The 72,089-nt window shown below is 42.2% G+C and overlaps 1 protein-coding gene across 2 annotated transcripts; it reads right to left on the reverse strand.

The window, feature by feature from the left end:
- Positions 1–8,001: 8,001 nt before the first annotated feature.
- Positions 8,002–58,488, reverse strand: nlgn4xa (neuroligin 4 X-linked a). 2 transcript variants are annotated; one of them, XM_080519530.1, is made up of 4 exons: positions 58,353–58,488; positions 20,749–20,934; positions 16,488–17,277; positions 8,002–9,011 (listed from the first exon to the last, which is right to left on the reverse strand). In XM_080519530.1, exons 1-4 carry the CDS (start codon positions 58,471–58,473, stop codon positions 8,117–8,119), a joined length of 1,992 nt encoding a protein of 663 aa, XP_080375656.1. In that variant the 5' UTR covers positions 58,474–58,488; the 3' UTR covers positions 8,002–8,116. The 2 variants fall into 2 exon arrangements, with proteins under 2 accessions (XP_080375656.1, XP_080375657.1); XM_080519531.1 differs by having other exon boundaries at positions 16,488–17,292.
- Positions 58,489–72,089: the final 13,601 nt, after the last annotated feature.

Consider the following 72,089-nt stretch of genomic DNA (forward strand, 5'->3'; position numbering starts at 1 on the left):
TGCAATATATTAATGTATGGTCTGAATGTTTTCATGGTTGATTGTTGCTCGCTCGTTCTCTCTCTCTCTCTCTCTCTCTCTCTCTCTCTCTCTCTCTCTCTCTCTCTCTCTCTCTCTCTCTCTCTCTCTATATATATATATATATATATATATATATATATCTTCTTTTTCTCCTTTAGGTTTTTCCTTGACTGCTCTGAAGAAATCTGGACTCAGAACTGCAGGAGTTTAGTGGAGAGACTTCTCTTTTCCCTCCATTTAATTCTCACTTTGTGCTGTTCCACTTGTGATTTATGTCCGTGGCTGAACAGAAAAACAATCCGGTGCTCCTCGGAGACGACGACGACAGCGGGTTGGTGTATTGACAGGACGACATCTGAGTGTGGCGTAAAGAGACAGGGAGAGATGAGAGATCTCTGTAATGCAGCAGTATTAAAACAACCTGCAGGGGAGGAAGGCCATGATTACATTTGTTAGTTTCAGACAGGCCCTTTGCATTTTGCTCGTAACCCAATTTTGGCTGTGTCTGCCGGGGCCGGTGGAAACACGGCTCCCTGCTCTGCTGCCATCCAGCCGGCTGCCATAAATCATCTGTGCTGTTTCATCTGGCGACCGAGCAGCGGGGCAAAATATCATCCGCCACTGACCTCCACGTCCTCCATCACAGACACACACTCACTCCCTTCTACACACACGAACACCATAGGCTATATATACAGTATGTATAGTGCCAGAGCTGGGAACAGTACGTGTGATAGGAACTCCTGACTGTTCCTGCATCACTTGATAGACAATAAAACATATAGTGATTATGAGCATAACAATGTTGTAGCGTGTGTGTTTTCCAGTCACAGCAGAGAAAAACACGTCTGCACCGTGGCTCCATTCACCACCAATATGATTTCCACCGACTTCTTGGTTTTCAAAGCTCTGAATTGATCACGATTTACAACAGAAACCACAAAAACACTTCAATCAATTTCAATATATTAGCTCACATGTTGCATGCTGAGTGTTTTACTTGAATGAGCGGCAGTCATGTTTTATTTTCCCCACATATTGCTTTTGAATTACACAACATATCCCAGTACTGAAACACAAGCGGGGTTTTTTCGCTGCCAGCTCCATCTGTTTACACCCGGTTCGCCTTTGGAAAACACGTGAAAAATTAACTTAAATACAAGATGAGCCCAGACTAACAGTGCATGCTTCTCATACGGGCGCCAATCTGTTCAATGCAGGGATGGAAATACAATTCAAATAAACAGAAAAACTTTTGAAAGGCAATGATTACATTGTTTTTAAAACGAGGAAGGTCCAGACCCACCTGTGCAGAAATTTGAGAAATACATCATATGGGTATGGGGCAGCAGAGTGAGTCCACCCTGACATACTGTAATTGTGTATGTTGACAATAATCCCAACTAAAACATAGAAAAAAATCTTTGATCCAATATGGATTGATCCTGCTCAGACATGGTGCAATGAAGACACTGTGCAGAAATAGCTATCTGCGCATATAAAACCCTGTGAGCACCATCTGTCACAAGTAGCTTTATTATAATATCCCTGTTGCAAATATATACTTTGAATAAATATCGTCAAAAATGACTCGTCTAGATGGAGTCACAGTAGATTCTGCTTTGATCCTGAGCTGCGACCAGACCAAACCGGAGTCCTGCTGGACCTCTGATGGAGACCACCAGAGAGCGTCCTGATCACACCAAGCTCCTCAGCTGCTCCTCTCAGTGTGGAGGGTGGAGGTTTGGGGGAGGTGATCCACATCCGAACAGCGTTGGATTCAATATTGAACTGTTCCACTTCTTCATGTGATGGTGCAAAAAAAGCAGAGCTGAATGAAGACAGTGAATCTACTCTGATACTGTGCAGTGTTTTGCCTGATTTGTGGTCCTGATATGTATTTTTTGATGAATTTGTGCCAGTGACACAATGATAATATAGCTTCTCCTGGGACTCTATAATCCTCCAGTATCAGATGTAACCTCACACATTCGTTCCATCATTCATCGCTCTGGCAACAGTTTCTTTGTTAATACAGAAAAATGTTTCAGCAAAAGTAACCAATTCTGATCTAACTCCCACGTCTGCCATCAGAAAATGGGTTTTGAAGTTGGACGTGATCCACTGGAGAACAGCTTAGCGGGCAAGATGGCGGTACATCTGTTCAGCAGTTGGAGCCAGTGTGTTTCCGCTGCGTCGCTCCTCAAACTCAACCCGGGCGTCCTCATTCATCCCGGCCTCCTTTTCAGTCCCGGCCCTCATTGTTGATCGTCAACATGTTTAATTGAATGGCATCAGGAGACAATGAGAGTGAAGAGACACAAGGGAATTAGAGTGGGCCAGCTGCCTCCCCCAGATGCCCTCGCCTTCGAGCATCAGTCCACCAGGATCACTGGGGTCCTTCTGGCCACTCCATTACACACAAATCAAAGACATTTAATGGAACACAAGTCCAATTTTAGCGCAGCAAATTGAAAACAACATATTTTTCCAGCTGAAGTCAATTAAATGGATGGAACAGACTGAGCCAAATCGTCCAATGAATCATTCTCTTACATTTGTCTCCAAAAAGGGAAACTCTCTCATCACAAATCTCCTTCCATCTATGACATTGTAGTGAATCGAAGTTTTGTCTCTCAGAGTAACAGTAATGCATGCTAATAGTTCACTCATGCTGATCAGTCTTGAAATGACTGGCAATGAAACGTCCTTCAGAAAAAAATGACTTTAATTGTGAATCCTGTGGATCAACAGGTGAAACAATGAAACTTCCGTCATCGATGAAGCACACTGCAAAACCTGCTCAGGTTTAATTGTATATTTAAATACTAGAAAGCAGATTCCGCCTCAGTGCTTCTTTATTTATAGAGTCTAGTGGCAAGTTAAAGACATTTATGACCAATTGATGCCAAAAATCTCTTAAGTGTTTGGCATGAATTAGCCTAAAATTTTGATCTGATCCAAGTCAATGCGCCCGATGTCTTTCTAGAAACAAACGGGAAAATATAAATCTTTGAGTATCGCAGCCAGTAACATTCATTTTAAAAAACTGCCAGAGCCTCCAAATGTCCTAAAATGTCTGGAGTCTCAGAATCACATCTTTTCTTCAGGCTAAAAAGGACAGCTCATCAGGTTGTACACATTATTTTGCTATAAATATTTTAATTTGCATTTACGGTTTAATACTTACAGTTTAGAATTTTATTCCTGTAGCTGCCTTTCTTTTTAGGAGGTTTTCTATGTCCTTTTTAAAGCTTTTCAAGCCATTTTAAAATGTCTTAATGAGATAAAATTGTTACTTTAAGAACCACAAAGCAGTTGAACTGTATTTCAAGTTTGAAAGCTACAATTTAGATCAGTAGATATTTGAATTAAAACAGTTTCATTACTTTCAGTCAGTTTTAATGAATTCAGCTATTGGTTGATTAGCGTCGTCATTATTTTATAGCTAGTTTACCTCTTTTTTGAAGATGTATATTCATAAAGCGTGAGGGAACCTACAGAGGGGATGAAGAGCCACATGTGGCTCCACAGCCACAGGCTGCAGATTCTTGAGCCAAAAATAAATCTAAATCAACCTTTTTCTACCGCAAAACAAATCCTTAAGCTTACAAATAAACTGATTAACACCGATTATTACCAAATGTGTGCTTCTCCACAGGCTGTACTGTACATGTATGCACAATGCTTTGAGTGTGGGAGGAACAGGATTTTATTTTTAGCCTTGGCTCCCCCATGATGTTAATCCAGCGCCGGGTTAATGGTAAAATATTTACAAATCTCTGTTTGTGACAAGCAAGCCGCTCTCTTTTGAAGCTCCATGACAGTAGAAACCGCAATCGCTTGATTCGTTAATACCAGCCGGCCATTTTTGTTTTTTTTACATTTCCTGGCGAAGAGGATTTAAAAATCCCATGATCCTTCGCTGCCATCACCTCTGAGTCACACATTGATATGGACAACAAGTGATGAAGGAAATTCCAGCGGTCAGGTTCCCGCCCGCTGCAACTGATGAGAAAAACTATTGAGACGGCTGAAAGTGAGTCGAGGACAATATTTCCCAAAGTAAAAAGATGTTGAGGGGATTTCTGCAAGCCATTACTGCTGCCTCAGTTCCTTACCACTTAACTGCATATATATTGACTCTGAAGATTTCATATTCATCTATTAAGGCTCCATCTACCCAGGGAAGGAAATGCAATCAACTGGCGTTGCTGCTGAGGTGTTTACCTGCATCCTAATTCATGTTTGAGGAGCACAGCCCAGCTTCTCGCTGCAGCTGCTCACAGCAGGGTTTTATGTGGCATTCAGAAACAGCCCAAAGACCCCCCACCCCCCTCCCCACACACACACACACACACACACAAAACCTTCATCTCTGCCCACTCCCATTTGGTGCACTACCTTGTCACCGTGGCGATCGATATGCCGGGGTAATGGCTGCCTGGAGTGCGGCGTGCTTGAATGACAGTTCTGGGACTGCGGTTGAGTGATGGAGCGCTGTTGCCAGCTTAATTAACTTCCAGTCGAGTCTCCAGTATTCACATTCAGAGCCCCGCCACACACACCCACCCGCTGCCTCTCCTCCCTGCATCACTCCACCTCCACCCCATTACCCTAAGCATAAACAACACGCCAATTAAAAGGCTGCCTGCACATTCACGCTGCTTTGTTTGCACACAAGTCCCAGAATAAATATTCATCTTGGTATCTATACTGACTTGTTTGCTGGATCATATATTATGGATCAAACATTTTCGAGAATGAAAGAAACTTGCTTGAGCTGCCAACTTTTTCTCAGGAAGGCACTTTTACACATCAGCCCTGACATTATTGATGGTGTTGCGTGGGGAGGTGGGGGGTGTGGGTGTGCAAATGTCACAGGAGATTGTATGGAGACGTCCATTGCGCCTCAGTAACTGCAGATTACTATTAAAGATTTCAATTTTCCCCCTGTCACTTCAGTTTTAAGTCAAAAGCTAATTTGCTTTCCTTGTTGCAAAGGGGATCAATAGATTGAACGGTGAAGATGAAGGTAAAGTGGTGGTATGGGTGCTGGGTGTGTTTTCAAAATGCCGCCATTACATACAGTGGGGGGGTGGGGGGGGTCAAATATACAACCTGTAGGTCAAAATCCATCAACCTTTTTTTTTTTTCACAAAAAATTTACTTCTGAGAATCCAGATGAATTTCATTTGGTGGAAAAAGGCCAGAAACCACTGCCGCCTACAGACCTCATGACAATTTGGGGTGTTTATTTCTAGGTTCGAATAATTTTCCCGGTCCAGCCACATCGAGACGAAACCAGCCTGGAATAAAATAAGATGGACTTCACTGGATGCATGTGTCAGGGGAGGCCTTGTAACCTGAGCTCTGTTTGCTATTCAGCTCAGAAGTGCATCTTGTTTTCCCTTACGGAGCACAACAGCTACCCGCAAAGGCCAAAACAGTCACACAACGCAGCTTTGCTGGCAGAGCCAAAGTGTTTGCACATGCAATTCAATGTTTCAAACTTTCAAGAGCTAGATTGCCAGTATTGATTGAGCCTAACTCGATAAGCACCGTGCAGCTGCAGCGCCGCACGCAGGAGTCAATCTACGCTCTTTAGAAGTGGGAATCTCCTCGTGTCATTGTAATTTAAGAAAGCTATAATGCAAACACTCAGTCTGCCTCATTGCAGCTCTTTTTGTGTTGAATTACATAACACTGCAGCAGTACGGTGGTGAAGTGGTGAGCAAGAAGAGCTTTGGTCCAAGCCTCAGACTCACCATCCTCCATTAACGTCCTTCAAACAAACCTTCAGTAAGTGAAGTGGAATCAAATCATGTCAAATTATTGTGGCGATGAGCTGCATTAGCTTTTCAAACCACCGACGAGTGACAGGGTTGAAGTTTATTCATCGTGTTGGAAGATCGAAACAAAAGTGGAGCTAGTTGGACATCATTTACCCAGAGACAATGTGATACCTGATTGAAGGGTTAAAGGCTTCAGGAAGACATTGGGAAGCTTTAAACTGCATCAGTGTTTAAAATCTGATATAGTTGTTGAAGATTGAGATTCAATTCTCCAAGTGGCTCTTAATGCTATAAGTTTTGCACACGTTTCAGAGCCATTTTCCTTCAGAACAGTGGACTGAGATCCAGTTTTTGAGACATTCCTGAATCATTTATGTTGACAAAACAATATTAATTAAGAATAAATTGTTTCAATGCTCTAATTCTTCATCGTGGTGCTTTGTACATGGAATGTTGTGGCGTTTCCTGTCAAATTGGGAAAAAGAGTAAAGGTTTATTTGCATCAATCCCTTTGAGCTCATACTCCCTTGCTTTGCCAGGACACACTTTGTGCTCACTCCATGTGGTTCTCCTGACTAAATAAAGACTAATTAATGAAAAAAAAAGTTCTATTCTTTTCCTCAGCCTCAGATGAATAGCCACCACTGCCTCAAACACCAAAACAGTAGTACCGTAGTTTTTATATGTGTGTAGATATTGCCCAGTCCTCTTTGTCCTGTGAGAAATTAGATCTGTCAGATTTGATCTGATTTGAACATATTCTGGACTTGGCATCTGGTTTTCACCCAATAATTCTTCATTTCCCCGCTTCTTTGTTTTGTAATATCATCCGGAAATGCTCTGTCATCAGATCTCACACACACACACACACACACCAGTAGAAATAAACCTCATTTTGCTTTTTTTCTCTTGTTTTTTTTTTTTTTTTTTTTTTTTTTTTTAGAAAATACTGTAATGTTTTATTAAAAATGTTGCAGAAAAAGTTTATACAGGTGTCCAGCCAGAAATATGTCTATATCACTTAAGGCAAAACTGCAAACAAATAGAAGATAAACTGAGGATTTTAAAACTCTACATTAAAACCCTTTTGTCATCTCGACTGGTTTCAGGACCAAATGGCAAGAATATATTTTTTTCATATAATTTACAAATGTTGCTTAAAATCGTCTGGATGTACGTCCATATTTTCTTGGGTTTTTTTGTTTGTTTTTTGTTTTTTCATAGGATGCAAAACAGAAAGAGAGTTAATGATTACTGTGTTGCAATTTTATAATAATTAATATTAATATTTACACTCATTCACTTGCTTGAGTAACCCAAAATATCACAAGCCTGGCACAATACTTTACATATTGCTAGCATATGACAATTTGAAATATCTAACATATATTTCTTTACAAACATATCCAACTAAGATTAATACAAAAAAAAAAAGGAAAAGAAATTCACTGCCTTCTTCAGTTCTAAATAATACATTGCTGGTCACATTGTAAGCTCAGGCAGTGCTGAGACTGAGAAGACAGAAAACAGTGAGAGTGGTTGATGTGATCCAGCCGGTCCTCCTTCTCGGGCTCGCCTGAAAATAAGCCGAGTAAAGCTCTTCCCGGACATGCAATGTCTAAAGAGCGGACACAAAGCAATGCACGAGACGGCACTTGTATGTGATGGACGGGGTGGGATTGTGTTCGCAATTTGGTCGTTTCAGTGAAAACTAATGGGTGGGAAAAAGGAGGATGTTCAGATATATTTACACACATCTCAACGGAAAGCACAAGCCGAACAGAAAAAGATCTCAGCCAGAATGAAAAAGAAGAATTAGAAGGAGCAACTTTTCTCTTTTTTTTTTTTTTTTTTTTTAACTTTTTCCACACACAACTATACAACTTGTTAAATTTTCTTTTTTTTTTTTTCCTTTTTTTTTTTGCAAAGTTTTCATAAATACATTTTAGGCTGGGTGTAAATTTCTGTGCCCAAGAAGTCAAACTCATGAAGACTCATGATGCTCCATTGATGCTTTTCAACAACTCTTCTTCCTGCTGTGTGTTTATGGCACAAAATGCCCCGAAAAGGCTTCTTTAGTCAGTATTGTAAGAATATTAGCAGTCATCCTCTGGTTGCCTTTCCTTTTGGTAAAACTCCTCCCATGAAGCTCTTCTCCGCCAAGTTATTACTAGAGAACATTCACTTTTAATATTTTTCATGAGTTTATGATCACTATATACTTTTCAAGAAGGCATGGTAGCAAAATAAGATCTGCTGGGACTTTGGGAGTCTGTGCTTCACACAGTTAGCGGGCGGAGCTATACCCGCGTGGTGGAGTGGCCGTGGGGCAGGTTGGTACTGTTCTGGCTGCCACCGAAGGTGTTGAAGTTGTGCAGCGGCTGCATGCCAGCCAGGGAGTTGGGGATCATGGTGATGGTGCTGGGCGTCATTAGGGGAATGTCGTCGGGCGACCGGCGCAGAGTCAGCGTGTAGTCGGGCGGGCAGGTGAGCCGCAGCGTGTCGTGGGTCTGCATCGACTCGCACTCGTGGTGGTGCTCGTGCTCCAGCTGCTGCTGCTTCATCTGCAGGGACATCAGCTCCTCGCTCTGCAGGTGCGCCACGTCATTGGCGGCGGCCGGCGCGTTGGGCGCGGCCGAGTTGCGCTGCGGCGTGGGGACGCGCCGGTTGGTCTCGTGCCTCCGCTTGTCCTTCTTGTAGTAGAGCGCGGCGAAGGCCAGGATGTTGAGGAAGAGGAGCGACGCCCCCACGGCGATGGTGACGCTCAGCTCGGTGGAGTAGTCCCTCTTGGTCTCGATCACCACGGTGGACTCCTCCGTCAGGTCGCCGCCCTTGCGCTGGTCGGTGGTCTGCTTGGTGTTGGCGGGCGGGACTCCCGGGTGGCGCGTGGTGGACGGCCAGTTGTTCTTGCCCGGGAAGCGTTTGGTGTAAGGGTAGGGCGTGGTGTCCTGCGGCGGGATCTTGGTGGTGGTGGAGACATATTGAAAGAATTCATTGATATTATGAAGATGCGGGACCAGTTCCAGCCAGAAGGCCACTTTGGTAGCACGGTAATGATCTCGCACTCGCGGTTTGAGGCCAATGTGAAGGTAGAGCTGATCCTTGGGGTTGTACTTGGTCCAGGCCACCTCCTCGAACCGGTTTGGTTTGGTGTGGATGAACTTTGTGTCCTGTGGAACGGGTTGGTTTGGATCCCTGCAACATACAACAGAAGACATCAGGATGCTTTGACAAATAATAAATCCACAGAGCTTTTATGTGGGCCGTCGCACTGAAACTGCACAATGTGACCACAGGAGATTATGAAACACCACCATGACCTTTGTGGAGGGAACAGTGATAGTTATCTGATTGCTGAAGCTCAATGAAGCTTAAAGCTTCAAGCCTTCTTCTTTTGGTTTGTAATGAAGGGAGATTAAGTTCCAATATTTCACTAAAATCAATGCCGTGCAACACACCCCACTCTCTTCACTTGCACAGTCATTTTCTAACATTACAAAGAAATGTTGTAATTTGCTAGAAACAGACTGCAGGTCCTTATATTGATCTGATTCAGTGTCTGAAGTGAGGTTCACCTGGATGGGTGAGCAGCCCATCACAGGACACACACAAATCCATGTGGAAAAGCATGTGTCTATTTTGCAGCACTGTGCAGTCATATTTCACCAACATGGTCAGTTTAGAATGTCCAACAGATCAGGCGAGTTATATTATAGCAGAGATTCGGACAACAGGAGCAAAACTCTGACATGCTGTTCCAGGGTTTCTGATGAGGACACGCAGGACCGAGGCTCTCCAGGGTCTGGAACCTGTGATATGAGTTCACGCCTCGCTGTGGCTGCATCCACACTATAACCTGACATTTTAAGTTTATTTTTATTACCTGCTCCAACGGGCCCGAATTCAATAAATGGATCATGCTGAAGCTGTCCAGATAACGAGCCAATCATTACGATGAGCTGTGACACACAAATTCAATATTCCTTAAAATGTCCTCGATACTCCAACGGTTCAGCTTCAAGAGATATTTTATTAACTTTAGAGAAGCAAGCCGGGGTAAGATGTGAAAATAACGTGTTTGAGTCCATCATGATTTTAAATGGTTTAGACATAGATGCAGTTTGACTTGGCTGTTTTGATTAAAGGTTGTAGTCATTTTGAGCTTCTTTTGTTGTTGTTGTTGCCATTTTTTTGCTATATTAGCAAACACTGTGTGATGTTTTCATAGGAAATGAGCTCTGAGCTAAATCCAGCATATTTATAATACTTTATTTGTGCAGTTTTCAACATATGGACAAGAACAAGGAAAAAAACAAAGCACATAATAAAACAAAACATGTTTTTAAATCATAGCACTGATTGTTTTTTCCTTACAATCTCTTTCAAATGAATTAATAAATGCAATGAAATGGAATTGTTTTTCCCTTTTACATATTTCTCCTTATGTTAGCTATATGGTACTTTTTTCATTTTGAACTTGTGTGTGATATTGTGACAATGATGAAAAAAGTGTTGAAGGCTGAAGAAAAGAAAAAGCTGAAGGAAACCAAGACAGAGGGGCTGAGGAGCCATGTGTGGCTCCATATTGGTTTATTCACAGACTCAAAATAGACTCATTTATGTTTCAGGAAGCCTCAAGTCTGATCAATTAAAAACCTTTTTTTGTGAACTGATGGGAAGACATATGCTTTATGATGCAATAAACCATTTAATTCCCACAGTGAAGAGTAACGTGGGACTTCCGGTTTTTTCTGAGTTGTTTGGATGTAGATTGACTCCAGAAAGGCTTCAACCAAATGAAATCCACCTTTTGGAGCGGCTCAATCAGACCCGAACAGAAACTTTTAATGGAGCTCCGGGGAACTGTTCACAGGAACATTACAGCTCTGTGTAAGACGCAGATAGAGGCTGTTGCCGTTCTACTCTGAAATCGATGTTACCTGTGAGGGTTACTTCTGTTCTTTCCTGATTCAGCAGCTGGCAAACTCAACACAGGACCAAGTTTACAACTCGAGGCGCTGCGGCATTCCTTTATCTGAACCTGTACATGAGTTTACTGCCACCTCACACCTTGTGTCACGTCCTGACCCACTGCTCCTTTTCATACTGAGTACGACACTCAGAAAGTTTTGCAAAATGTTGCTGGCATAGTTGTCAAACACAGTTTCTCATTCAGTGGGGAATCGGGGTTATGCACCTAACAGTGACAACACAGGAAGCAAACATGAGGCTGCTCCCCTCAAACAACTTGTGAGCTGGATGTTTGAGGAGGAATTCATGGCAGCCTGGAGATCATCCTCAAACAAACAGCTGATTCAGTCATCAGAAGCTCTCGGACAAACCACAACAGTCACGTTGAGTCTGCAAGTCGAAGATCTGAGCTGGACGTGGCTCTACAGCCCTTCTACAGTGGCTACCAGCAATGCTGGCTAACCTATAGGTTCCACAGAGTATGTAGTGAGTGAAATTAATTGCAATATCCAGATAGATTTGGTAAAAAAGCAAAAAACAGATTTATGCTATAATGGCTATAATGAAAAAAAAGTTTAATAAAAAGGCAAAAAAAGACTTAAAAGGACTAATACCGTAAATGATAGGTATATGATAAAAAAAAAAAAGCAAAAATGGCTGAAACTGTCAAATACTATGAAAAGGTCAAGATGTATAAAACCATCAAAAACAAATATTAAAACAGTTACAATTATAGTAAAGTCCAAGAACTGGTTAGAAATGTTTATACTGATTATAGTTCTAAAGCATGATCAAAGCAACAGATGCTCTGGTTGTTATTGTAGATTATATTTTCTAAAATGAAGCTAATCCAGGAGTCTAGTCTGAGTTTTTGAAAAGGTTGCTGCACCGATAAACTGGGAGGAGAATAACTCCAACAACACATGACACGGAGTGGCAGGAGGAAGACCTCTTCTTCTGCAAACCGTGATGGTTTTTGATATGTTATTAGCCGAGGCTCACTGGAACACTGACAGGCTGGAAATATTTCCTTCAGTGAATCGACGTCACCGAGCGCTGGCCTGCTGGCCTCGGCAGCTCCCAGCCGATAGTCAAACGCAACATTTCCACTTCGTGTGGGTGCATTAGAGCCACTCACAAAATGTCAGTTCAAACAGATGTGGTGCAAAAATATACCACACGGAAAAAATGCCTGACCCTTGTTTTTGGCCAGTATTGAGCCTTTTTCCTTCGATTTTGACTTTCCTTGAGAAAAATGATTTTTCTCTGCATTCAGGCATTTTTCTTCCCTTCGCAGAGTTTAATCTCAGACTTTCTCTGTGTTTTAGGATATTATGTCTTCTGTATATACCAAATAATCTCCATTCATAAATATATATTTTTCAACCAAACATCACCCAATCATAATTTTACCAAATGAAAAGCGTATTTTCAATTATGTTGTACCACGTTGCATTTAAAAAGAACCGCTAAACCTAATTCCACATATTTTGGTACTAAAACAAATCCATTTGAAAAGGTACATTACTATACTATATTAAAAATGCTTTCCTAATTCCAAGACTTCTATATTCTATTTGTGAGTGTGTTTTCCTGCTGTTTATTACCATCCTGTTTGTTTGTATCCCTGAAGCTGAGCCAGAGCTGCAAGAGCCAACATAAAGGAAGTTTTTCATCTTTTATAGAATCTCGTTTCAAGTGCAAAAACAGTGTTTTTAATTACAGAATTCAGTGGAGATGTTTTCCATCGCTAAACTGTATTCTCATCTACGCGTGTGTTTCAGTAACATCACATATGAGTGCTTGGCTTCAATGTTTGGAAACAGTTTTTAGATGTAAATTCAGGGTGCTTCTGAGAAAAAAAAGAAGCCGTTTTATAGCTGCAAAACAAGTCTTTAATGGCGGGACATCTCCAAAGAACTTTAGACCTGGAGGTGGGAGGAATGCCTTTTCATTTGTATATTCATGAAAATAGTATTGAACAATTAATGTTGTTTATCTTTTTACCAAGCGAGTGGCAATGTGTGGTAACTTCTACTCTTAATGGATTTGTCTGGACTCGTTGAACTGGCAAAGTGAATAAAATCCAAGAAAATAAGAATAAAAACTAAATAAAGCTGCATAATTTCTTAGGCTATTATCATCATGCTGTTATGGCTCATCAAGTGTGTTACCTGTATTTATGTTTCATGTTCTGAGCCTTAGTTTAGGTTCATTTGAAGTTGAAGTCACTCATGTCTAAGCTTGTCTTGCACTTCTGAGTCTGACTTCCTCCCTTCTTGATCGTCTCGATTGGTTTCACCTGTTCTCTCCCTCGTGTATAAAAAGTCCTCGTCGCTCTTTGTCTTGTTCAGTCTCAGACCTCGGTTCCAGAAGGTTCCCATTTTTTTCCAAGCTTTCGTTTTGTTTTGTTTTTTTAACCCTCCTTGTGAGCACATTTTATTTTTGAACGCTGTGCCAATTAAGACTTTTTGATAAAGCACGTCGGGTTCTTAGTCATGCATTTTTAGTCCACATGCAGGTAAAAAAAAAAGACTGACTGAACTGTGTTCCCAGAAATCAGAAGCACACAAATGAATAATCTCATGGAAAAGTGTTCTGAAATCTGTCTGTGCACCCAATTCTTGCATTTGTCTTCCAAAAATGTTTATGCTTTAAAATGAGCTTTTATAGAGGAACAATATTGCAAAGTTATACCAAATCCACCCAATTAATCCTTTCTCGGTATTAACACATCATACTGAACATCATACTTTGTTTTTTTCTTAACTAAAAAAAGGTGAGATCATTGTGATTTGGATCAGTTTACACATGATTTTATGAATACGGTTACAAATTTGGGGAAAGAGAACCTTCAGTGCAAAACCAAAAGTTTCAACAGTTTTCTGCAAACTCTCTATAACGACACTCTATGCTTATGGATTAAAACAGCTGTACGATAAATACCAATATAAATGTCTCCTCTGCATCAGCCTCTTGTGCATTAATGCTTCATGCTCACATATTATTCAGGCTGACACTGCGAGCGCCGTCGTCTCCACGTGGATCTGTACATAAAGCAGAGCTAACATGTGGCGCCATTTCACTTTAGGCCTGTCGTCTCAGTGCTAACATATGCCGGAACAATATGCCGCTCCTCTGTTGCTCCATAAGAGAGTGAAAAACACGGCTCGAGGCCTTTGGTGCTCACTGAACCACAAAAATCCATCCTTTACTGCATCGAGCATCCAGCGTGTGTAGAACAGCAGCCACTCCTCGCCATAGGTCGGATTACTCTGCGTCTGGCAGGTGTATGACGAGTGAAAATCCACGGTTGCACTGCGTGTCACCAGCATTGTGCAACACGCGCTTTCATGTGAGTGCATGAGCGGTAATGTATTCAGCATTACCTCCAGTGTCTGGCAGCTAAGCCGCTTTAAGAGGCTGCAGACAAGGAAGCTTGTAATAACTTTTTCAATCAGAAATATCAGGTCACAGCAGCACTTTCTGTGTGTGTGTGTGTGTGTGTGTTTGGTATTTTTGTCCACAGTTCTGTTTTAGTTTTTTCTCCTGGAGCAATAGTTCAGTCAATATAATGTCAAAGCAAAAAGATACTAAGAGCCAACATAAGTTTCCAGAGCCTGAGGCAGTGTTCCCCAACGCAGATCCTGGAGGACGATGCTGCTTGTGTCTGCTGCATAGGGCTGGACAACACGAGTACACACTGCATCCCGGTGAGCCTGATAACACAGATAAAATTCCAGTAATAAACCAATGAAAACTGCCATTAAGCTCCAATGAGGAAGAAAATGACAACTCCAGTGTTTTGTGGGTGAAGTGATGCTCAAGATTTTATTTTCTGTTTGTGTACTGGAATAATGCACTGCTCGTATAACACACAGGCTCAAAAACAGCCGTAAAAGACGAGTTTTGATGTAGAAACGAGCTGCTGTGCCAGGCCGACTCAATCCAGACGCTTTTGTAATTGCTTGATCGAGTCGATTCAGAGAAAGTTTGCACTGAATCACTTTTCATTTATTCTTGGACCGTTTCCAATCGTCGTTTGACCTGTTCAAATCAAACATGTTGGAGAGTCCATGAGTGACTTTGTGAAAGTTACAAAGAAGCAATCAGTGAGAAAAACCCACATTAGTGATTATGATAGTTCAAAAGAAAAAGACAGAAAAGCCTTGTGTGCTTTTTGGGCCCACAACTTCAACGTAAAATCACAAAAAGCCAACAAAATGTGGTGTTTTGATCCATAATGGGTGTGTGCAAACCACTGGCTGAACCTTCTTAAAGTCATGTTTCTGTGTTGATTGCTGAGAGCTCATATGGGGAGCCTTGAGCACGTGAATGTAACAGACTCAGCTCGGCCGCTTCCACCGCTACAACCATCCACAGCATCCGCATCTCTTGTGGAAATATCAGGAAAAGTTTCTCAACACCAATCTGTTCCCTTAATCAAAATAGGAGGCTCTGTGTTACATGCTCAGAGTGATGAATCTGCTTCCAGCTGGAGTTTTATCGGAGGGAGGCTGGAAGAAAAAGAGTGTGTGAGGAAGCTGATGAGGCGGTGACTGGATGGGAGCCAAACAGAGACCAGGGGAGCAGACGCTGCAGTCCATGAAGCTGATCAAGACTTTATTTATTCACCTTAAAGTGAATTTTCAGAATGACTGGGCTGCAAACACCCCGATACATAATCTCAAGGTGTGGGGAGGTAAAAAGAAAAAAAAAACCCACAAAAAAACAACGTGAGCCAAATATAAACAGACAAATCCGTTCATCAAATGCAGCCGAGCTGCAGCGCCGCGGAGGATTGGACTTGTTTTATTAACCTCCACTTGATCTCTTTGACTCACCAGTTCATCACTGAACAAACCTCTCTGCTCATTCCCCGCCTCAAATCTGTCCTGGATTAGCAAGTACTTATATCTGCCGCATGCTAAGAAATAAACACAGTAAACCCATGATGGAAAAAAAAGGTTTTTACAAGAACGAGCCGCCGGAGCCACATGTGGCTCTTCAGCTCCTTGATAGTGGCTCCAGGAAGCTTTTACTAAATCATGAGAAAATAAAATTTTATTTTACTATTGCTGTTTTACAAAAGAACTCATCTTGTGGCTAAAAGGAAAACAAATTTAGAAATGCAAAGAGAAAAAAAACAGCTCATGAAACAATAGGGATATTTCATATACTTTTCCTGGCTCCTCCAGTTTCCACCCAGAAACAAGCATCAACCCTGAACAGAGCTGAGGTTGGATGTTTTATATTTTTCCATATTTTAAAGCAAATCCTGAATTAATGCAATGTTTTGCACAAGTTTAAAATGGATGCTGTCACTTTCATTATGACATGAAACTGGGCACAAACTGAGACTTCATGACAAAACATATTATGATTGAAATATGACGCCTTAAGAGACACTGCCGTTGAACACGCAACGTCTTGTTGTGGACTTGTGTATTTAAGGAGATTTTGTGTATTGAGTGGCTTTTCAGCCGGCTCAGATTGAAATATGTCGGATTATGAATAAATTGACCTTTTGGGCTTTGGACACATCTGGCATAGAGTAAGACTCATTGATTAAATGACAAATATTGGAAGAAAGCCTTCAGATTGGAATGATGATGGTACTGAAAGCCTTCATGGTCATCGTCCAAATGACGTGACATTGTGAGAAAAGGTGTTTAGGAAGCAAAGAAAATCAGCTTTTACCCTGTTTTGGCGAAGTTGGTCCAGTAGGTCATGACGACGGCGCTCAGCATCACGTCGTTCTTTGAGAAGTTGCAGTTGAAGAGATCGGTGGGGCCAATCATCGGGATCCCGAACACGTAGGGTACCTCGTCGCCGTGAGCCGAGTCGGCCCAGCTGGGCTTCATGTCACTCTGACAGTGGTGGTAGAAAGCGTAAAAATAAGTGGGCGAGCCGTACTGCGCGTGGAGGTCAGCCGTGGCCACGGCCGGCGCCACCCACTGGTGGTCCGTGAACAGAGCCACCAGCGTCTTGCGTCGGGTCTCCGGGTTCTCCTTGTCCGCCCAGTCGGTGTACATGAACTTGATGGTCTCGCGCAGCGTGTCTTTGCCCTCCGGGTAGCCGTACAGGTGATCCACAAAATCAGACACCGCAAAGTCGAAATCGTTGGCCGACACCCCGTCCTCGCTGTCCACGATGCCATCCACAAACTTAAAGCCCTCGCCCTGGTTGACCCCCAGCATGATGTCGTAGTTCAGGAACTCCCCCTGCTCCATGAGGATCTGGGGGTCGTCGGGGATCACGTCGCCGTCGATCACTGGCCCGAACGCGATGTGGTACTTTGCAGGCGTGACGTACTGCTCAATCAGTTCCTTGTAGTTCTTCTTCTGCAGGCACTCCACCAGGTCGATGGTGTCCAGCATGTTGCAGCCCACCTTCTCAGCCAGGGCTCGCGTGTATTTGGCAGGCTGGTAATTGACGGCCCAGCTGGACAGTGCAGTGCCACTCTGGATGATGGCTTTCTGGAACAAATCTGAGATTGGAAATGGTGTTAGTGACACAATCCCACGCAAACACACACAATCGCAACGTGTGGGTGGGAAAGTGCTTTCTCAAAAAAAGCAACATTTACTTTGGGGGAAGATACTGAAAACTACAGACATTTTAGACCATGCTGTTATTTTCGGCGATTTTTTTGTCATCATTGTAAAAATACAGGCTTGCATGGACAATCATAGATGCAGACAATTAACCACTTAATGTAGTAGTTTAGATACAGAAAAAAGGAACAAAGTGTTGGCAATGAAGCGTTAACAGACTTTTAAACAGCTTGTACTGAATTACAACGAGTAACAATGGTTTTCAACCTTCTGCAGCTCAACACATTATTACTACTATAGCCTGGCACTTGCTTGTAACCCAGAATGACTTTAATAATCAACAAATAGCCAATTTACTGGTCCGACCCCTCAGATTAGTGTGCTTGTGGCCCTCGAACTGAACTGAGTTTAACGCTCCCGATCCAGATGATTCTGTCACAATTGGTCTTCTTCTAAGCTTCGACTCTTTTCATGCTCGCAAAAACACATTTCACAGCAAACAAAATGATGATTCAGAGAACCGACGCTCCGTCTTTGTGTCCCTAATGAATGAATGAATGACAAACTGGAACACAGAGACGTTTGCTGTTTACATCAACGGTACCGGAGGCGCTTTCCACATCCTTCAATACTCTTAGCACCGCTTCAGCAAGTAGGCCACAATACACGAGGAACACTGGAATAATGTGTGTTTTTGTGGCTTCTATTTATACTCATGCAAACACGGCGGTGGTGGTGGTGACTCAACCGGGTCGACTTGAAAAGTATGTTTTGAGCACAGAGCAGACTATTCCCACTCGGCCTGCTAAACTGTGCACAAGCTTCCACCGCTCCTGCTGTTAGTCAGAATATCGGTTCAGTCTCTCCTCCATTTCTAAACTTTTCAAACAGAAGAGGGATGTTCATAATTTTTCTGTTGACTAGACTCAAATTTAAATGAAGACGACTCGACTAGTGAAAAAAAATAAACCCTCAGTAAAGGTCAAATTTCTTTAGCATTGTCTCTGAAATATATTGCTTGTATTGAGAGGCTTATTTACTGCTGCAATGCGTTTACGCGAGTACTGCTGCAATTCTCACTCTGTAGCTTCCACCAGTGGTGGGAGGGTCAATGACGGTTGACCAACACCTGGTACATGAATTAAACCCGAACGGACTTTTGTAGATTTTACCATTTCTGACTCTTGATTTAATCATTGTTAGCCATGTAATGCCACTCTCTACCACATGATGGTGTTGTGAGCTTCTCCATGATCTTTTTTGGTGCAGCACCACCAAACATAGGAAGCGATTTCTGTTCCTTTAAGTAACCAGATGAAGAAGAAAACACAAGCTTGTAAAAAGAAAAAAAAACTGAATAAAAAGTCCACATTTCCACCCAGAGAAAGGTAAAATCTCTGTAAAGGTTTGTTTTTCAAAAAACCTGAATAAAGTTTGAAATTGCCTGCACATTTTTGTAAAATCCATTTCCTCTCCTCCCAACATGGGTCGGCTGAACGTCCTTGCTGCTGCACCAAATCTGTTAACTTTTGAAAAAGTAAGAGATTTGAAAGATCCAAACAAACACTGATCACATGTTTGGGTTTTTCAATTTTCAGCCCCATCTCGGCAGTTCACATATTTGAAATCTTTTGTATGAAATCGATTTGTAGAGCTTGTAGTAAATTCTAAATATTGTAATGTTTCCTTTAACAATTTCCTTGGTGGTTTGTAGACTGGACTGGAGCCTTTTGTGGGACAGTTTTGGTCCACGTGCCTCTGGTCTAAGTACTTTCAGCTATTCAAGCAGTATAAGCCATATAAGTCATTTCCCCCTCGTCTGCTTCCCTTTCCATTTCAAACTACTGCTCTGGAGTTTGGCGACACATGCTTGAGTGTATTTCTGTGACATGAGCGGCTGACAGCTGACAGACTGACTGACAGCGTGACAGCCTCGCTCATGTGCCACATTGAAAGGTTCCCCGGGTTCAGTGGAGAACAAAGACTTCAGGTGAGGACGGGACTCAACCTGTGAGAGTTGAAAGCTCAGAGATAACGGCCCTAAATAAGTCAAACTGAGCTTGGAGTTGAAAACAGCAGCACGAGGTGAAGAGCATATAACTCTTAAAGGGTCAACGTGGACATTTTTGGTACCAGTTGAAATAATGGCACACAATTGTTATATACACAACATACCTGAGGCAAGACACATGTGTGAGATGAAAACGTGTGAATGTTTCCTTCCTCCTCTGCTTTGCCAAATCACATCAAAAGGCTAAAACGGCTTCTTCTTTCAAACAGAATACAATGACATGGAAACAGAGGGAGTATCACTGCTTGTCTCGAACACTCTTGGCTGCTGACTGGTAGGGCTCTATTGTATCATTTTAAAAAGAGACTATGGAGGACTGTATAAAGTCATGAGGGATGTTGTGCTTGAGACATTATGCTGGACTCTCGAGGCTTCCTGCTTCAAGATTGTGGCTCTTAAACGTGAGGCACAATGAAAATGAACTTTACAAGTTTAACTATAGAAGCTTTCTGAGTCCATTTACTATGTGGAGGTTAGGCAAGGTGCTCGCAAACCTTTGGGATCAAATTGAGCCGTGGTTCTTGTAAAAGTTCTTGTTCGATTAAATCCAAATAAAGAAATGTAATTTCATTCATCTATTTTCACTGACAACCTGCTCGTATGTGAGAGAAGCAACTGAAAAATGGGTAAAAGGGAATACCTAGTCTTCTAATTGTTAAATTTACTATTGTGATTGTTGCTTAGTAACTTGGCTGTGGATATGATTTAAGGAGGACAACGAAAGGAAGAATACAATAAGATTATAATACCTTCATAAAAACATTACATTATAATGTTGTAATCAAGTCTTGAAGTACTAAAGCAAGTTATTAAAGTTGTATTATTAAGCCAGGTCTATGTTAAAACAATACATGTGCATGATTCTGTAATAAAAACAAAATAAAGGTGTAAAAAAACCTTGCCTAATTCAATATGAGATTCCGTTTTTGGACATATGGAAGTAATAACAATGACTCTTTGTCGACTTCTCTTCATAGAAGAGTGTCTAAGACGATTTAAGGCAGTTTTGGTTAAAGACGGCATATTTGGGATATTTTTGCTGGACATTCAGAGCATAACTCCTGCGTCTCACACACACACACACACACACACACACACACACACACACACACACACACACACACACACACACACACACACACACACACACACACACACACACACACACACACACACACTTTAAAGCAGCCACGGCTCCAGGATTGGACGCAGTCCACGTGTTCTTGATGTGAAGCCGAACGGCTTCAAAGTGCGAGAGAGGGAGAAGATGCACACATAGAGCAGAAATGACAGGATGATGAAAAGGCCGCTGTGTGTGAGCGTGTCTTCGTACCTTCTGAGTAATGTGAGAGTGTGAGCAGGCTGACGCACGAGGCCCCGGCTCCGGAGCCAAAAATGGTCACTCTCTTGGGGTCTCCTTTGAAGGCCTGGATGTTTTCTTTGATCCACCTGAGAGCTTGGATTTGATCCAGCAGGCCGTAGTTGCCCTTGGCCGCCTGGTCTCCTGTGCTTAGAAACCCTGCAGTGATGGAAACACAGAAGGAAAAGCACAACACACTTAGAATCTTTCTTGGCACAGACTTTTTGTGGACTTACAGCTCAGAATATAAATAATAATCCTGATCTGTGGAGGTCAGAGGTCACATTTCTTCTGTCTTGAGGCCTGGAATCTCCTAAAGCGCATTACTTCCATGTTAGGGAGTTAAATTGGTGGAATATGTGTTTTTCTTTGTGTGTGTGTGGGTTGTTTTTTTTTTCTTGGCACTAATTTAAAATGCTTAGTGACATTACTACAATATCAGAGATATACTTTTCTTCTCTATGGAACTATTACACTCATTTCCATTGTTTTGAAACTCTTTACTATGACTATGAATGTATAATGTTAATATGATATATAACGCTGGGAGGTTGTGATTTGACACCAGCCTTAGCATGCTGCAGCTTTGTCTGGATAAAAGGAAGTCTTAAAAGAAACCAGGGGTTTCAAACATAACATCATCAAATTCATATAAAACATGACGGTAAGTCAGCATTTACAGGCCGCGCTGCAATGAATAACCCTCTGAATGTACTTCCTGCCCTCGGGGCGTCGTGTCAGCCACTCAGCATCCTGATCTGCTCCAGACCACTGATCCTGCGGCACGCAAAGGCCTTTCAGTTAGATTTCACCGGTGGCGACGGAGACGCTTGGCTGGTGCACATCTCCTCCGATCCAGCGCCAGACCAACCGGCCTGGCACGGCGAGCCACGTCCCAAACTTGTTGACAAATTAGCAAATGCGCCTAAACCCATTAAGTGGCTTTCTAAATGCTGCCACCGGGGGAAGTCGTGGCTCCTTCCCTGCCAGGCCTGGGAGCTCGGCAGCCAAGCCTGGCAGGGGCCGGTGGTCCCGGCGAGCCGACCACGACTGAGGTGCCGGAGATGACAAATGGGATGCGGACGACCGGTAGGAAGGAGGAAAAGAGGAGAGGAAAGGTAGCCTGTGGCTCTTTGATAGAGAGCAGATCTGGTTTGTCATGGTGAGGTGGAGGGGATGATGGAAGGGGGGGGGGGGATTACAAGGCCTCTGGCAGAACGACCACGGGCTGCCACAGGCGGTCCTTTCCTCTCCTCTCCACTCCACCTTTGCTTCATTTTCCTTCCCTCCCTTGCTGCAGAGGGGAACATGCCTACCAGGCGCTCCCCAGGATGTGTGAAGATTAGCTTCATTTCAAAGAACTACGTCCCCAAAATAGACTGCGTACGTAACGGAGCCTACCGCCTGCAGATATGTGGCAGCCATTAGCACAGGCGTGTAACAATCCAAGACCAGTCTCAACGCGAAATAAACACACAACCTCACACAGAAGAATTGCGACCAGTGAGCAAAACTGATCAGGAATGCTGCATTGCAATGATGAACATCATGTGCAAACAGGAATATTCGAATGAGTGTTTGATTGTCTGTATTTTCATGTAGGTGGAGCTCAAAATGAAATGTGTCGGTGGGGGAATTCAAGAGCCATTCAGAGAATTTCTTCCAATAAAGTAAAGAAGTAAAAGTTATGTGGAGCCGGCTGAGGAAATCCTTCTCACGAAAGCAACTGCAGCATCTCCGCTGAAGCGTTCAACCCCCTTTTTCAAACAGACACAATTGTACACAATGCAGATATGTTAAATCACATTTTACATGAATCTATGAATATAAACTCTGACATGAGCTCCACGCTTTGGACTGAGGCGACAGCGTCATGTGTTTATCAAGTTCAGATTCTTGTTAATATTCTGCATTTATTGCTGTTCAAAGAACGTTGAATCGCTTTATTGCAGAGTGAAATAATGAAACAAGAGGCCAAATCCCAGAAAAGTTCCAGTTAAACTTTACATGTTCCCTCCGGTATTCATTTTATTCATGTCTCAAATGTGTGGAGCTTCAGAGTTCTCATTTAAAGTAGCGATATTTCACTTCTGAGTATGACTCTGCAGATGTCTTCCTTCGACTGTTTGCTTTTCTTTTCGTCATCGAGTATGACCGGTCCACGACAAACTGTTGAGCTCACCACTTTATCCCTGAAGAAAGTTCTGTGTTAATAAAATAACATTAAGCATGTTTGTTTCATGTCATTAAATCAATAGAAATTGACAGGCTAAAGTCACAGGTTCAGCACTGAAACACACACACCGAGACAGAAAGCCTCCGTAGCACCACAATGCTTCTTTCTTATGATAATCACCCTCATCTTGTTGCTTCTGATTCCACTGAGACTTTTGTTTTTAATCAAAGAACGACTGCAGACTGTTCTCTCATCATCAGAATTGTATTGTTGTGTGATTCTCTCTTTCTGCTCACCAATAAAGCACAACTTGCTTCTATTTTCTATCAAAAGATCTTCATGTTTCATGCCCCAGTAACACATCTTTCCCACGACTTGCTCAGACGTGCCACGACAGTACATTAACTAAGCACTTACCGAGTCTGCCTGTCAAGAGAAACTGTGAAAATTGACGTTGGTCCTTTGAATCTCACGTCAGCAATCTCACTGAAAGAGCAGATGACACTTTCTCCTTATAATTCATCCTGCGGAGTAGTTTTAAACACCCGCCATGAGAGCATCTTTCCATCTCTGTATTGACAGCCCTCCTCTGGCTCTAATTCCACTGCAATGCTTTCTGCTCGACACAGCGGGGGCCAAACGTCCACTCAGATCTCCATACAGCTGCACTTTTTGGGTTTCTATTCTGTTTTCAGCTCACATTCAAGCAGTTTTGAATCAGGAACCTGCCACTGGGATGAATGGCTGTCGGAGCCCTGATGTGGACTGATGCCATCTATTTCTCAGTGTCACTCACAGGCAAAAGCTTCCATGAAGTCCTGCCGATTCACAACGATACACACTTATTGGGAGCCTTGTCTTGTATTTATACTGTATGTATATGTAGATGAAATTGGTTACTTGAAGAGAATTTTCTTGCAAGCCGCTTTTCGAGTCAGCAGGACTCTCTGCATGAGTTCTCCGTCCACCGCTCGATTGGCGTCGATGCGGCATTGATGGTTGCAGGATGTAATCTGGGTCAAAGCCCAGTAAAGACAGGACACAACAGCACTCAGGCATTGAACCTCGTACAGCTTTTAGAATACAGAAAAAACAGATTTTTGTGGCTAAACAGATGCTGATGGACGTGAAATCGGAGAACATGAAGACTTTGTGAAACGTGTGTCGATCTGAATCGCTCGATGCAAGCTTTACAACCAAAACATCTGTTTTCACACCTTCCCAGCAAATAAAACTCACCTGCAGCCACGGAATGTGTTTCCCCATTAAAATGAAGATAACACAGCTCATAAAGTTGTAAGTGTAGTTTTGATGAACATAAGAATTGTATTTTCAGTTGCAAATATGAAGCTTGTCTTTTTACTTGTTTAATTCATTTCCGGTCATTGCTGTTGTACCATTTTCAGACACTTTTAGTACTTTTAGCCATTTTATTATTCACTTTACATCAATTTAGATTATTTTAATTGCCTCACCATTTATTGATTTTTTTTTTAAGTTTAGCTGTTTTTACCATTTGCAGAGATTTTTTTTTATCATGAAATCAGTCTTTTTAAAACATAAGTCTGCTGTGCAAATAAAGAAAAGATGTTAACGTGTATATGATTTTGTTAAAGTAAGTATTTCACTGTGTTTCTAGATTTTTTAGTGGAAGGTTCTATCAATTAGAGTTTGCAACAACTTGACTTGTTGTTGCACAAAACTTAAATCTCAGTGACACACGGGATGAGGAATATTGGGTCCAATTATCACAGCAGTCCAACTGATGTGCAGCACTTCAGCAGATAAGTTCCTGACCTTGACATACGCTCTGGCCAGCTGTGTGCTGCTCATTTGCCAAGTGCAGAGGCGGAAGGAGACGGAAGAGGAAGAAGCAAGTTCATTCTGAGAACTCGGTGTAAGTTTTGATGAACTGGTGATTTATTGTTGTTTCTACAACAGTTCTGTGACTCCACCAGTAAATGGGAACTAACAGATCTGAGGCAAAAGGTAGTGGACATTTTCAAGTGTGTACTGCTCTGGCAGAAAAGGAGCTGTATCAGCAGAGATTAAAACCCATAACCATTTGACATGATCACCATTGTTTTCTCCTTTTATCACCATCTAATGATTTCCCTATTACTCTCCATTTTAAGACGTCTCCCAGCTGTTCAGCAAAACAGGTTCAGTCACTGACCACTTCAGAGATAATCGACACAAACGCAGTCCAAGACTCATAAAACCAGTCAAAAATGGCAGAAAGGCAGTGTAAAGTGTCTCTAATCCACAAACAAAAATACTCTGACCACAGTTCAAATTCCAGAAGTTTAAACTAGCCTAAACTAGAGAAAACCAGGCTCAAAATGGTTTAAAACTATTCTACAACTGAGTCTAAAACCAATCTAGATTACAATAAAACCCACTTTAAAACAGAAAACCAGTTTACACTCAATCTACATCACATAAAAGTACTAGCCACTGGTTGAAACCTTTGTCCCTCACTTACTCACTCATCTGGGGGTGTGTGAGTGGGTCTGTATGAGAGCTGAATGTGCGTGTGAATGTTTAGGTTATTCTGTATATATGGTATGTCGGCTGAGATGAATGCGATGCTGAATGTGAGAATGGCTGCCAGTGTTCCATTGTATGTCTACTGTGTGTCTACTGTAGCTACACCTAATCTAATCTAAACTATAGAAATCCACCATGAACCTGATCCAAACTACATAAAACTCTTTGATTATTGTGAAAAATACATAAAACCAATTTAAATCCCGACTAAAGATTGTCTCAACTACAGAAAACTCAACCTGCTTTCACTTTCACTCATTGAGTCAGTGGATTGGATCCATTTTTCCCGTCACGTCATGAATCCTGATTGTCCGGAGGAGGAAGGTGCTGATCTGAAGGGGGTTCAGGTGTGGGGGGGGGGGGTTGGCAGACCAGTTTCACAGTTCTCAGAATGCCTGTAAAGTCCTCATCATGTTATATGTTCCCAAGCTGCTTGCCGGGAGACTACAGTTTAAAATTAGCCAGCTGTCGAATGCCGACACGTTTACAGAACGTTGATTAATGTGCGTTGTCCTCGTGCACAAATAAATGAAATGGCTTCATCAACATCATTTGATTATCTGTCTCCGTCACCGTTCCACGAGGTGAATAAAAAAGACGGGCCATCTGTCTCTGGCTGCAGGATTGAGGTGCACGTTAGCGCCGTCCCACTCGCCACCTCTCACACAACAACATCACTCACAACAGAGCAGTTTGGACTCTGATTAGCTTTTGAGCTCCACGTGTCAACTGTGATTAGTTCAGACGGATCGGAACAAATGCCGTGGATCATCTGTACGTGCCCACAGCTGTTGACCATTTTTCTTGTGGCATGAGCTTGTACATGTAGAGTTAACTGAGACTGTCACTCTTGGGGGGAGTGGACTCTGTCCTTGCAATAATGACAAATCAGCCGAATCACACGCTTTACAAGACATTTTAGGATTCCCCCCTGGGATTAATAAAGTAATTCTACTCTTATTTCATTGCAGCAGTGGTATCAATCATGAGGATTCAGTCCAGCCTCAGGGATGACCTTGCAAAGTGTGAAAACTTTAGTGAACTGATTAATCACATTTGTCTTTCAATGAAAGCAGCTGCTGTTTCTAATCCATCCACTGGGTGACACATTGAAGATGGAACAAGTTGTCCAGTGGTGTTGGAGCCTCCTGTGGGAAAACACAACTCGAACTCAGAGCTTCCCACAAGGAGTTCCAGAAAGTTCTAATCTGTTTTCACTTGGAACAAAAGCATTTGTACCCGCGAGGAAAACAGTATTTTTAAATAATCCTATTCTCATTTATGTATTTCCCTTGTTGCATACAAACATTATTTCTATATTTGTAGAAGCATAATTTCACCGTTGGTTCCTTCAGCACGATGTGGTCTCTTATTGATCTGCAGATATGTAAAGGGTTCACCGTTTAAATCTGTTGCCTGGGAGCCATAATCGGCCTGCGAGAAGATTCAATCTGGCCCCAGAGACGATTCTGCAAACAATACTCAGAGCTGAGGTATTATTGAAAACTCCAAAGCTTCTCTGAATACAAACATAGTGGCGGATCAGTTAATTCATGATACATTTAGTAAAAAAGTGCATTAAACATAGACATATTAGGGATATACCTTGTTATCATAAATACTAAAGATCCCGTGAAGGACAGATCCTATTCTACAGATTGGTATTAGAGAAGTGTATGTCAGTGTGTGTCAGTTGAAGCATAAGCTGTGGGCAATGCATGGGGGATTACATAAAAAAACAAAAGAATTATAACCTCAGTTTAGAGCTGTCGATTTATAGATTAGAAAGAAAAAGCCATTAGTGAAGCGTGATCACCTCACTCAGTAAAATCTACATTTCATGTGGTTGGACTGAACAAATCAAAGTTGCTGCCAGCAGAAATCAGTCATTTAATTTGTGCACATCTGAGTTGCAATTAATTTTTTTTTTTTTTTCCCACAAATGCTGAAAATATCGTCTGGGCTAATGTGTGATTGTGACACAGTTTAATGACAGGGTGAAATGTCAGAGTCTGCAGCCCTGGCTGCCCCATCCCAAATGCCTCCATCACGTTTACTGAAAGGTCATCCAGTTACAAGAAGCACTGAGATCAGGACATCTCATGTCCAATAATCAGATTTGATAAAAAGACGACGTGGATATAAATGTTATTAGACAAATAAAAGCTGACCTGAGAATGCATATTAAATACAGCTTCTTAGTTAATGGCATCACAAGAATCGCAGTTCACACTATTAATAACGTTAATGAAGTTACATCAGGCCAGTGACTCCGTTTCTCGACTTATAGTGGATTAATGCATGCATGGGTTCAAACACAATCTGGTAACCAATATGTCAAAACTAACAGACCTCGGTAATAAAAACAGATGAATTCTATATAAACACCATCTTCCGTTTCTGGCTTGAAACACACAATCAAGAACACTTGTCCAGTGCTTTTCTTATTGAAGCAGCTGTAGGATCTTAGATATTGAAGCTGGGGTCTGCAGCCCTTCAGTATGTGTCTTACAGGGAGCATCAGAGCAGACAGATCACATGATAGTCGCACTGGCTCACCCTGCCCTTTGTGCAGGAGATGATCTCTCGTGCAGATCACACACATGAAGCACTAATTATCAAAAGGAGAGTTTAACCCTCCTGCACGCCACACATGAATTAGCCCGGCAGGGCGAGCCACGCAGGCCTCAACAAGGTGAAGGGGAGACAGTGGGAGCAAGGCGATGTGCAGCAGCTGAGCTCTGTAATTAGCGGGGCGCTGTGGAGCCACACGAGGCCGCCCAGTGGTGAACATCAAACCCTCCCTGAGTGATGCGCTGTCGGAGCGCGTCAGCCCACGCCGGTGCAGCAGAGGGTCACATCATGTGGCAGATTTTGGATGACAGCAGAGCAGTGAGTCACACTCAGAATAACATTATGATAATGCCTGAGAAAGACAAATGTGGAATTTCCTCCTTTTTTCTTTTTCTTTCTCCTCACTTAAGCTGCTGCAGATTAGCTGTGGATGGCTAGGCTGCACCTCGCCTCCACGCACGTATTTCTGGGTAATTATGAGGATAACACCGGTGTCATATATTTCCCTCAGAGCATTAACGGACATTAAAAAAAAAGCTTGAAACCAAATTTCACACAGGTACAGAAACACTTTAAAAAGTAAACACGGCATAGAGTCATTCTTATGCTACCATTACTGAGTAAATGCCACAAGATTCTCAGAGCCGTACTCACCCAATTAGTTCTGGATAAACATCACAACTTGATCCCCCCCCCCCCCATGCATGTAATTACATCAAACCATATAGACTAACAATGTCTGAAAGAGTAAGTACTCATGGTTTCTCGCCATATTAAAACATGTTGCTGGCTTCAGATTTATAATGTGAGGATGTTGCAAAGAACATCACAATGAAAAAAAGAAAAAAGAAAATAAAAAAAAAGCAGAATCTGAAAATAAATCCCAGAACTGATGATGGAAAATAATTTTAATTCAACCTCAGGCAGCACAGATGTCGTTATGTAATGAAAGTTAAAGGACGGACTTCCACTGGAAATACTAGAGTCTGTAAAAACTCCCCTATACCATTGTCTGTGGACAATTGTGAACATCTTTTCTTTGTGAGCGCTGGAAAATACCAGTGTCTTTCATTGCTTGGAAATACTGTAATCTGCAAAGATTTCCTCATGCCATTGTCTGTGAATATTTTCTAATGCCAGTTTCTGTGCACATTTTATAGAAATAAATATATTAAACAATAAAGATATTCTTTGTCAACAGTGGGATGTACCAGTGTCTATAAACACTGTTTATTTTTTTATTTAGTCATGGTTCTGATTCTGTCTGATTCTGTCGAAGTCTGTCGAGACTTCATTGTCAGTCAGTAATTTTGTTTGAAAGTTAAACTTTCTGAAGTGAAATTGAATTCTAAAATTGTATTTTTAATGGCTGATGTGATTCATGAACAAGAAACCCTTTCACCGTGCCACTTGGACATGTCTAATTGGAAATGTCATTCTGATTTGTAAGCAGGGCATTTCAATCACACAAACAGTAAAACATTTAAATTATTGGTTGCAGACAAGAGAATTAAACAATATTCACATTCTACCAACGTTGTATTAATCTTAATGACTTAACATAATTACCCAGTTTGTCCATTCCTAGCCCCACGGCAACAAAAGTACATTAAAAAAAACACAAGTCGTAACACAATAAAGCATCACCAAACAACAAAACTAACATTCCCAGAAGAAAACAGAAAATAGATCTCCTAGAGTTTATCAAAACAAATTAAATTCAGGTTTCAGAGCTGGGAATTGACTTTAGTGTTTATGAATACGAATCAATCCACTCCATTTTTAAAAAACAACGTCCAGATGCTTTTTCAATGCACAGATTTGTCTTTTCTTTGTTTGGCAATCTTTTAAAGGCATCTAGTGAGTAAAATATGATTTGCAATAAAGTGAATCAAACATTCAGGGCTTCAAAAGACAAAGTTATGTGTGGATTTTGTAATGACAAAAGGAAATTGTGTCTTTGTTCAATACATTTCATGAGGACATGCATGTCCTTGTACTAAACTGATACGTGCGGTTTCTACCTGTGCACCTGTACTTTCGGCATTCGTCATTTTTCTCAGCTCTTTTGTCACCATGACGATGAAGGCCCATTAGCACGAGACGTCTTGGTGGCGTGACGGATGTTTGTTGTGTTTGTACTCAGCAGAAATTGAGTGCAGTAAAAGGTTGGTTATCCTCAGTCTAGGCCTGTCACAGACTCCTCTTCCTCTTCTTTTAAACGAGTGGCACTATTAATTTGTTGTGACGGCTGGCATTGTGACTTGCAGACTTCTTCAAAGTGGCTCCTCCGGGGCCCGTCATGTGTGGTGCTAAATTCAGACAGAATTCTCAGGTGAATATAATCATCAGACTATCAGGAACAGAACTCTGACGTAACCTTTATCTTCGCCGGGACTTCAACACTTTCAAAAACATTTGAGCAGTTTCATCTCGGTCTGACAACTAAGAAAGGCTTTTTTTACAGAGTCACAAAACAAGAGAGAAAAAAAGAAAAGACGACTGTAGTTTCTAATTGTCACAAATTCATCAGAGAGATAGTACTTTTAATTATCTGTGATGACAATGGGAGCAAAAGTTGAGGAACTGTTAAGGTTGTGTCAGATGGAGTTTTAATGAAGATGCAGCTAACAATAGACAGTGGAGACTTTGATGGCAGCTTGCATTGACTCATCAATGCATCCTCTCTATTCTGTGAATTCGAGTTCATTCCATGGCAGCTGCACACAGATGTTGCCCAACCTAATTATTTGGGGACATTTTTGAAGCAGGTAAACAATGTACATCTGTTGTCTGTTTATTCCCCCCCCCACCCCACCCCCCTCCATCTTATCCTCATTTTCAGTCAGAATGTCTTTGAAGAGACGTGACTTCTATCCCAATAACAAGCCACAAGTCTTCCACTCGCTGTTTACTTTGACAAACGGAGACGTCGGTATTCGCAGCATCAAAGGGAACAACAGAGAGTTCATTTGCAGATTTGGTACGAGCCAGCCAGCTTTGGGCACGGAAACACGTCTCTGTACTTGTTTTCTGTCTCTGCACCGGCATCGTGACAGTGTCGCTGTCTGAAGGCTGCTCGCACAATCACCCACTTCAGATGAGAACACGTCACATCCACCGGTGGAAGCTTTTCCTGAACACAACATTTTCTGTTGACAAAATCAAATAAACCATGACTTTCTGTACATCGTGGACAGAAGAGCACGAGAACCGAGGTCAGACAAGGCTGCCTGCTGTCGCTCTGGCTGCTTCTGGTCACTTTTCGATAATCTGGCCCGACTGTCACACACAATACAAGACATTAAGGACAAGTCGTCGCTACCAAACTTGGTGATGGTGCGTTGATTGCAGGGGCGCTGGATGAGTTCATGTACCTCAGAAGTACAAGACAAGATCGGACTTCACAGACATTCGCAATGCTGAAACCAATATGGATGTCTATGGCTCTAAGAGCCAAGTTGAAAATCTTCGGGTGAAATGTGAAAGTGATTCTCTTGCACAGTTCGAAACCCTTGAGACAGAGAAGCATCCTGTGGATCTGTCGGCGCAGGAGACTCAAGAAGAACTTTCAACTTTGTTAGTGACAAAAATGACTGATAAGTATTTCTCTCACAATGACATTGAGCTGTTCTGAAAGCAAAGTCTGAAATCTGAGGCATTTTAATGGCAGGTGCAAACATATCCCTGCTCTGTGGAACAACGTCTTTGTTTTTAATGTGAACAAATCTCAGAGCTCTTTCGGATGAGATCAGAAAAGATTTGGAGGCTTGTACCTGCCTGGGAGTGAATGTGTTTTTTGTGTGATTGCAGGCTGATCACCAGGGAAACGAGGTAACGCAGGCGCTAAAATGATTTCTGTGTCCAGCACTCTGTGACATTTGACTATCTTCCAGAGCTGAGAGTGGGCTGTTTGAGGTAAATCAATGTGAAAATGGAGGACGGAACAAAACAGCCAAACATTTACAAATTCTGATGGATGTTGAAACCTAAAAGGACTGCGAGAGTCTCTCCACTCATTGCCTGCAGCGTTGTGGAGGTACGGGGGGGATGAGGGGTGTGTGTGTGTGTTTGTGGGGGGGGGGGGGGGGGGGGGGGGGTATTCTGCTGCAGCGAGCCGCGCTCAGCTGTGGAAAAGTGCGATTGGTTACGCAGGCATTGAGCCGGGGCGCTACCCCAGCCTTCCACCAGGCGTATGTTCATTAAATTCTGCAGAGCTAATTAGAATCTATTTGACATCCGTGGGGAGACATTTGCACAGCTTGCAGAAGTGCACAAACAATTCAGAGGCACAAGCAGCCGTGCAGACTGCAGGCTTTTTAAACCAGGGGGGAAAAGATGCCGTTACACCACGCAAGCTATTGTATGGTAAGTAAATGAAGCAGGTGACTTAACTCGACTTGAAATGTCTCATTACCTGGAGCTGTGCATGTAATGACAGCGGTTTCGGCGATTAATCCTCCTTAACCAACATGAGCCGGGCCTGACAGTCAATATTTGTTCACTTCTGTTCACTGAAGTCTGACTCACCTCATTTCTTTGGCTTTTAACCTGCTAAACCAAGAGATTGTGAGAGGAGATTTCTGTCTCAATACCCCAAAATGGATGAAGAGTAACTCAATAATTAGCAGGTGTGTATGAGAGATAAGACTTCAAAAAAATCCAACTCCAAGTGTCAGTAGCACTCTTACTGTTTTTTAAACCCTAACTGGCAATTTGTATTGAATGGACTCACTGCTGGTAAATCTTCTTCCACTGAAGATGTCCTATCTTGTGGCATTCCTCAGGGTTCTGTTTATTCTCGTTATAGTTTCCCTTGTAGGCCTCGTCCCTTTTAAAATGAAAATGGAATTTTAGAAAGATGTGTTTACTATGCCCATGATATTAGGTTACATCTTTTTAAACTTAACAAGTCTAAATAATCAGTTTTACTGGAGTGAAAAGGATCGGATGACTGACCATGTCTTTTCTAATTGATTGTCTTTTTTCATCTGCCATTGCAATTCTGACCTCATTAGTGTCAAGCACATTGTGGTGTTTCAATTTTAGAAAAGTGATACATGAGTGATACTTGTATTCAGTTAAAGTCTTTAGCTCCAAAAAGAAAAATCTTATGTTTCCATCTTCAAGTATCACAACTATGACTATTTCAGACTATATAATGGCTGGTATATAAATAGCTGAAGCAACAGCTGCTATTAATCCAATCTATTCAGTATTTCATGATGTGTCTTAAGGGAAGCCTTCAGAATTGCAATTTAGTGGGGGGTTCTGATAGTTCTTGTGTTTTTGGGGGGGTTTGAGTGGAAATATTCAATTACAACCAGGTTCCCAAAAGAACAAATGCAATCAAAATTGTGTTACGCCTCCCATATGCAGCATTTTCACAATCCTCTATTAAATATGAATGGAGACTGTTGTGTTTGTGGTTCTCTGCAGACCCTCTAACCATCAGGACTATGAGCCCCCTCATGACCCCCCACTGCCACCACCACCACCACGCTGACATATTCACACACAGCTTATTGGTGTTCATGGAGCTTCGCCAGTCTCTAAACCAGATGTTACAAAGCACCATAAATCACCTGAGCAGCATGGATCTACTTTTTATTATTATTGTGCAATTCCTTGCTCTGAGACCATGAAGGCAATATTAATCCGGCCTATTTTGAAGCCAATTAACTTGTGCTTTTTGTCCTGCAAAGCAAAATAACGTGTTTTTACAAAATATTGAATGCGACTTTCGTTACTCCAGAATGTGGCTCCTGACTCAGGATAGCTTCAGGGAGAGTTATGGAAGTGATTCTGAAATGTCGACTTAATTTGCAAATCATTGCAACTTACAATTTGTTTATAGTCTTCACAGCAATTTTAGGGAGTTTTTACATTAAATTACATCCCGTGACAACTGAAGTGCTGCGGGGTCCTCTGAAACCCTCGTTAGCATTAATTCTGTTTGGGAGTTATTTTGATGCAGGTAAACAAGGCCGACACAGGACGACGGGCTGAGGGCATCCGGCTCCACCGTCGTCAAAAAAACAAACCAGCAATTACTCCAATTAGCGGAGAGCAGCTGACGCATGGCTCACGTCGGACCCCGGGGGCTCGGCGGGGGGATTCAGGCAGACCTGGCGGGCTGCTGTCCACTTTGCCTGGACATTAACGTGCTTCTTTAGTGGACAGAGCTTCACAACGTGAGCAGAGCTCAAAGGACCTCTAATATCTAAAATAGGAATTTAGAAATACACAAATCAGTGGACCGGTGGTCTTTAACGTCGCTGGATTAAACTTCCCACAAACTACGTCTGTATCTGTTCAAAAGATTCATGGTGAATTGATCTTTCTTTGAGGATCATTTTCTCGTAATTACACGAAAACTGTTTGATAGCTTCAACATCATTATCCTCTAATTACCGAACCGAGTCGAGATGAGACATTTTGACACATTCAAGCCTAATTATTAGGCCCGAGTTTGTTTTCTCCCCACTTTTTTTTTTTTTTTAATAAATCTATGAAACAGTGAGGAAATGACTTTATAATTATGTGATGAGTATCTACAATACATATCCCATAAAAATCTTTGTAATTATAGTTTCTAATTATAACTCGGGATCAAGGGCACAAATGACATTTCACTTTTGAGGGGTTCAAAAAAAAGTCTTCAGAACAAGAGCAAGAAATAAAGAAATCAATATTCTTGCTTTGTAGGAGGGATTAATAACGCCGATTAATATAAAAAAATGTACTTGTTTTCCAGAGATTTCATTCTGGCAGTTGGTTGAAGATGAAGCACTTTAAATATAAATCACTGTACTTTTACATTTTGACAGAGTTCAGATGGTTTCTCACTTAAAATCTAGAGTTCGGTTTCAAACATAAGATCCACGGGTCAAAAACCCACAAGAGGCTCCAATCCGGCGAAAACCACCAAGTAAATAGTAAAATAGTAGTGATAGTTTGGTTTTGAGAAAATATCGACATTTTCATCATGTACACTCTGCACCACAACAAAGAAAAACTTTAAATGTATCGGTTATTATGGCACTATTTTAGGGATCCAGCACACTTGAAATGAAATTGGTGCCCCTGAATTAAACTGCGTTTGACCTCTGATGTGGAGCAAACGGTTTAGAAGAAAAATAGACGAGAGAATATCAGTAACCCCAAAACATGGGTGAATGAGCCAATGATAAAAGCTTGTTTTGTGATAATTATCAGTCTGAGTGGTTCTAATGTCCACTCGAACGAAGTGGCACTGTATATTGTACTTTTTTTTAATCTTGATATCAAAATGTACTTGCATTGATTACATGAGATTAACTTTTCCATTAGAGCAGCACAATACATAGAAAATGTGCGATGTCCGTGCAGCATTAGTAGGTCGCTAATTTGAACAGATGAATCTTGTCATGCACGAGTCCTCTGATGAGGCCAGTGTCAAATTACAAGCAAGTGTCGTGAGGAAGTGCAGTGCTGAATAAAGATAAAGAATAAAGTCCCGGGAGGATGAGAGACGACAAATGTGGACGGAGCACCTTGAGACATGATGACAGTGAGGAAGACACCCGAGCTCCCGCGGCGCGGCACTGCCCTCCGTCTTTGCCACTTCATAAATGTCAGCGGAGTCGTCAGAGTCGGACTCCGCATCAGTCCGAGTCGGGGCTGCTTCCTCTCCCCCTCCTCCACGGCGGGCCGGCGGGCGCCGCCGACATCCTCGTCGTCAAGGCTGGTCGGCGGCCGGAGACTGACGGCCTCCGGAGCGCGTTTCCTCCAAAATATTCCGTCTTTTCCCCGCCTCTGCCCCTCATAACACTCACGCACACTCGCCCTCCTCTCGTCATCCGTCTGAGCTGAGTGGGGATGTCAGCCCCATCTTAGTTTTCCAAATTGCTCCGGAAAGCCAGCCAGCCATGGCAGATCTGCATTCGGCAGAGGACGGAATGAGGGCACACGGAGAGGAATAAGTTTCCAAAATGAAACATGGAGATGTTTCTGTGCTGGGTGGCCTCCGGGGAAACAGGCTCTTTAAACAGGGTGAAGGAGTCACTTAGTCACACCGCCGGATAAAAGCCGACCTTCAGGAGGCTCGCGCAAGGACGAGGAGGCGATTTGCAATGATTTGATTATCACTGTGCGGATGTAGGTGGGCATTTCTGCGTGTGGAGGAGCCTCTTTGATCAGGATTAAAACGAATTAATGAGAGAAAAAAAAATGAAAATTCTAATCAAAGTCAGAGCTGCACTCACAGTGGCGGAGGTGTCAGGAGTTACTTGAGTGCTGCGCATGAGGACAGTTTTCAATGTGACGCATTCTGCATGAGGCCTTTCATTACCTCTCTCTCTCATTCCACCCTTGTGCATTTAGATTCTCTTTTGCTTTCACTTTGATCCTGTCTTTCTCTTTACTTCCTCTTTACTTTCAGTCCCTCTTCCTTCCTTCCTTCCTTCCTTCCTTCCTTCCTCCTCTTTCATTTTTTCTGCCACAGGCCTCTTTGAACTCGCTCTTCCTGCTCCGCTCCATGCTCTGTGCCTCCTGCAGGGGTTTCTGGTTGTGGAACTAAAAGTTCTCGCTCTGTGGTTTCCGGTACCATCATTGATGTCTTTTTCTGGATATTACAACTGAATCTTTTGAGCCTGGAGAGGTTTTAATGGATTCTATGTAAAGCAAAATCTCCAGCACATATGTGTTACAACAGAAAACTCTATAGACACTACCATAGGCTTTTGGTACAGAAATAATTTCAAAGGGAAATATTTCGACTCATTCTATCTTCTCTTAGTGAAAACAAAACCTTATACTCTTTAACAACATTACTGCATTAGTCCTGTTCTTGGTAATTAATTGGTTTTTTTAAGACTAAAGACAAAACTGTTGAAACTGAAGAAATTCTGATCTTCAACATTACATCAGCTCCGTTTTGGAAACTGGAAGTCATTAATTGATCCATTTCCACATTAAAGCTACCAAATCACAGTCTTACTACAATGATTAATATTGTTTTCATAACCACGATTTAAAAAAAAAAATCTACAGTGGCATCATTTTCTCTGGAGACTCTCAAACACAGGAGCCACTTCAGACCAAGTTTGAACATGAGCGCCATTAATAGATCCTCCTGGAGACAAATGAAAGTGTTTCAGAAGGGATGCAGCTAAAAAAAAGGCCCCTTGGCGGCTGTGGATTCGGTGGGGAGATTTGTGGAGCTGCTTCCCATTTTGGACAAAAGTCAGCGATTCCAGGTGAGATTAACCACAAGATGGTGTCTGATTGAAGGAGGATTCATACAGATGTTCCTTTAACACCTTGACAGCTGATATAAAAGGAGGAAAAGTAAAGCGGTTTGTACCTTAAATGAGCGAAAACGAGGGAACTCCTCATATATAGCAAATTCTTACTTCAATCCCATTTGGTCCTACTTTTTAACTTGATATCAAGCTTTTTCTTTTTACCCCCCCTCCATAGGAGCCATGAAGGGGGATTTACCTTATTAAGCACTTTCAGAATGTAGCAGAAAGGTCGAGAACGAGGTTTAAATGTCGAGTTTAAAATTGAAATGTCAAACTTTAAGTGTGAATCTGAAGAATTGAGAGAAAATGTCAAGGAGAAGAAATCCAGTATGAAATGTTTGGCTTGAAATGGGAAAATAAAATGATTTTAAACCAAATTGAAACACTATGAATAAAGTTGAAAAATTAGACTTATAGAGATGATTTTAAATGAAAAAATAAAGTTAAATGGGGCATCAAATACAAGGGTTTGAGATAAAAACCAGCCCGTCACATGGAGTCACAAAAAATAGATTTTGGAGCATTTTGGTGTATTTTTACCATCTGGTAAGTGGGAATATTCCCACTTTCTGTTCTCAGATTGTGGCTCTGCGGCCTCTTCACACTTTTCGAAAAAAAAAAGTCAAAGAGGGAAACTGGAGGATATGTGCATGTCTTGTACCCGCTCCGACCCGGCTGACCCCCCCCCCCACCCCCCCAGCCCCCGGTGGCCACCTCCATACTGCAGGGGTGTGTGATGTGTGACTGAGCTGTCACAGGTATGAAGCCGACTGTGGCGAGCAGCGCAGGGAGGTGGGGAATCTCCATCACAGAGACGGCTCGTCCAGGTGGGGGTGATGGAGTGGGGGAGTCACTTCTTCATGCAGACTGTCCACACTGCTGAAAAACCCAGGAGTGTTTGCAGATTTGTGTGGCCAGAGCATATAATTCAGTGCGTATACGTCCAGAACTGGGCTGCAGACACACGTCAGTGCCCAGGGCAGATCTGGGTCAGAAGGCTCTAAATCCCCTTGTTCATCACACACACACACACACACACACACACACACACACACACACACACACACACACACACTCACAAAACAATCCACTGCTGTCACCTCGCTGCATACCATCTGTCCTCCAAGAGCCTTGCTATCAAATCCATCAGGGTCTAACAGGTCAGCCTGCACAGAACTGCCAGACACACGTGAAGCAGCCAGCTGACGATGCGCACACACACACACACACACACACACACACACACACACACACACACACACACACACACACACACACACACACACACACACACACATACACACACACACACACACACAAATCCTAATGAGGAATATTAATTCAACTCTGCATGAAGAGGTGCAAATGTAGAAATTATGATTTAGCTTTACTGCTAGCTTTTATATACATGAGAAACTTAAAAAAAAAAATCTACATTATGTAGAAGTCAAAATATTGTTCCCTTAATAACTTTAACAATATTTACACGGGAGTCTTTCGTGCACTTAGTAAAACATGTATTGTTGTTTTGTGCCTTTTCACTCCATGCTGACGAGTTGTAGTGGCGCAATATGAAATATTAAAACAAGGCTTTATGTGAGCAGAAGCTGATTTCTGAAAACACATTTTTTGCATTTGTATCTTTTAAAATAAGCTCACACAAGAAAACAAGTCATGTTGATGCATTGATGTCTGAGTGCTTCATCTATTTTTATGTTTTTAATCGTTAAACATGTATAAATATTACATGTGGATGTAGTAGAAGTATCTATGTACATCTGATTTTATAGGAATGATTCATCAAAGTCACCAAACACATTCATGCTAATCTGAACATGGCAACTTTATTTATTTGGCTTCTATCAGTTTCAGCAATTGTAGTTGCTTTATCTACTTTTATTCTATGTTCTTCAATATTTTAGCTGATAAATTTTGTCACATTCAGCAGGTCAAAATATGAGAAAATGTATCAAAATTACATTGTAGCTCAAGTCTGACTTTAACAATGATGTGCAACAAAGAGTTTTAGTCTGCTTGATAAGAATGCATTTATGCAATGTTTTGTTATTTCTGCTTGTACCAAAGTGCAAAAAGCTGCACTCCTTCACCGCGGATGCATTTTTCCATGTCGGCTCTGTGTCAGAGGTTCTTACCATTCTTGGTCAGGCTGCTGCCGAATGCAGGGCGAGAGGCCAGCTGCACAAAGTGACCATAAAAAGATGAACAAACAGCCGTGTGAGCGGGGAATGGCCGCTGCAGAACATGTGGGAGAAACCTCCACAACATGCGTCGGTCGGCATGGTGTTCATTCAGAAAATCAATCAGCGGAGATGAGAAATCTGACCAAAACAACGGTGCAGGTTCTGCACTCAGCCGGGCATTAGTCTGTGTTTATTGGTGGAGAAGTTTCAGCAATCCTATATGATAACCGATCGATGTCTGTTATTACACATCAGAGTGACTCCGCCGCTTGTCGCGTTGACTTGTCATTTTCTCAAAAAAAACAAAAACAGGCAACGAATCAATACGAGCTAACACTGAGCGAATCATAGCAGCTGCTAATCCTCCGTGGGGAGACGCTGTGCGGCCGCTCCAGGCAGCGGAACAATATATATGCTCTCATGCAGGAATATGGAAAACACATCCAGGCTGGGAAACTCCTTTTTACTCCAACCGAACGAAGTGGCGTTGATGACCGTGGTGTTGAAAGTTTGAGGTCAGAACTGCTTTTGAGTTAGGAATTAAAGAGAAATTTTGATTTCTGCTGCCATTGAAATAAGAGATGTTCTGAAATATGTGCTTATTTTCACTAATTGTATTCATTTGATCACTTCTATGAGTTTCTAATTATCTTTCAATGACATCATTTGGTTAAAAACCTCACTTGAGATCTTCTATCCTTTTGTTAGTACCATATTTTCTGCCCTATAAGGCGCACCGGACTATAAGGCGCACCTACATTAATTGACATAATTTACAACTTTGTTCATATTTAAGGTGCACCGCCCTATAAGGCACATGGAATAGACCAGTGGTCAGCAACCTTGACAGCTCAAAGCCATTAAGTTACATTTTCCACTGATTCTAACACCCAGAGAGGTGCACATGCCTTATTTTGATAGTCCTACCTGCAGCCTATGCCAGCACGACACTACACACAAAACTGTTAAAATTGTTTAGATTTTGGTCTGTAGTTGTCCTGGCTGGGGCCTGCTAGAATTGATAAGAACCGGTGCCAACCAGCTTACTCCTCCATTTTGATGTCCCGTGACTGGAGAAGCACGGGCGGGGACAGGAGGAAGACCTTGGAGGAGATAGAGAAAAGGAGGCAGTAATTCTGAGCCAGGGGTCTTTTGCCATTTTCTTCCGCCGTATCCACTTGGGTCCGGTTTTTGGTTCAGAGAAGCAAGATCCACCTGTGTGGTGAACGGCTCTTCGAACCCAGAAATATTTCTGTAAGTTTTATATATATTGCTTTGTAATAAAACTCATGTGTTGATTTCATTCTCAAGTTTCATGTTTGGTGCTTAAACTCACTGTGGTTTCCCATTTTCCTTACACGGGGAGCGAGCTGTCCCTCCTCGGGGGAGCGGGCCCCCAAAAAGGACAAAACCTTCTTCACTGCTGGTTGACAACTTACAACTACCAGTAATAATAATGATAATAAACTAAACTACGTGAAGTAAGCAACAAAAACACACCACAAACCAAATATAACCCCCAATAATTGCATTTAAAACACCACAAACAGCTGCAATGAATTATGGGAGTTTCTATCGGCTGCACTGAGGAGCTCAGGATGTCCCATCATGCCTTGCAGCGACAAATTTTGTGTTGTTGGAGGTTATTGTGGGTTTTTGTTGGGCTTGTGTGTGTGTTGATTGTGTTTATGCTGTGTTTTTGTTCCCCAGTTTAGGGAGTAATTATTTCATCTAGTTTGTTTTGGTTTGTTAGAATGTTGGTGTGCAACCATGAGTGATAAATGTGTTGTGTGGAGTGTCGTCCGCTCTGAAGCTCCAGTAGCGAAGTTAGAGTTGTCAAAATAAAAGCTTCTGGGTGTTCAGCTGGCAAATAGCAGCCTCAAGTAGTGCAATTCTTCCATATATAAGGCGCACCGGGTGATAAGGCGCACTGGCAGCTTTGGAGAAAATTTGAGGTATTTAGGTGCGCCTTATAGGGCGGAAAATACGGTAATGAATTTTCATCCGAAACATGAAGGATGAATGATAATGAATCATCTTAACGATGACAATTGAGTGACTCCTTCAGTGTTCATTGAAAATGGTTTGCCATGGTAGCATCATTGTCTCCATGGCAACTGGGACATTTTTTGAGAGGTCGGGATGTAAAACTGAATTTACACACACACATACACAAAAGAACTCTTTAGGTCGGACAGGATTTTTTATGAATGGAGTTTTTCGATCTATTTTCAGAAACGATGCTGAAGCTGCCATTGTTTCCTCTTGCTGCAACATTAGCTTTTAGTTAGCACTGTGGAGTTACTTTACTCGGATATCAATTCGAATATCACGAAAAACCAAATTAAAGTCAAAATCACCCATAGAGCATTATTTAATATCATTTGACTAATGCTGATGTACAGCTTTGACATAATGAAGAAATGCTTGTCTTGGGTCTAATTCACTTCTACATACGGACTTCCAAATGCCACGATACACATATATAAGAAGTGACTTTTCCATGAATGTACTTTCAAAAAATAGATGGAGATTCAGCCACTTTTAATACACTGATGTTGTCATAGTTACCACCACAGGAATATAAAAAGCATGTCTTATATTCCTGTGTCACTTCCTGTGCTTTGGAGCAGTTTGAGCCACGCTGACCGAAAAGCCTCCTCGCTGCTTTTGTAATGAGCACACGTGAACGCAGTGAAGTGCAGTGGCGTGACAGGTGATAAATATGGGTAATACAGGACGCCATTTCTAACGTGCCCAAAGTACTCACAGATAATGACAGCTGGATTACACACCGTGTCTGAGGGGCGCATGTTGACCTATAAGTTATTGTAACAGATACAAAGCACTGAAAACTCACATAATGCTGCAGTTGTGTCAAATAAGTTATTCAATTCTAATAGAGGCTCAAAAAACAAGTGTAATTGTGTCCCCGGGGACAAAATGGGTGAATTGTCCAAAGAACACGTCATCCATTCCTGACTCGTATTTTCACTTTGGTTGGATCCAAGAATGCAACAGACGACCTAATTTTGTGCTTTATTTAGCAAATCTGCAGAAAAGTCTAAAGTCTGTTTCTCTCCACACTAATGTTGGGGAAATGAACACTGTTAGCGTATCATTTAGATTTAGAGTAGAAGACTGTCAATCCATTTAAAATACTTGATGGAATGATAAGACATGGAGTAAAATAATCCAGAAAGATTCAGTGTATATGAGTGAGTGCGACTTTCCGTGGTTGTTCTATTTCTGGTTTATTCTGTGAGGCACAGTAAAAAAAAAAAAAGATTTTAGTGCAATGAAAAGATGCTAAACATGTTTTCATGCACAGCTGTGAGAATACATTTTTATTTGTGTGCTCTCAAAAAGGTCGAAGAAACAATGCATCTGTTTGTAGTGGTTAATTATTTTGACTAGCTTGCTCGATATGCTTGTGTTGTTTTTCTTTTTAAACGGCAATTATAAAGAGCTGAATGCAGCCTGTTATGACAAAGAAACCATCACTTTCCAGAGGCAACCGCACCAACAGCCCCACTGTTTTGCAGAACCGAACCGAGTGTTAGGAGGTAATATTTGAGTTCCTGTGAAGGAGCCGCTCGGCCTCGCCTCGAGCCAGCCCAAATCCAATCTTATGTAATATGGCGGACCACCGGCGCTCTTCGGGAGCGGGCTCATTTGCATGATGTCTGCGGGGCAGAGCGTTCCCTTGATGCAAAGCTGATTAAAGAGTGATGTCCTGAACGACTTGAGGGCGAATAGGAAGAGGAGAGTGAGGCGGTCGACCACCGAACAGGCAGCTTTGATGTTCCGAAGACACGGCTGCCGCTTCTCTCCCAAATTAACCCGTCTTCATCAGTGTGTGTAGGACGTGGAGTTTAATGATGGGATGACGGGGTCTTTGTATTCTTCCTTCGAGGTATAAATTTAGTTATCACAGGAAATCAGCATCACCTCTGATGCATTAAAATGCGATTAAAACTGAAAATGGCTTGGAAAGAAAATCTGCTGAAATTGTACTCAAGCTGCCAAAATCATTGAAAGTAGTCAAACAATAACAGCAAAAAATCACTAAAACCACTACAAAGCAAAAGAGAAACGTCAACATGGAGTTCCACAGGGTTCCGTTTTAGGAGAACTTGTTGTTGGGGATATTAATAGGAAACACTCCATTTATGTTTATGCAGATTCTACACAAATCTGTTAATCTATGAACCTGACACACATTTTCTCTCTTGTATGTTTCCAGTGGTATTTTGAAGCGTCATGCTTTCTTTGGTTTCAAGTTCTTGATTGCAGCTCCCCGCCCTGACGTGTTTCACCTGTGTGTGATTGTCTTCACCTGCTGGCTGCAGGTTATATCAGGCTTCACTTCTGCATCATGAGCCCTCTCGTAGTTTAAAGCACTGGAAAAGGTCAAAAGGAAAAGACAAGCAAAAAGCCTCCAAACAGATAAACTGTATTTAAAATAGCTGCTCTAAATTGTCGATAAGAAATTCCTTAAATTATGCAGTTTGGGAATTTTGGCTGTATGAATGAATCTGTTGGTTTAAAGCAGGAATTGTTCTGTCCTATAAGCAGCAGGCGAATGTCTTGAACATCAAGTAGTATTTTTGTAGAGCTTATAGAAGGTAAATGCCCTTGAAATGATGACAGATTGGAGAGTTATTATGGCAACAAATGAGTATTGCCTAATACTAGTCAGGAATGAAAGAAATGCAATATATTGTGTCACAAAATGCACATTTCTAATCTTATTTCAAGTAGGTGGTGGACTTAAGTCTGAAATAGTATCATAATTATGGAACTGACAATGAGTTAAAATGAAGAGGATGAAAAGAATCTGCACCACAAATGTATGATGATAATCCTCCAGGCTTAAATATATCATTTGTCTTATTTCAAGAAATCTTATCAAAAGAATATTCACTGGTTCCATTGGCAGATTATTGTGTATATCAAAAAATATTTTTCACTTATTTTTGGAGTACCCTTTTTTTCCCAGTGTGTATCACAACAAACAAACAAACAAACAAACAAAGAAGCAAAAAAAAACACTTTCATGAGCTGCATTGTCTTCATTTTAAAGTTTAACTCTAATTCGCAGCTCCTGATGAATTTTATTTTGTGGAAAGTGGTGAAATTTACCAAGTGAAAACGCAGAACTTTCCTTTTGTTTTGGGAGTGCTCAGAGCCACTGAAAACACAACTTATTAAAAATGCTCCGTCTCCATGGAAACGGAGAAAAAAAACAACAGTTTCTTGAATGAAACCTTACGTCTCCACCATCAATCAATCGTAACTTGCTCACAGGTTACACACAATGACAAGAGAGCTTGATTTGTTACATTTTCTCATTTATTAAATAGTTTCGACTATAACGCCGATGAGAAGGAATCCCCCCTCCTCATGTCGTCTTGTGTTTCCGCCCTCCTTCCATGCAGAACATGACAACCTGTAGATAAGAGGACTCCAGTAATCTTCTCTGACGGCAGCTGAAGAGGCTCCGTCTTTGAGGCACTAAGTGTGTGCAGCAGCTGGATGAAGGCACGCCGGCGTCCCGTTCTTCAGCCGTCACCACGACGGCGGCGTATTCACACCTTTGAGCCGTGGAGAACAAAGCCGGGCAGCCAGTCAGCTGTCGCCGCCGCACTTCACCTCGGCTGTCATACAGATCGCAGGGCCCCGGCTCCATAGCATCTTAAACTGTTCAGACAAACCAGCTCTCGGAATAAATTATTAATCCGGCGCATCTGAAGGTACACATGCAGGAACGGTGACAGATCAAACACCTGCGGACGAAGGCTGCTTACAGCAGGAGGAGACAGGAATCTGATGATGCTTCGATTCTGGACACCACGTGTAGTTTTAATGTGAGAAAAAGAAAAAAATCCCTGATCTGATGACACAATCCTTGGCTGCAGTGGATTAGTATGCACCTTCCAAACGTGCTAAATAAATGTGCTTTATGCAGCGACGGTGGAGTCGTTAAGGTTTAATTATACATAAAACTGATCGTCACGGTTCACAGGAATGTTTCAGTCTGCGTTGAGAAAAAACAAAACAAAAAAAACAAAGTGCACAAACCTGCTGGAAAATAAATCATTGACCTCATTTTATGACTTGTGATGCTGCTCAGATTGAGCTTTATTTTGTTCATTTAATATTCTGAGTGGGGGGGGATCTGAGTTTACGAGGAAAAACCGGATGGCAAACCACTGACCTTGATGATTGTTTCCTGCACAAGTGTGTCGTGAAAAAAAAAGAAAAGAAAGACAAATCTTACATAACCAATCTATGTCAAACACCAACAATGTGTTTTCTTTCCCTAAAACTAAATGAGTCACTGCATTCACTGGCTGTGTGCAAACTTTTCAAATATATGACAATATGCGGTTATAAAAAGGCAAAATCATCACATAATGAGTGCCGTTCAAAAATGTCCCATTTGTGTTTTTCAATACGCAAATTCAACCGACCTGTTTTATTGAGCTATGACAGGCACTTCCTGATAAACTGCAGTAAAGCACTCTGCCATTATGTCGGCAAATGCAATCCATTTCCAGGAAATTACATATGAAAAATCTCAAATTCCTCATTGGAGCTCTGTGATTGAGCTCCAATGTGACGAGGGTCACAGGAAGTGACTCACATCCTCCAGGGAGGGGAAATGGGCCGTGTTGATGTCCGATGAGAGACTGTATCTGCTCAGCCAATGAAGACACCCGCTCTTTAAGCTCCACAATAACAAATCAAGCCCCTGACACATGGCCGTCACAGATTAAAAGCTAATGCCACTATCTTCGCTGTCATTCTGCTCCACTTAGCCGCTTCTGATTTCAAAGTTTCATGGATATTTTTTTTTTTTCTATTTAGCTTTGACAAAGTGTGCATTTGGATGAGCTATTTGCTGGACTCTTTCATTATCCTGCAGACCTGCTGCTTTTCACTTCGAAGCCAGGCTGCCATGCCACCAGAATTAATTTGCGGCGTGCAATTATCTGGCCCTTTTCTAAGCTTCCTTTATCACTCATCTAACACGTTCACAGAGAAAACAGGACAGGACGTGGAGACTTTCGGCTGTTATTAGCCGGTAGGTTAAGGCCAGCATCCTGCATGGGCAGAAAAACCATCTGGGCTTTTTCCATCCTCTTCAATCCCCACAATGCATCTGTTGCATTGCGTATCTGGCAGTCTGTACGGAGAGAAGCTCCCACAGCTACTAAAATTGAAACTGTAACGTTTCCTCGCCGAACAACGACTCCTCCGAGCAACATTTAGTTATTTTCTCCCCCACCCCTCGCGGTTATTGCAAACAGCCGAGCTGGGAGAGAATGGACCACATCAACATGAATATCAATGCAGCGCGCTTTCCGTTTGGAATCACAATGAAGGCTGAGCAAAGGCCTGTGACAATGCTGACCTTTAAAAGCCAGGTTTGGTTGGAAAACACGGACGCTTGGGTTATATAAGGAACCATTCAACAAGTTATAAAAGTAAGAGAGGGAGTCTTCTGTCATATCAGCGCTGGTATCAACTCCTACCAGTTTTTGTTGATGATCCAACATTACAAAGAAATCACAATACTGGAGAAATGTGACTGACGCTGGTAGAGCTGCAGTTCAGAAGGGAAAATAGACCTGCAGGTGATGCTGAGGGTAAAGAGATGACCACCTCCCCTAAGACACATTTACATTGACCACAGAAGAGTACCTCCACCCTGAACTAAAAAGCAATCAATGATATATATTTTCGAGCACGACAGTCTTTTTTTTCTTTCACCACTCACATTAAGATAGAACCGTTTGTATTAAACACCACAGACTCTACGATGACGTGTGGAGCCTGCAACACAATGCCAGTCGGTGACTTTGCACTGAGAATGTGTTCAGAAACAACATGAAATATTGAAGAGAAAATGGCAAAGGAGGGGAAATAACTCTGAGGCCGTCTGCTCCCGTTGTGCCATGGATGGACGTAATGCTTATACTTGGATGCATGATAAATCAGTTTCAAATTTTCAAACAATATTGAAGCGAAGTACCGCCACTCGCTTAACGCTGTCCATAATCACTCGCAACAAAGAGCATTGTGATGATACGGCGTGAGCTGCCAGTCTCAGGCTGGTCGCGTTTGGTTTTGCCTTCAGCTCAGCCTGACCCGAAACAAAAGATCAATGTTCCCCAATTCAGATATCTTCCTGTTGATGTGTTTATCTCAGCCAATAACCTGATGGAGAACAGCAGACGGGCTGATGTCAGAGCAGCGTCCTGCTGATGGAAAGGACCAAGGCGCACACACTTTGTCAAAAGCACACACAGAGTGCCATTTGTCATGTAAATGACTGTTTTGCCAAAGCGACAGATGACTTGGTCTCACCCCCCCCCCCCCTTCTCCCTCGCCCCTCGCCTCCCTCGCCCCTCGTCATGTGTGCTTCACGGGGTGTTTTGTCTCTTTGTTTCTTGCAGCGGTATCTGGACTGCAGATGAAGCCCTCCCTGCCTTTCTGTGTCACGTCAGAAGACATCACCTCACTCTCTGACTCACCGCCGCTGACCGCTGTGCTGGAATGACCACCGCCACGGCGCTTTCCTCCGCCATCACTCTCCGACGGGGGCCGTTGGAGGTGGGTGTGGATTTTGGAGTGGTCCTGACCGCCTCCCAGCCACAACTGTCCTTGTAGGGAGGTCATGAAGGAGGAGGAAGTGGAGGCCCTCGGGGTTTATAGAGGTCACACAGACCCAGAACAATGAGCAACCAAAGGAGGAAATATTTGAAAATTAGGATTAATGTGGGCGGTTGAGGTCATGGATTCAATTCAAGACTCAAGCTGCACGATATCAGAGGATCAGGCACAATAACCAGATGATGTGGGATAGATACAAGAACTTAATGTCTCTGAGATTTATTCTTGTGCTGTTTTTGTTTCTTTCAATGTGAATGTTTCTTATTGATGATCTTTTTTTTCCTGTTCAGACACACACAAGTCACAAGTCGAGTCATATATATATGAAAGTATCAAATGTAGCATAAATAAGACTCCTCATTAACTGTGGAAGTGTTTCAGCCTCGCCGCCATCTTGGGTGACGACCCGCTTTTTTTTTTCCATTGATTCACTTCTGTTGAGAAATAAATTTTCATCCAATTAAAATCAACAGAGCTCGTTGAATTTACAGCACGTTTTCCCAGTTTGAGTTTGTGACAATGGTAGACATGTAGTTATGACACAGGATATTTTTGAACTATAAATACACATACTAAAGTAGTCTGACTTGAAATGTGATTGAAATATCATTAAACTCTGGCTCAGGCCTTTAGATGTTGACATTTTTCAATTGTCAGACACTCAGTGCTATTAGATGGGTATTTGTCCAGTCAGCTGTCATAATGTTATGATTTAACCTTCACTATCGCCTCCTAATTGGGATGGGATAATTGTCGCCTTCAAATCTATAAAACGCACAGTTCCTGTTCTGATCCTTTCTTTTCTTATTTTGAAGGATTTCTATTGTTTTTCTGTCAGTCTCTTTCAGCCAGAATGTAAAGCCGTCTCCAGGTGCGTTCTTAAAAAAACAAAAAAAACAAAACGTAATCTCCATTCACAGCTTTGAGGCACGTTATTGAATAGACACACTTGTTTTTTCAGTGATGTCTTTTCTCTTTAATAATCCCTTTGGTTTGGCGGAGTGCAGGTTCTTCCAGCTGATTGGCGAGCGGCGGTTTGACATCTTCTCTCTCCGAGCTGCTTCACGTCTGTTTCATTTGTGAGCGATTTCCCTCAAGGTCACTGACTCATCCACAGTGAGCAGCAGCAAATACTCCAGAAAAGTAACTCTGAGTATTTCAGCACACCAGCGCCAGGAGAGAGTTTCTATAAAACCAGACAGTCTGAGATTATTCTTTAAAAAAATCAACTGATTCAAAATGGAATAAGTGGAGGTGAAAACTAATATCTTATTAAAGAAACATTTTTATTACTTGATATAATGAAAATAATAGAACCGGATAAAGACAACACTGAAGTGGAGGCGCAGTTATTTTACCAAAGTTCTCTTATTTATTGATTTATTGGGCAGACGGTACTATAATACTCTTTTTGTGTCTGCAAACATTAAAACAGGCAACTTTAGGCCATGTTTCTATGATAACTTTTAAAGCATTGTTTCTGTGTTTTCCTTTGAGACAATTTTAGCATTTACACGACAACATTTTGAAAATGATGTTGCAGGAAAACTGAAAACAATGTAGTTGGCATGCTGGGTCACAAGTTAGTGCCATAAGCATTAACAATGGGGGTACAGGAACATTCGAGTGGACAGACAATCAAGTGGGATTGTTAATACGGTGACCGTCAAAAGAAAACTGCCAATCCCAGGAGAATATGGACTGGGAGTTATGACAGTTTCCCAGTCGCTCTGAGCACCGATGTCATTTTGCTATTACCAGTAGTAGTTTCTTTTTCACATCTCAGCATTAATACAAAGTGTAATTTCACAAGTCTATATGGAAAAATGATTCCATGCATTTTATTCCCAAGGGTCCTCATAGAAAACATATATAGATAGGAGGCCAAGCAGCAACACGTGCCCATCAGGCAGCCGTCACTCATCCTGTCACGTCTTGCCCCGGGGGGGGCCGCTGGGGGGGGTTCAGGAGCAGAGGGAGTGTTGAGTGCCATGTGCCGCTGACAGATCGCACTGCAGCGTAAGAAAGCTCACCGTCGTCATGTGACTGCTTCCTGAAAGCAGATGGCGCTCAGTGTTATCCAAGAGACCTCATTCGCCCCCCCGCCACAGCAGCACCCCCCACTGCTGGAGACAAAGTCTGCGCCACTGATGACCCGCTGCAGCTACAGTGTGGATAAAACCTGTGACAGCGAGAGAAATTACATCCAACAACTGCAGACTCAAATCTTACATACTGGGCATCTCTAATTCGGGCTAAAACCAATCCCATCTTTTCAAATCCGACCCACATTTTCAAATCGGGTATTAAATCAGGTCCATATCCAAAATATTTCAATGCACACTCAGTCTGAATGCCCATCTCACATTTCATCTGACTAATAATACTCATGAGTCTGTATTTAAACAGAATGTCGCATGTGTACGATCTTTATTTGCCACGTCGGTCCAAATACAAGACGACCCCTTCTTTTATAAAGTTCATATTCAAATCCTGTGTTTCTGAAAAAAAATCTATTTATTTTTATACACGGAATTACAAACTGTTAACATTTCTGAATACATGTAAATGTTCCACCCAAGGTGGATGCGTGCAGCATGTTGTTGTTGCTCCAGCAGAAGTGGAGACGTCTCAGACCTTCTCTGGTCCAGCTATCGAGGTTCTGTGGAAACCGTTGCCTCAGTTTCCTGCAGTGACGCCCGCTCTGCTCTCCATCGGCTGTTAGTCTGAAGCTCCAACCTCAAATGAGCAGGCTTCTCCGTCGAAGGTCTCCGTTCGGTAACATTAATAACGAGAAGCCCACCAGTGTGGTTGTAGCCATGAAGACCAATCTAAAATACTCCATATAATGACTTTGAAATTCACCTTCTGGCAATAAAGAGGAATAACTTCTTGTTTGATTGACACAACGCGAGTGCCAAACGTGGAGAACCTCCTGCAGGGGGATTTGGGCGTTATCATGTTAACGAGGACGAGACAGACGGAGATACACCACGAAAACTCGCCTTCAGTGTCCAGCTGCAGCCAGGCGAAGACATGGAAATAATGATGACAGTGACATGCTAACTCAGGGGCTTCTACAGTTTGCAGACATTCACTCATGTAGTTCGCTATGACATTTGGCACTAATTACAGGAAATAATAATGTTCACTTGGTTTTTCTGGATTTAATGAATCAATACTTGTGTTTTAAACGCCGACAAATCAACAAGAGAGTTTCCAGCAATGATTGGAGCTTTTAGAATGTGTTTCATTTCGCAGCTCTTAAACAATATTAATAGCAAATAACAAATCAAGGATCACCAGTATTTGTAAAGCTATGCTTGGAGAACTTTAAATAATGATGCTCATTACAGGCCTCACTGGGACTGGGATTTTTCACTAATATATTGATGTGCAACTCATAATGTGGTTCAAATCATCCGTAAACATTTGGTTGCTTTTTAAACTACTTTGGAAAGGAGGTACAAATGTATCCAAGATGCTGCTGTTATTGTTGTGACGTTTCCTCAGCTGGCCCACCACCACTTCTATTTGTCAATTTTCTCTTTCTTTTCAACTCACTTGTTTCACTTTCCTGATGTTTTCTTCGGTATCTTTGTTCAACGTGTTCAATTCCATGACGTCACACTTCATTTTGTGCTTGTGGAGCTTCAGAGGTCCAGCCTAACATTGTATGGAGAACATAACCAGCTGTGTCGGATACCAAGCGCAGAAGAAAGTAAAGAAGCTGTGGATTTGCTGGAGCATGCAGTTCAACATGCTATCTCGTAAATTAGACTCATCGTGTGAAAAGCAGGAAAGATGGCAGCAGGGAACAACTCTTCAGATGTGCGTACACCCTGTTTGAAGGTACGATAAAACAGTAGCCGGGCAGTCAGACATGGAGCTGAAACTCACTGTGGATCTCTGTAAAGCTGCGGGGGGGGGGGGGGGGGGGCTCGGCTCCATTCACAATCCAATAATTAACTCCAATGCTGCGTATAGAGTGAGAATTTGATTTGAGTAAACTGTGCACTTATATCTCAGAGAAGGTAGATTAATTTGTAGACAGAATAAGATGCACAATGACTGAGCACAACACAGGAAACAGGTGGAAAAACCTGTCAGGCGGAACTAAAATAAACTCAAATATATTGAATTGAAAGGTGCTGCACTCATAAGCCCCCGACTAAAAATACACGTCTATTCAAATTAATTTGGCCAAGTGAGAATATAAATATGAACATGTAAAAAAAGAACTACTATATGCTTTGTACTTAACTAATTAGTGATGAGGTTAACAGAATCTCTGTTTTTAACATTGGATTTCCTACTTCATATTTAGAAAGTTCATCCTGCTTTTTAATATCAAGCCGTTTTGGCTATTTAACACATTCTAAAGCCATTTCTATTCTGGTAATAGCCTGTTCTTGTACCAAAAATAATGCACCTCTTTTTTGTGGACATTTTTAATCCGATGTGTCCATGCACTGTGAATGAAGAGTGAAAACAAGCTGCTTTTTGTTCCCTGGCGGTATCACTGTCTGTGTGTGCTGCATGCAGCGGTAGTTGTACCTTTGAACGAACCGTCTGACAACGAGCTGAGAGAAACAGTGTAAGTGATACAGCCACCGACAGCTGTCCAGCAGCGTGTGTGTGAGGGCGATGACAGTGTGATGAATTCTCACACCGCGTTCCAATCAGCCTGCTGGACGCTAACAGAGAGCTGCAGAAACCCATTTTTATTCTACAAGGTGGCGATTTAGCTAAGCATTGCCCTTTCATCACGTCTCTTTTCTATCACACAATGTATGCCTGCCTCCTGTTCCGTTTCGTATGTTGCTCTTTTTTCTGCTTTTCTCTAAGTAATTCGGATTTGTGCTTCATTCAGAGCAAAGTACAATTGGAAATAATGACGGTAGATTTTAATATAAGCCCTTGTGGAAAAAGCAGTGGTCACCTGGAGGCTTGAGGTGAGTAAAAAACTGCCCTGCGTCCTGATTAGCGGGAATGGAGAAATAATGTGGATGGAGCAGCTCTACAAGATGTTAGCAGGGCCATTGTGGCCTATTAGTCCACCGCATGGTCCTCTGGATAACCAGCATGTCTTCAAGTTGGTGTTACGTTTGGTGAGCGATCTGTTAAAATGATGGTTAAAAAAAATAATCAATAGATTGAGCTTCTGCTTTATTCTTTAGTAAGTTTATTGTGTGATTTGACACCAGCTTCTTCACCCACACGAGCACATGATGTTATTGGAAGAATAAGGAAGCGTCTTTAATTGGATCCATATTGACCCTACCAGTCTCAAAGCCTGTCTTTCAAGAAAAATGCATGTACGGTAATTGTACACCAGCCTCAATCTGTGTTTCCCCTGTAAAGTTTTCTCATGGTAATTATCAGGGTAGATCCGTCATCCCGTGAATAATCAGCTGCTCTGGCTCGATGGCACTCTGTCCTCTCTAATGACAAGTGTCTGCTGAGCAGACAAACTCCAAACACACCCGCCGCAGCTTAATCAGCTTGCTGATAAAACACTGTTCACTGCAATCAATCGCCCTTCGCAGAACATGCATGCTTCACCACATCTGGACATACAGCGTTTTTAACCGTTCTCACCAAGTAAAGTTCATCTGGAGCCACGGAATGTGTTTAACCTTTGAAATAAAGACGGCATATTGTATAAAAACTAAATTTATTGTTTGACTGTTTTGCCAATACAGCAACTTTAAAACCACGTTTTTACCAGTTGTGGCCTTTTTAGTTCCAGACTGCTGCAGATAATACACAGTGACACTGATTAGATTATGTTGAGTCTCAAATGATATTCTATTGGCACATAATCCCAATATATCTGGGTTATTGAGAATTGTTCTCAATAATGTGGGAAAATATGTTTGTCGAGCTATAATCAGGAAATCCATTGACAACCACAAGCAGACATTCAGTTTCAGACTTAAACTGACAATCACAGTCAATTCAGGAAAGACAATTAGTTGGACAATGATGAGAACATTCATTGATGAGTTGAAATGAAACTTGATTGGTAACCGCATTAGTAGAGAAAAGATGTTGAGCTGGGCAGACATGAATGAGACAGTGGTTGCCAATTTGGGATATTTTATGAGAAGAACTTCTTATTTCAAGGAATATAAGTGGAATAAATCCCACTAAGAAAAGAGGTATGGTCACTCTGACTCTGCTTTAAAGGCAGTGTAATAAAACTCTTTTAATTCCAGAGCCGTGCTGTGATTATCCACAGTTCATTTCTTAGGCCAACTTTTAACATTGTGAAAAACCAGCAAAAGACAGGAATGATTCCAGCTGTGTCCCCCACTGCTTTGTGCTGTTTTGTGTTTCAATTTTGACTTTTATTACTTTCCTGTGCACAGATGATTTCCCCCCAGAAATGAACACGACACAAACATCTAATCTGAACTCGCAGGGTGCAGCTACTGTGTGTCAATTACTGAATATGGAACAGCCTCCTCCGTCGGAGCTACACACACGTAGTGATTCCAGGACCAGAGTGTTTTTCCATCCAAATCTGCAGCCTAATAAGAGCTCCATTTCTACACCGCCTGTCTGATTTTTCTTTTGTCTTTCTGTTCGGCGCGCCTCCCTTTGTTGTCTTTATCTGTATCCTCATCTGCATTCTCCCTCTCTCTCCTCATCAGTCTTTCCCCCCCTCCTTCCCCTCTCCGCAGTGCACACTTTTCCAGAACACCTTTTCCCCCTGGCTCTCAGGCAACTAAATATAGTGACTGGTGCAGACAGCCCGGCCCTGTAACAAATGGTGAGCAGCGGCGTTAAGCAGCAGAGGTAGCATGTGCACAGAGCTGCACTGTTGTGGCTTCGCTTCAGCAGACAATGAACCACAAGCGAACAGCAGAGGAGCCACATCTGAGTCCAGACCTGTTTTTTTTTTTTTAACGACAAAGACAAAATTAACTCTTTAGAAGCAGTCTCAGCCTCCATTTTCTTTTTCAGAATATAGAGATGTTGTACATCAAATTCCCCTCCCCGTGGTACTGCGCTACCATTGGTGCGAATGTTTGTGTCTTGAGGACTCCTGAGCTCTGGAGTATTATACTCTCACTACTTCCAGAACTCTCATTCATTCTAGAATTCTGACAAGTACAAGAAGTCCAAGCTTCCATTTCTGTGTTTAACCCTCTTGTTTTCTGTGAATGTTATTAAACCCTCAGTTTGAATGAAACACAGAGACATGTGGGAGCTACCAGACATGTTCCGTTTCCAGATAAATTGTTAAGGAAAATATTTTGGTGCAGAATATGGTACCTTCCAGCTTCAAGCACGATTGGATCAATGTTTGATTGTTGAATGGCAACTTGAACTTGGCCGTGGAATGAATAATTGAAGAAAACCAAATAAATCGAAAAGATCCTCATGTAACACCCACTCAGAAAACCAACGCAAAGCAGCAAGTGCATGTAATTTAACTCCAGCTTCAATGAGTTTGTGTCTGCTGTCAACCTATAGGAATGAAGGCAAAAGTCAGCATTTTAAATTCAGAAATTTAAAAAAGAGATCATGTTCCTCAGCCTGAAATAAAGGGAAGATATATTTGTATCATGACAGCTCATGAACAAAATGTCGGCTCAAGTCCAGATGTCTTTTCCTTGTTACGTCGACGTCACTGCAGAAGTCAATAACAGCACAGGATTGCTGGACGGCGCAATAGCAGGAAGGAAAAAAGAGACGTTCCTGCAAGTTGACACACCTTCCGAGACAAATGACAGCAACCTTGATTTCAAATGGCCAGAGGCGCAGCATGTTCACATAACAAGTTTCTCTCCTTTTCATCAACAGCAAACCAGCTGCTTCCATTTATAACTCACAGTCAGTGAGTTGGATATATAATGAAATACATTATGGTTGATTCTCATTTCTCAACATCAGTCATGATGGTTTCTGGTTCTCCTGATAAATGAATGTAGCTTCAATGGATGTTTGGTCTTTTATCCAAGCCCCTGTAACCTTAAAGATGTCTCTCAGATTAGTATTCTGTTCAGAGGTTGCTGTGGATTATTAGTAGTGGATTATTCAGTGTGCAAGGATTGTAGCTGATTATTTCATATAAAGAGTTCACAGAAATTAATATAAAGAAATTACGTCAGCAATATTATATTTCATTGGAACCTGACCACGTATGTGTTTATTATCAGGTGGCGAAGCAGGTCTGTTGATAGTGTAGATAATCAGATCAGTTTTATGATCTCATCTTATATCTTCTATGCCGATGACATTTTATTTTATGTGTCTTTGAAGATAAAAAACAAGACCTTGAACAATGATCTAAACAATCTCAGAGTCTCAATGTTCCAGTCTGGATCAGCTTCTAAATAGTTTGATTCAGTCATGTTGTTTCCAAAGCTGAAATGATTATGTACGATGTCCTGTGATTTGTTTTTGATGATTCTTTTGTCCATCGTCCTGCAGGGTCAAAGTTCTCCTGCTGGTTTTTAGTTTTGCAGTCCGCAGTAGATCTTCTAGAATGAGTTTGCAGACTGAAGACAAGAGGAGACGGAGCTTTTGAAGTTTTTGCTCCCAAACCTTTGAACTGTTTTCCGCTCAAACTGAACACTGTGGACTAAAGAGTGATTGAAGATCAACCTTGAGACTCTTGCTTTAATCTAATTGTTGTTAAAGTTCTATTTGAGTCCTCTCTGTTCTTGAAAGGTGCTGTATAAATAAAATGTCATTCATTTCCTCCTATAAAGTGGAAGCAGTTTAGATTATTCAAGCTCACGCTTCTCAAATTTCCAGCCTTCCATCAGTATTTCCAGGATCAAAAGCAAGCAAACTGCATCTTCGCTCGTTTACGTCAGCCATGTTCATAAATATCTCCCCTATCAGGAGGCGAACATGGCAGCTCTGACTCAGACGCTGTGGATCTGCCTCTGAGGGACGAACCTCGTGAGCAGTCACCAATTAGACGCTGCAGCCTGTTTAATAAGGTGGGACTTTATAAAGGGGTAGATGTGTTCACAGCTGTGTTTTATGCAAAACAGACTCTCAGAGAAACATGAAATGTGGCCCCCATCATTTGCACAGCAAACGCTGGATCAACTTGAAGGGAGGAAGAGACGTTTTCAGACAGAAAATGGCCACGGCTGCAATCTCTCCAGGATTGTCAGGATTTCAAAATAGAGAGGCTGAAACCTCAAAAAAAAAAATGTCTTTTTTGCAAGAACGCTTTTGTGCAACAGAAAATCAAAAGCCAAACCTTTATGTCAAAGGAAAGATAAAGAGTCCCTGTGTGAGCCACTTTCATCTTTTTGAGGGCAACAAATAAGATGCACAGCACAATGGATCTATTTCCCCTGCACGCAATGTTTGATGCTGCTGAATGATTAAAGCAATTTCAAAGGCTACAAATGTAAAAGTATAATTTGCATGTGCTTATCTTGTTGCTAAGGAGGTCATTTGAGGCTGAATTACAACCATTTGCAATAAAGAGAAAGAAAGTGCAGAGTACCTCCTACACTGCCATAAGCAGCTGATTGGCACGGGGAAGAACAAAATGCATGATAGCTGGAGGCGGAAAAATGCCACAAAGCATGCACGTAATCAAGAGAGAGAACAGTGTATCAAATATATCTGTATAAGAGTGGAAGCGCCAACAGATTAACCTGCCTGCTCTCCTCTGGGATATAATCTCTCGACAGGAATATCACATATCAGAAATCCATTCGCATTCACAACATCACTAAGTCCGGTTTAATGAAAGGCTTTAAAGTTTTAAAGATGTAATAAAAAAAAAAAACAGCCTTGAAAAGTTTGCATTGCCCATTTCTTGCACGTATCAAACAGAAATCTAGTTGCTGCAAGTTGCAGTTGATATAAAAAGTGTCACGCTGTTTGTGATTACCAAGATGTTGAGATGAGCAAAAACAAGATCTTCTCACTGCAGAGCAGCAATGGACAAACAGAGTCAGATGTGAAGACGGTCATTAAAAGCCACAATAGGACAGGAGCTTCAGCCAATCAGCAAATCAACATTAAGAACATATCAATCTCTCCACTCGTCCTTGACGTGTGAACCTGCCACGACAAACACATGCAGGTCTTTTCATGTTGGGTTCAGGTCGGCGGACTCACCCAGAACTCCGAGTCGATAGTTGATTGTAATGACGATGACGTTTCCGTAGCTCGCCAGAATGCTGCCGTCGATCATGTTTCCAGTTCCCTCCATGTAAGAGCCTCCGTGGATGTACACCATGACTGGCTTCAATCCATTCTCATCATGGATATCTGTGGGAAAAACAATGAAAATATGTGTTACGACATGAAACAGAGCTCGTGCAGTAAGTGACTTAATACTGTAGAGGAACAGCTCTGAAAAACATTTTCCCTCCAAACAGTGTTTATTGTAGTGCTATTCTGCCATTCTAATGTGGGGAAAAAACAATTAAGCAAGAAATAAGGTGTAGTTTGAGTCAGTGGCTTGTATTTCAACTTGGCCGTTAAGTTTTATATTTCAATGGAAGGAAAGGTAGAAATGGTTTCCGTATCCCTTGTAGGGAAATGTCTTCAGTGAGGTAGCGTAAACGCACAAAATCCTTCCGCCTGAGGCCATGAAGGGTCCCAGAGAGCTTACAACCGAACCAGCCAATTCAATTAACTGCACATTTGTTTCTCTTCATGCAAATCAAAGATATAAACAAATGCCTTTGGGTGACTGCATCTGGATTCTGGGATCCCGCAATGTAATCTAGCTTCTAAACTGTGAAACGCTGCTGTGCGCAGCATTACTGTGGAAAGAAAGAGTTGTTTAAACACAAGGTGCAACAGGACCAAACAGTACTTTCAATTACAACAGCGGCTCCTGAAGCGGCCCCCCTCAGATCGCCTGGAAGAAATGTGGTTGCCTCAATTTTTTTTATTTTTTTTTTTATTTGCAAGAACATTACAGCCAAACATGGGCCGACACACACGCTGTCACCATCATACAACAGCGTTAACCTTCAGAGCAGAAAGCTTTTACGACGTATGTTCATTCTGGATTCCTCACACAAGAACACGACTCCTTAAACCCATGCACAGTCACCAGACTCCCTAAACTAGACTAATGCCGGCTACAAACTGTGCGATTTCAACAATCTTATAAGTCCACAGCGAGCTCCACTGTACGACATGAATCTCAAACTCACATCCCCGCTGTGTGCAGAATCAACGATGAAAACAAGCCGAATCACAGTCTAGGATGTACGTGAAGCGACGCGACTGCACAAGAATAAGCGTCGTAGCCGCGTGCCGTCCATTCATCCCCGAAAATGTTTTGTTTATGCGTTTTGCCATTGGAGCTGCAAAGCATCTGATTGAAATCATCGCCGTCGCTGATTTGTACGCCATTTCAGGTCCAAATGGTCAATCCCCCATCTCTGTCTTTTGTAGCACGTTTCAAGATAAAATCTCCAGTTTGATGCTGAGAAAGACACACACACACACACCCACACACCCACACACACACACCCACACACACACACACACACACACGCATTCAATGACATTTTCCAAAACAAAACACAAGCTTGTTTTGTGGTTAAGAATTGAAACGCTGTGTGATGCTTTTGTTCAAAGAGCTTTTTGTGCTTTGAAATAACGGTGTCCTCACAGAAACATGTCCAACATTCTTTGTTACAGTGTTGCCTGGAATCACTGCTGTTGTCTAACCGGCAGAGATGTTTCCTTTGACCTTTTTTTGTTCTTTAATTTACCGACGGTCATTTTAGCCGTGCAGCACCTGAGGAGGATTTGAAGGATGGTTTGACATTTTCCGGCAGGCTGATGAGAATTTCATGGTTTTAACCCTGTAATCTCTACATCTGTCCCCCTCCTCCCGCCTCCGCCATTTCTTCCATGTGTAGCGCAGAGGGAACACAGCAATTAGGCCAGATGAATACCTTGTTTGTGAAGCTCTCCAGTTGTGATTAACCGAGGTGATTAGAACATGCGTAGGTGGCGATTATAAATTAAGAGTGGATCCTTTAGTGAGAAAGAGGATGAAAGGAGAAAACAAAATGTAAATCTTGAAATCAGTAAGTCAGCCGGCAGCATCTCCACCATGTGGATCCTTCTGCTGACATTAGCCAGAAATTACCCAGGAGCAGTCTACCAGGACCAGCTCACAAATAGTGTTTGCAGACATTTCTTTCACCTCGCTCCAAAATGCAAAAAAAAAAAAAGAAAAAGAAGAAGTTATCAGCGCTGTCCTCATACGTCGCCCAGCTTCTCCTGCGTTGGGTTGCCAGGAACCGAAAGCTGAACAAAGCCATTACTCCCCGGCCTGCTGACCAGGCGCCCTGCACGCCTCTCAAATGTCATCTGGGATGAAAGCAGCGGCTTACGGAAAATGTTGAATTGAGGGGAGATGGAGCTCCCCTCTGTAATATAAGTGTGCGAGATTCAAAGTGCACGCTGTAAATTTTGCATTTATACCAACTGAAGAGAGCGCAGCCTCACCGAAAACCCTCAGCCACCACTTCATAAGGTACATCTTGCTCGTCTTGGTGCAGATCAACGTAATAACTTCCCAGTTGCTACAGATTTGTAGTCGGAACATCCACGATGTGACTGCTGGAGATCTGTGATCCCAGAGGTCTTTGGGGGTCCAGAGAACTCATTGTCATGTTCTATAAACCAGCTAGAGAGGGTTTGATCTCTGTGAGAAGTTGGATGGACGTGGCCAAAAACTGTACTGTGATTCCCACATTCCCACAACTGGGTCACATCCAGGGAATTTTATCTCTGTGGATTTTCAAAAGATTCCTCACCTGATTTACAGCTCAGTTTGGCCATTTCCCAGCAACCAATTAAAAAAAAGTCTGGTGTGAAAGTCAGATGGGATTGTCTTTGGATGAAGCTTCATGAAGCGAGTACAGAGGGACTGATGACCTCCCTGAACCCATCCACTAATGGTCGCCCATATTATCAGAGCTGGAGCATAAATGTTACAGGACCTGGGAAGGTGCCATGTGGCATTTGATCCTTTAAGCCGCCGTGGATCAGATTTGTTCCACCACTTCCCCTCAATACTCCGTCACTGGTGACTGTTTTCCAGCCCGATGGCCCGACACTGTTGACCTGCATCAATGCTGCTTCCTGATTTCCTAAGATTGTCCGTGCATTCCACAATTCCGCAATCGAATGTATATCAGTAAATTAGCACTTTCACACTATTAAGGATACCTAATTGGTAAAAGTACATAATTTATTCAATACAAAAAACCAAACAATATTGAACCTATATATAAAAATGGTCTTAAAATGACTGCATCATGCATAGGCCCCTTCTCAAAATAATATTTTTTTCCTCCATAATTTGTAATTAGATGTATGTGAAATGAAGATGCTTCATTCATCTTGAAGGCCTTCCTCAATATGGCAGAATTAACCAAATTTATAAGTTCATGCCCATCAAAAAGAAATATTTGAATCTGAGTTATAACTTTATCATGTGGTTTCAGTGCCGAAATGTGTTGAAGAATTCGAATTTAGAAATTTACAGAAGAAAAAACATTTGGAAAATGACTTATTGCAGAAATACCGGGTAATATTCTGCAGCAGCACTAATACATGTAATTCAATACACAATAATAGGTGTTATGTCACCGCAGGTCTTCATTCTTTTCATCTCTTTTCTATATGAAATGTAGTGATTGTAGAAAAGCCCAAGAAACCTGAGCATCCCTGCGCCTGCTGCTTTGCTAAAACGGTGCTTCCACGACCCACACATTACTAATACCTTAATGGATGATTCCCTTTGAAGCATTTTAATGACTAACATCTGCAAGGAGCAGAAATGTCAGAGGAGAACACCGGGGAAATACATAGACCTCCTAAATGAGATATTAAAAGATATTTCAACCTGCTGCATTATTTTTTCATTGCCTTTACAATGTTGACTCCAGCTAACTTTGCAGCCTTAACCTCCAACTCCAGTATATTTTCAAACTTCAAGAGATTATGAAGTCCGGGATTCTCATATGCAGTTTCTGGAGAGAAGCTTTGGAGGCGGACATGTTGATGGAGGAAGTTATGGAGCATCTCAGTGCGTTAGAGCAAATCAATCTGGATTTGGCAACAAAAAAAAAAGGAATATAAAAAATGTGAAGTCGAGTCTGTGAGGAAAACGGCAAGAGCAGAGATTCAGAAACGATAACAAGGCTTAGGAAGGTAAAACACATGAAATGTCTTTTTATTAAAGTCTACAAATAGAAGAGTAAATGTCTCTCTTCTGCTTTACAGATGCAAACATTCTAAATCACATTCTGCATTATAAATGAATATATTTTGCATCAACTCCACCTGATTTTCTATATTTATGTAGGCGGACGCACTAATCAGATGATGCATGTTTTGCTTCTTGCCGAGGACAGACCTGAGCTCGGAGGGACTCGAGACACCACCTTGTGGCTCAAAGTGGTATCACAATAAATCGCAAGCTCACTTTGACGTTTTTAAGATGAGAGCATGGCCGTATTTATTCTTATGATCTCACAAAATAAAAACAGCAGCAGCGTTGAGGAGCTTCACTCCGAGCTGTGCAGAGAGTGTTTGAACCAATTACTGGTTGCTGTGGGCTGTAACGAGATGCACAACAGTGTGCTGCACTTTATATATTACACTTTGGCAAGTTTGGCACAAAGCGACGCCGCACAGCCAGACAGGCTGGAGGAGGAGGAAGAGGAAGAGGAGTTCTCCTCAGTGAGGCGGAGGAGCTGAAAGCAGCCCACAGTCAGACTTTATTAATGAGCGGCTGTTTGCTAATGTCTCCACGTCTACTTCACAACTCCTCACCTGCAGCCGAGCCAGACTCGAGGGGAGGAAGCACCCCTTAAACTTCACTCAGTTTTTAAGTATGAACCTGAGAGGAGCTTACATTTATTAATTAAGTCTTGGGGTTTACACCTCTCAAAGGTAACTTTTACTGAGCAGAACTCTATTTAGAGCTCAAAACAACGCATATATGTCTTGGATTTATTTTATTATGATTTGATGTCGTGTTTTTACCCAAGCTCATAATGTCCCATGCTCCCATTTTCATACAATCAATATATTAAAAAAACAAAAAAACAATCTCATCTCTCGTAAGCTGAAAAAAATATAGCTGATTTCTGTTTTATGATATAATGATAAATAGTTGGAATGGCTAATAATAAATAGATGATAGGTTAAATACCTATAACAGCTAGAATTATGAATACATTTAAAAAAAGGCTAAAAATGCTATAGAAATTACAATACCTCAAACTAGACATTGAACATAGTTACAATGGTTGAAAAAAGTAATGTGAATAAAATAGCGAAAACATCTTAAAAACAGTAATTATGAAAATATATCAATGAAAATAAAACGTTTTTCTATAGATGATTAAAATATATAAACTCAGATAGTTTTCATTATAAATGTGAAACATGTTTTGCAGCTCCAGATGAATTTCCGAGTTATACACAAAACTTACATTAAAACCAGAGACATTTCACGGTGAGGCTGCAGTGCGAAGCACTACATCGCGGCGGACGAGTCGTTGCCTCACGTCACCTCTCTTTGCCCACCGGCACAAAGATTGCTTCATTTTGGGGATAAAATCATTGCCATTTATGCCTCAGATGAGAGGCTGCTCTCTAAAGTATGAGGCCGGTGCCCTGATCCGACCCCCGGCACGGATTGACTCAAACGCAGGCCTGCTAATTACAGAGGCAGGACGGCAGGGTGGTGTCAATAAGTTCCTGTTTGTCATTCAGTTCCACATTAGCGGCGCCCCGGTGGAACAGAGTGGGCAGTGGAAACAACCTTGAAGAGGCAGATGCTCGTAAAACCGGAGCGCTGCCCATTAGGTTGTCATAGTCTCTAAGTGATAGGCATCTGATGGCCGCTGCAGGCCTCTGTGGGCTCAGACACGACGACTGGGCCGGCCCTCCATCACACAAACAGGCAAATTGACTGTTGCCGGCGAGGACTGAGGAGCCGGTGGAGGAGAGTCGACTCTCTGCACTTTGATCCTGCAGAGAGAGAAAGGCCCCGCAGATCTGGAGCCGTGTTTTATGGCCGGGGAAAGAAGAGGGTGGTCTCCGGGCGCCGTGTCCGAGTACTGTCAGCGAGGAGTGCACTTAAAACTAAAGAAATCAAAGTGCTTGGAGTGTTCTCCTCTCTCCGTGCTCTCTGGGGCCCGTGGAGCTGCCTTGGTGACGGTGCAGCGAGCCGGGCCCCAACATTCATCACTGCCACCCGGGCTGCAGGATAATATATTCCTCCACTAGCTGCGTGCGTTGCACACATTACTCATCTTTATATGGGGTGAGCGAGCGAGCGAGCGAGCGAGAGAGGGAGGGAGGGAGAGGTGGTCTATCTAAAATTTTCCATTGCTTTAAGCATGTTTTTCACTGTTAGCCTCCATTAGCAGTGTTTCCCCAATATCACTGCCATCACCAGTGACAGCAAGCCGACTTCCTGTTCAATACGACCGACACGCCGCAGCCTCTCTGCACAGTCACGCTAAGTCATTATTTAGCCCAAGGACAAACACAAACCTGTCAACAGCTGCTACTCAGCGACAAGCCACAGTCAGTCCCAAAAAAGTTTGGGTGTTGTTTTAAATTATAAGCAACTTCCATGAACTGATATTTAACTCCCAGTAGAAGGAAAAACAACAGATTTGATGTTGAAACTGACACTTTTTTTTCTTTTTCTTTTTTAGCATTTGAGAGAATTGTATGGCAGAAACACATGTTAACTAAAGACAAAACTTATAAATACAAATAAACACACTGCAAATCCCTCCAGTCACCACTGACTCACCAGCTATCAAGGCTAGCAGTCAATGTCAACACATTCCTTTCTCCTCAAAGCTTTCTATAAATGACAAAAAGACATATTCATCTTGTTTTAATTTTGTTGCAACTTAAGACTCCTAAAATTGATGCAAATACTTGAATGGCGTTGAATTCAAACAACTAAAATATCATTTTGAATGTCTAGAATGTTGCTTCTTTTTAAAGTTTATATGTGGTTCTAGATAAATTGCATTTAATGGAAAGTGGTCAAACCGAGTCTGAGTCATAAAAGTTTAATACTTTTGGACTAGCAAGACCATTTTCTTCTAATAGCACTCGGAGAACTCCTACTAACCACATGTTTCCTCTGTTTTGTGGACAATTTCTGTAAATCCCAGAGACTGTTGCATCTGAAAATCCTGCTTTGTGAAATAGAGCAGCCCGCCTGCCGGAACCCATAAATCAGCTTTCTCTGAGCTGCTTCCGTACCATTGGCTGTTTATCCGGTACATGTACTGTAGCTGGTGATTATATGTCTAATAGATTATTATAGGAAACACACTGTGTTACTGCATGACGCTGCCTCTGTTAAAAAGAAGCAAAGTAATTCCAGTAAAATCGTGAAAAATTAGTTTTGCACTAATGCAACACTTGCTCTGAGGTCATAATTGAGTTCTCATGGTGGAGGGCATGTGTGGCCAGAAGAGGTCCATCCACTCCTGACAACAGCTCATTTAGAGGTAAAGAGCGTCCGACAGAGAGCGTCGGTGTGTCGGCAGTACTCCGTCTGCAGGTCGGGCTGAACCACAGGGAAGCGCCACTGCTTATTCATCACCACTGCAGATGTTCCAGCAGTCCGATAACATCGATCCCGCTCCCTCTGAACTCCCTCTACCCACACCTTTCAACGCTCAGCCGCCCATCGTTCAGCCAAGCACACTGCTGCGTCTTCCACAGGAGTATTCCAGCCCACATCGTCAAAAAGGGGGGGGGGGGGGGGGGGGGGGGGTATTGTCTTGTGTTGCCACACCTGCTCAGGGCAGATGGTGCGTTTTATAATCACTTTTTACAACACAGGAGCTTCTCGCGCTGATCTGGCCCGTCTAATTTGAGCTAAACTATGCTACATCTGTCAGGTGCAAATTCAATATACTCCATCATGGTGTTTCCCGGGCAGAGTGACAGAAACCTCTGAGGAATTCCAGCCTTCAAAAGGGAATCATAGCCTCCGATAAGAAAGTAATTACTTCACAAAACCAGCCGATGGATCCAGAAGTCGACAGATAAGTGAGAAAGTGGAGGTGATGAGTCTCAAGAAGTCCTTAAAGATTTTTTGAGTCTGAAACCATCAAAGAGTCCCCAACTCTGGATTGGTGATGAGTATTTGGGTTTTTTTCAAAACCAGAATATTGGCTTCATAATATTTTGGCGAACATGTTCAAACTCGGTTCAGGAATATCAAATGAAGTCACAAATTGTTGGCGGGTTGATTAGATTTGATGCCAGTGATTGAAATGTAAAATACCATCACACTCATCTTTTGTTGGAATCAGTTTAGCGGATGGAGGAGGCGAGTGAAGAGCCACGAGACTGAGAGTGCAAGAAAAATTTGCACTGCACCTTTCACTCAATTTGCATGTAATTAGCACCAGATCCGCCGCAGCAGCAGCTCATTACTGCGGCAGACGGAGGATTTACGGAATCTCACCAAACAGAAACGATAACATGATGCTGCAGAGCCAGTCGTGCTAATCAAGTAGCTGTTGAACCAAACGTGGACCTGCACTCGTTTTATCATCAAGCGATTCGTATTATTGCCTGAAGAGCTGCAGGACACCATGTCCAGCTTTCACTGTCTGGCCATATTTCCCAATGCAAATCATAAAAAATTTAGATATTGGCTGCAATTTTTATATTAACTGTTGTTCCCAATGTGTCCACTTGGGGCACTGTTTCAGTAAATAACCGTAGGCGAAACAGTTAGTTTCTGAGATTTAAAAGGTCAATATTTGTTTTTTTAAAGGTGATAAACGTGATGATCAGGTTGTTCAGTAACCAATCCATCACAGTCTTCAGGTGACAATTTCATTGCTGTGAAATTATTTTTGAGCAGATTTATCTCGCATTCGCTTGATTGTATTTTTTTGGTGGTGTTTACTCTCCTTCTGTCTTCTGCTGCAGTGAAGACTCATGCAATGAAGATTCATTCAATGAAGTCTTCACCAGAAACAATTGCGATGCGCCCCTGGAACCTATGTTTGCCCCGAAGAGTCACCCATTCATCTTTTAACACTGTTTCATCAGTAAAATATTGAACTGTAGATATTCTATTGAATTTGGAAATAGCCATTTTAGCTATTGTAATAGCTTTGACAAATTAAACCACTTGTTTTTTTCCCCCCTTCTCAACTCCAGTGGTTCAAGCTTCAGCAACAGATGTGTTAACTCAATAAGAGTTTTTTTTAATAATCATTTTTGTTTCGTTTTTTCTTCTAATTTTAGATATTTGAAACAGCCACAGCACTTTATTTTTTTTTGATAGCCAGCGTCGTCAGGGTGTGACGCTTCACAACTGTATGTAAGAGACACAGAGCCTGTTTGGCGTAAGAGAACAGGAGCGCTTCAGCGGTAGTGTGGCGGTCAGGGGGACGCCTTGTCCCAGCATGAGTGTCTGCTTGTGATCTCGAAGAAGAAATCCTGAGAAAAAGGAGAAAGGTGCTCTTCATTCTACAATTTGCGCGAGACAAATGAAGTCCGCTCACACTTTGAGAGCGACCTTCATTAAACCCGAACAGAAACCACGGCTTTTATCTCCTCTTTATCGTTGGCCTTTAACGGGAAAGCCTTTCCCACCTCCGGCCGTGCGCCGTTCCCCGCAGATCAACCACATGTGGCACACGCTGCGGCTATCATCATGCAGAAGAGCGAGGTGTTAATAGGAGATAGAAAAGAGAAGTGGCAGTTATTCTCTCAGAGCCACGATGAACAAATCTGCTCTGTCAAAACAACACGGGTTAGAGCGCATGCTTCACCGAGCAATGAAGGGAGGGAGGAGAGGAGAGGAGAGGAGAGGCCTTCTTCCTCCTTTTACCCCAGAAAACATCCACCGAAGATGGACGAGGTTCAGAAATGACGAGCTGAAAGGAAAAAAAACAAACAAACAGGGGAGACTCTTGACAAGCATCAAATATAAAATGCAGGGCTGCGATTGATATACGCAAAGTGTTTCACTGCCTCGTTATTCAATGAAATCCACTCAGAACACGTAGTTTTTGAGTTGTTTTCCTCCTTCTTCTGCAGCCATGTTTGTTTCCTCCAGAGTGTCACATGACTCTTAGTCCATATTCTCCTGGGACTTGGTAGTTTTATTTTGACAATCACCATAATAACAATCCAACTTGGTCGTCTTTCCACCACAATGTCCGTGTTCTCCAATTGTGTGTTGTTCTCTGCTGCATGTGTGTGTGTGTGTGTGTGTGAGAGTGTGTGTGTGTGTGTGTGTGTGTGTGTGTGTGTGTGTGTGTGTGTGTGTGTGTGTGTGTGTGTGTGTGTGTGTGTGTGTGTGTGTGTGTGTGTGTGTGTGTGTGTGTGTGTGTGTGTGTGTGTGTGTGTGTTCTTTCAATACAAAAACAAAATGGAAAAAATAAGAAATAACCAAGTGTGCTGGAAGAGCAACACGGACATTGAAGCAGCAGCACTTCGTCAGCTCTTCACACTTTTTTTTTTTAAATCTCACTCACACTCGGGCAGCGTGTGGGCCGATCAAAGCTCACATGAAGAGCTCACACACAAATACTGGCTTCAGTGTTCAGCCGGCTCATGAGAAACATGTAAAGCAACGTGGTGAAACAGCGAAACAAGACTGCATGTCGATGTCGTCATCCTATCAATGTTTATTTGATATATTATCCATCTTCCAGTCCTCTGTCATAGCTCCAGCAGACCTTTTGTAGTTTGAGATCTTTAAAGCAAAGAAAGTCAAACCATGATGCCTGATTTTAAAGAAGCCCTCTGCACTAACATAGAAAACATGCAAACACAGAAACGGTTGGACTCAAACCATGAATATTCCTGTTCCTGCACCATCCAAAGAATGAGGTGTTCCCAAATATCCGAACAACATGGGAGACCTTGTAAAGAATTTAAAGATTTATTGGAAGCAAATAAAAACAATGACTAATATTTAATAGTTGATTTATATTTGAAATATCTGTTTGAACATACAAATTCTCATAGATTTTTCTGAGAGTTTTTAAAAGTCACATTTACTACCCTCTAATACGATGTGCTATTTTGACAAACGTTGCTGAATTTGCCTCAACTATGTCTCTCTGTCATTCTTTTGTGGGTAAAGTGATTAATTATGTTGCCCAAATGTTCTCTTGTTGATCTTGTGCACCAACTGGCAGTGAGAGGAAACTTTTCTGAAATGAATCGACGACCGGGGTTTATTTGACAATATAAGAAGCTTAAAGGAGAAGTGTGATGTTTTCACATCATTTGTATTATTTCTTTTAATTCTACTGGTTTGAACATGTCACAATTTCCTTATATATTTTTTTTTAGTTTTGTCACGTTTCATGCACAAGGTTAATACTAGCTTCCGATCCAACATCATGCTGGTCGGCGAGGCTTTCAAATGCTTAATTCAAGCCAGTGTGTGGATTCATGCGTGTCCTTGGACGTTTGGGAACTGTTGTTTGAGCTTTGAAAGATGTGTGCGAGTGTAATGTCAGTCAGTTTAACAGGACCCTCCACCCCACTGATCCCAGCTTAGAGTAATGAGTAAACTCTGGGAAACGGAGAGCGGCAGCGCTGTTTGGATTTGAACATATGGTGTTGTCACTGACTGATGGACCATTAGTTTTGGATACAGGTCGTGGAACTGGAAATCTCCCAGCCAGCTGGTGGCTTGTCAGATAAACATGAACAACAGCAAACAGGCTGAGCTAACAGTGGTGTAAGAGACACACTGGAAAAAAAAAAAAAGTGCTGGACACGAAGGAGCAGCAGGCATGTAACCTGTGAGCACTCTGAGCTTCACACAGTTGAACGCTGGCTCAGCCGGGCGCTCTCAGTTAAGCAGCTTCACCTGGTTGGCTCGCAGCGTCCTCACGGTGAGATGGGACTTTCAATCTCGACCTCCAATTACATGACTCACTGTGCTCTTTAAGTCCCTGAACTTTTCATAGACAGATGACCTCAATTTACACATGGATAAGCTATGGAACATCAAATTCAAAAGGCTAAAACACATTAAATAAGTGCAGTGAAATCGTTATTTTTTTCTTTAAGCAAACACAAATGTTCCCTTTTTTCCTCCAGTTTTCATGAATTTTATTGTAAAACTGTTTGAAAATATCACCATGCCAATAAATAAAGAAATAGCAGCTTCAAGCTTTGACTTGTTCTCCGGTGTGTTGACAGTGCTCTTGGAGTGAATGATTTTTCTTGAAACAATGTGAGTGTTTCTATAAATGGGAGGAATATTAATGACCGGTGTGTCTCTACTGGAATGAAGCAGCCTATATAAAGCTGCTGTGCTCCGGATGCCTCATGGACGCCACCGGCCTCCCACCTGCCTGCCTGACGTGAGCGGATCACCGATCAGACTCTGCAGGCTGTGAAGCGGCAGCGTGGTCAGTGTGGTCCACCGAGAGAGAGAGAGCGAGAGAGAGAGAGAGAGAGAGAGAGCGAGAGAGAGAGAGAGCTGCACCAACACAGGCTCGTGCCATGTTAGCGTAACCCAGCCGAGCGTGACGTGCACATCTGCTCAGGCTGGTCTTTCTCTCTCTCTCTCTCTCTCTCTCACGCACACACAACGCAGTAAATCAGAATACATACACACGGTTAAATATGCACACCCCCAGCCTCGTGAAATCAATATTTCACTGTGGTTTTAGGTTCTAAACTACTCTGCAGTCACATGTTTGCTTTTAAAGCCGGAGTCCTTCAGCCTCATGCAGCCTGAGAGATCCTGATGAGGACGGCTTTAATGAGAGTGTTCAAATATTTGCATCTCAAGACTTTTGCCTTCATAGAAAAAGCTCGATAATATCTTTTATGCATCATTATGGGCAATTTCTTTTCTTCCATCAGACCGTTATTTTGTTTCATAATGTGTTTGGTCGTTTATTGTAATTAAGTCAGGAATATCAATAAATAAATTACATAAATTAATTGAATGTGTATTTTCTGTCAAAACACCTCCAACATCCAGATTATCGAGCAGAAACTTGTACTTGAAAAAGTGGCTTTGTTATAAACTCATAAAAGTAAGTTTTTACTGTGTGAGCTGAAAAGTAAAGAATGAACACATGAGTGTTGTAAACATGGAGTCGTGGTCACGCTGATGTGATGTGATGTATGATCTGGTATGATTTGTGTCTTGAGGGGGAGAAAACTCCGGGTCAGAGCGTGTTCGCTGAGCTGCAGATAAACATGCTGTTGAAGGAAACCCGAAGTGAACATGTCCACTCGCTGTCACGTGACGCCGCTTGTTTCCAGGCTTTCCCCCCCCAAGACGTCCTGATGGCGACGGGGTGCTGCGTGTCACCGGATCACAGGCTCCGAGAGTCGCTTCCCGACGGCAGCTTCGCCCCTCGTCTCTGCCGCAGATTTGAGAAGGAGAGCGTACGACACTCGTACTCCTCTCGCCTGTGCCTCTGCCGTGTCGTGGCCTCGCCTGGAGTGATTTCCATCCTCCTCTCCCGGCGTACGGCCGCCTGTCAGAACCGCCACCGCTCTTTCAGCGCCGGGGAGCCACTTAAGCGCCGAAGCCAGGGCCAGAAGAGTCGTGAGGCGAGCATGTTTGGAAGAATGTTGCTTTTAACAAGAACAGCTGGGAAAGGTAGAGTTGGTTTGAGGAGATGACAGCATGTGCTCTGCTGCATGAAAAGCCCTCAATTTCAGCAGAAAATAACATTTTATAGACATAAATCTGACATCTGTATACGCCACCCTCGAAAGAAATTGAAGCATTTTTCCAGCATAATAATAACTTTCTTTAAAAAGCAGGAGTGTATGCAGGCAGCAGGTTTGTTTTCTTTCCAGTTGATC

Source organism: Blennius ocellaris (genome assembly GCF_963422515.1).
Source record: "Blennius ocellaris genome assembly, chromosome: 24".
Taxonomy (NCBI): domain Eukaryota; kingdom Metazoa; phylum Chordata; class Actinopteri; order Blenniiformes; family Blenniidae; genus Blennius; species Blennius ocellaris.

What these genes read in the sequence shown, in the direction of transcription:
- nlgn4xa (XM_080519531.1), bottom strand. Translation starts at nt 58,473, where the DNA reads ATGGTGTACATCCACGGAGGCTCTTACATGGAGGGAACTGGAAACATG. An exon ending in ACTCTCACATTACTCAGAAG is followed by an intron (nt 17,293 to 20,748) that starts GTACGAAGACAC and finishes TGTCACTAACAC; the next exon opens with CATTTCCAATCTCAGATTTG. An exon ending in ACCAACTTCGCCAAAACAGG is followed by an intron (nt 9,012 to 16,487) that starts GTAAAAGCTGAT and finishes TGTATGTTGCAG; the next exon opens with GGATCCAAACCAACCCGTTC.